At 38.7% G+C, this 55,580-nt stretch overlaps 6 protein-coding genes and 3 pseudogenes across 7 annotated transcripts; 4 read left to right on the plus strand and 5 right to left on the minus strand.

Annotated features, from left to right (window-relative positions):
- Positions 1-5,411: 5,411 nt before the first annotated feature.
- LOC126596672 (uncharacterized) lies at positions 5,412-6,143 on the minus strand (annotated as a pseudogene).
- A 6,580-nt stretch (positions 6,144-12,723) lies between these two features.
- On the plus strand, positions 12,724-13,651 carry LOC126596668 (21 kDa protein-like). The gene has a single exon (XM_050263337.1). The coding sequence runs from the start codon at positions 12,849-12,851 to the stop codon at positions 13,473-13,475; it is 627 nt and encodes a 208-aa protein (XP_050119294.1). The 5' UTR covers positions 12,724-12,848; the 3' UTR covers positions 13,476-13,651.
- A 3,607-nt stretch (positions 13,652-17,258) lies between these two features.
- Positions 17,259-18,946, plus strand: LOC126596708 (glycine cleavage system H protein 2, mitochondrial-like; annotated as a pseudogene).
- Positions 18,947-20,566: 1,620 nt separating this feature from the next.
- LOC126596661 (pectinesterase-like) lies at positions 20,567-22,866 on the plus strand. Its single transcript, XM_050263324.1, has 2 exons — positions 20,567-21,554; positions 21,913-22,866. Exons 1-2 carry the CDS (start codon positions 20,633-20,635, stop codon positions 22,602-22,604), a joined length of 1,614 nt encoding a protein of 537 aa, XP_050119281.1. The 5' UTR covers positions 20,567-20,632; the 3' UTR covers positions 22,605-22,866.
- A 432-nt stretch (positions 22,867-23,298) lies between these two features.
- Positions 23,299-28,556, minus strand: LOC126596675 (phosphoglucomutase, cytoplasmic-like; annotated as a pseudogene).
- Positions 28,557-30,866: 2,310 nt separating this feature from the next.
- Positions 30,867-32,021, minus strand: LOC126594767 (HMG-Y-related protein A-like). The gene is made up of 2 exons (XM_050261025.1): positions 31,786-32,021; positions 30,867-31,673 (listed from the first exon to the last, which is right to left on the minus strand). The coding sequence occupies exons 1-2, from the start codon at positions 31,855-31,857 to the stop codon at positions 31,170-31,172; spliced, it is 576 nt and encodes a 191-aa protein (XP_050116982.1). The 5' UTR covers positions 31,858-32,021; the 3' UTR covers positions 30,867-31,169.
- A 4,737-nt stretch (positions 32,022-36,758) lies between these two features.
- LOC126597537 (probable CoA ligase CCL9) lies at positions 36,759-37,451 on the plus strand. The gene has a single exon (XM_050264330.1). It carries the CDS (start codon positions 36,844-36,846, stop codon positions 37,396-37,398), a length of 555 nt encoding a protein of 184 aa, XP_050120287.1. The 5' UTR covers positions 36,759-36,843; the 3' UTR covers positions 37,399-37,451.
- Positions 37,452-37,700: 249 nt separating this feature from the next.
- On the minus strand, positions 37,701-43,353 carry LOC126597536 (cysteine-rich receptor-like protein kinase 43). Its single transcript, XM_050264328.1, has 6 exons — positions 43,121-43,353; positions 42,851-42,990; positions 40,915-41,125; positions 38,690-38,924; positions 38,426-38,576; positions 37,701-38,280 (listed from the first exon to the last, which is right to left on the minus strand). The coding sequence occupies exons 1-6, from the start codon at positions 43,197-43,199 to the stop codon at positions 37,891-37,893; spliced, it is 1,206 nt and encodes a 401-aa protein (XP_050120285.1). The 5' UTR covers positions 43,200-43,353; the 3' UTR covers positions 37,701-37,890.
- Positions 43,354-50,189: 6,836 nt separating this feature from the next.
- Positions 50,190-55,358, minus strand: LOC126596926 (myosin-binding protein 2-like). Of its 2 annotated transcripts, XR_007614070.1 has the most exons (5): positions 53,884-55,358; positions 53,604-53,789; positions 52,158-53,517; positions 51,545-52,057; positions 50,190-50,531 (listed from the first exon to the last, which is right to left on the minus strand). XR_007614070.1 is itself a non-coding variant. In XM_050263628.1 (4 exons), exons 1-3 carry the CDS (start codon positions 55,070-55,072, stop codon positions 52,169-52,171), a joined length of 2,724 nt encoding a protein of 907 aa, XP_050119585.1. In that variant the 5' UTR covers positions 55,073-55,358; the 3' UTR covers positions 51,281-52,057; positions 52,158-52,168. The 2 variants fall into 2 exon arrangements, 1 of the variants encoding a protein (XP_050119585.1); XM_050263628.1 differs by lacking the exon at positions 50,190-50,531 and having other exon boundaries at positions 51,281-52,057.
- Between the last annotated feature and the right edge of the window lie 222 nt (positions 55,359-55,580).

Here is a 55,580-nt window from a genome sequence, read left to right on the forward strand (position 1 = left end):
AAAGTGAAGAAGCTTACTAGCAATGCGCTTGTACTCGCCAATAAACTTAACGCCGCGCCCTAGTTGAGCCTACCTTTCATTTAAAGTGTAAAACTATATAGATTGATCAATTATGCACAATATCCAAAGGGTAATGTTAGAGAGATTAAATTTGTAAACTAAAATTTGTAAACTAAATAACATGGAAGTTGATGAATGAACTATTATTTAAGTGTTAATTAACGTGTTTATTTATTATTGGTGACACATCATTTTGTTTACAAATTTAATCACCATAAATGTTTATGATACTTAAGATTAGATGATAAAACATGAAATTAGCAACGACAATTATCGAATTATGAAAAACTAGATCGCTAATAGACTAGGCATTATTAAAACCGCGCATTGCCAAGTTTTGCACTTTCATGATTAAAATTAGTTGTTTGGATATGAATGATCTGATCAGAGTGGCTACGACCAACGACCAATAATTAATGATGATGTTATGATTGCTTAAGCTTGCCCTTTCATAAATAAATTAACAATCACGTGACGAGACATAACAACACCATTACATACAATCCTTGACATTCAAAAAGCACTCTAAATTAAAATAATATCTTCTTATAGGCTCCCTTCTTAAATTATGCCCTAGGTATAAATAAAAAAAATAAAAAAAATAAAAAAAGAAAACTGAAAAGAGTTTGAAAACTTTGAATTTTAACGATAAAGACAAAATAAATGGTAAAGTGAATAGTATCATAATTGAATTTTTAGTGTAAAAATGTGATTTGTCGTTAAAGTGAACAGTACCGGGGAGCTTTTTGTTAAAGTTCCCTAAAAAAAAAACTAACTCGTTAACCTTTCATTTATTTATTAGGAAAACTAATGAAAATGGTTTGAAAACTTTGAGTTTTAACGATAAAGACAAAATAAAGGATAAAATAAATAGTACCAGTGTTTGGGTTAAGACTGAACCTTAGGCCCAAAGATAGTTTTGGCCCAACAGAAGGCCCGGATGAGACTTAGGGAGCAGGAAAAGGGTCACTTGCTTACCTACCCAAGGATCAAGTGGTGTAGACTGATCAGACTGCACAGCCCAAAAAGTACTTTATGGTGGCATTGCATGTAATAAAACTGATGAGTCACCACCCTCAGACCGCATTCGGGCAAAGCTGTTACTACAGGAAGCCAAGCCAAGTCGTCTATAAAAGGAGGAAGAGAAGACAGGATCAAGGACACTCAAACAAATAAACAAATGCAAGCCAAAACTCTGCTCAAAGCCAGATTTGCCTTCCAAACAAAGCTGTAGTCAGCCAAGCCTTCATCCCATTCGGGACCAGCCTTTATCCCCCGCGGGATACCCTCTTCTCCCAACCTTTGTAATAGCTCTGCTACCTTGTTCAAACTTGTTGTAGTATCGATTCACTTTTTCTCTCTCTTTCTCTCTCTAAGCTTTCAGACCTTTGACAAAGCTGCAAAGATAGGGACCTACAAGAAGATCAGCCTTAACTAATAAGGTTTAATCTTGCCCGACCTTCGTGGCTCTGTCTTTGTCTTTTCTTTCTTTAAAAGCCTAGTAATATGTTGTATATTTCCAGTTATATACAAGTTGTTTCTAGCAAAATCATGATGAAAAGGCTTCCTCAATACTTAGATCCGATTTGAATATATCTTCAGTGTTCAAATCAGATCTAAGTCCTAAGCCCGCAGGGCATGTAAATCTGATCAGTTTAAAAGTCCTTGGCCTCAAGGCATAAAAAAGAACTTTATGTGGACTTAACCCATCCACGACAATCCTTAATAAACGAGAAGTCCGAAGTTACTTGGGGCGCAAGTAATCGACCTACCTCTTAGTTTTGTTTCTATTATGTCATGATTATCATAGAACGCTTAAGTATGGATGGATTCTGATAGGAAGCCTCAAGGCCTACACCTAAGGCCCCACAAAGGCACCTATTTGGATTCATTCTACTCTGCGATCTAAACTGTTCGAGAGCAGGAACAAACTCTAATGGGAAGCCTCAAGGCCTACACCTAAGGCCCCACAAAGGCACCCATTTGGGTTTGTTCTACTTCTCGGACTCGGATAATCAGAAATATAATAGTGACAAGACTTTCACAACCACGAAGACCAAATATGATATGTCCAAGTACTGGTTTAGTTTAACAGGAAGCCTCAAGGCCTACACCTAAGGCCCCACAAAGGCACCTGTTGTATCTAACACGGTTTCTCGGGCATATGTATATTCACAACTAAAACTTAACATATATCCGACATCTGCCATACTAAAGATGGCAGTGGCACGCCTGAGCACCTACAAAGTTAATCTTGATTGTGAGCCTCAAGGCCTATACCTAAGGCCCCACAAAGGCACCGTTCAAATTAACTCTGTCATTCTCTTTCAGCATTGCCCGACGAGTCTTGCCCGATCAAGACCTGCCCGACAAGACTTGCCCGACTAAGCCCGATAAGAAAGCAGAAGCCCAACAGCAGCCCTCAACCGGCGCCGACCTCCTAGGGGAGCTGTGTGCTCGTTTGCTAGGAAGTCATCCCCGACGGGTATTCCTGCGACGAACATAGTTTTGGCACGCCCAGTGGGACCTAGTCTTTCAGATCTTGCGGGTCCGAAAGAAGAACCATAAACTTGGTAAAGAGTATCCAAAGGAAGATCTTCTCCAAATGGCAGAACCATCAGAAAATCCTTCTTCCCCGTCCGGACAGGTGGTTTCAGATAGCCCGACTACATCTGAAAGATCACATGGAAAGGGAACCAATGAAGAGCTACAGGCTACAATGATCCAAGTGTTAAAGAGCATGGAAATGATCTCATTGGAAACAAAGGGAGAAGTCAGCAGACTCTGTATGCTTACAGGGAATCTACAAAGAAGATTGGATTTGGAGTTCTCTACTCCAAAGGGTGCTCAAGAAGGTGGAATGAGTCAAAGTATCACAAGGAATGAGCCAATCATTCCCTTATTCCCGCTACTAGAAGAAGGAAGGGATAGGGGAAAGAAGAAGGTGATTCCTGAAGGAAGTCAACCAGTGATAGAACCAGTCCCAGAGAATGAGTTTCCCAGCTTCCCATTATTATCCTTTAATAATAGGAGGCAGAGCGAACCAGAAAAAATGAGGCACGGTCTGGCAGCTATGATGGGAGAAACTAGTGAGAAGGGTACTACTACTACTATTTCAGATAAACCTTCACCCTATAGGCCACCCCCGATGGTCAGTAAAGGTGGGGGATCTAACTGGAGGAAGCCCGAACCAAGAAGGGAAGTAAATGCAGGCAATGACCGGAGCCCGAAGATTGAATCAGCTATCCTCGGTCATAATGATAATTCAGCCACTCAGCAATTAAGGGAGGAGTTTGCTGAGTTAAGAAGAACGGTGACTCAAAACGCCCAGCCGCGGGCTCGTCCAGTATTCAGGATTACTTACCAGAAGCCATATCCTGAATATATCGACGAGATGAATCCATTCCCTCTCAATTTCAAGATGCCCGCGTTCCCAACCTTCACAGATGAAGACAGCAGTGTGTCTTCCAGAGACCATATTTTCAAATTCTCTAATCACTGTGTGGCGTATGAGGACAATCCAAACTACAAATTAAGGTTGTTTGGAAATTCTTTAGCAGGGTTAACATCTCAGTGGTATTCTCTATTGCCCCCCAACTCTATTGCCAACTGGGGGCAAATGGAGATGGCGTTCCATGAACAGTTCTATAGAATAGAGCCAGAATTGACCATCAATGATTTGGAGGAAGTAAAGCAGTATGATCATGAGTCCACTGAAGACTTCATGATGAGATTCAGGAGGACAAGGATGAGATGTCAGTTCCCTGTCAACCAAGCACAGCTCATATCCATTGCTCAAAGGGCTTTAAAATTACCTTTGAGAAAAAGGTTTTATGATGCACAGTTTAATGAGCTGCAAGAACTCGTGATTGCTGCCACGAAGTATGAAAGGCTGTTGCAAGAAGAACAGCAAGTGAAGCATACTTCCAAAGTCCCTCATTTTTACAAAAGCAAGGCTACTATTCACCATGTGGAGGTGGGAAAAACCAGGCCTGAACGCGAGGATGGTCATGAGGAAGATCGTGATGAATGATGACCATACCCTTCAAACCATTGACGATCAAAGGGTTAGTCCAACCTGTCAAGGATCAGAAGATCGTGATGAATGATGGTGGTTTCGTCCCCATGAAACCCCCAAAGTGTCAGAGTTATTCATTCGATTTAACCAAGGCACCAGAGATTTACGAAGAGCTGGTGCGGGCAAGAGTAATTTTGCCCGACAGCGCCAAAAAGATGCCCAAGCCCGAAGAAATCAGGGGGAAGAAGTATTGCAAGTTGCATTATACCTTCAACCATTCTATAGTTAATTGTGTCCAGTTTAGAGATTGGGTACAAGATCTTATAGTGAAGGGTAAGCTGCTACTTGATTCACCCCAGGCCAGTATGATGGTGGATACTAACCCTTTCCCGGAGGCTCCTATCAATGTGATCAACCTCATTTTTAAGGAGCCGGGGTCATCAGCTGAGTAAGAGTACCATGAGGGGACCAGAGGACCAGAGACAAATTCTAAAGTTGTCAACAATAAAGGTGGAGAAGAAAAGCAAGTAGACAAGGGGGCAGAGAGTTGCCCGAAGCTAGTTCAAGCAGAGCAAAGAAGGAAGCAAATTATATATCCATTCCAATACAAAAAGGAGTCACAAATCATTCTACTCTAAAAACTTTACATCTTTACATAGAGTGATTACTCTGGAATGATATGTTCGCATGATGGTAAAAATCCTACTAGGTTCGGCCAAGACAGTATGGTTATTTACAAGTTCGGACTTGGCTCGTTCTAACTCCGAAGTCGCTTCTTCTACCCCTTCGATTTGGTGTTCAAGGGTATCTAGAAGAGTTGCTCTTTCTGCCTTAAGGGCAATAAGTTGCTCTTCAAGTTTCTGGATTTCAGAAGAAACCACTTTAACCCTTTCCTTGGTCTGCATGCTTTCTTCCATTAGTCGGTTAACTTGGGTAGAGGAGTTTGATTCTTTCTCCATGAAGCATTTTGCCCGGTTAGCCTGTCTATCCGCTCTTTGGTATTGTTCCCTGAGAGCCCGCAAATTCTCGAAGAATGAAAGGAAAGAATCATGCTGAGGCCTGGACAAGCGACCGACTTTGAAAAATTCAGTTATGACCTTCTCAATATCACAAAGAGCCTTAAGACTAAATGACGCGGTGAATTCTTTCTGTGCCCATTCCTGAAAGATTCGCTGTTGCTCTGGGGGCATGGAGGTTGCTGAAGACTGTGTCGAAGATTTCAACCGCGTCTCAAGTCGCCCGAGCGCTTCAAAGAGTTTGGGCAACTTCGTAGAGTCAGAGGATGGGAATGGAGGAGGGTCCGGAGCGACAGTTCCCTCCGTTGAGATAATGCCTATTGAGGGGGCAATCTCTATATGTGTAGTCTGCTTAACTTCAGAGAGGGAAGTGTCAATACCTTCAGAAGATGATTGAGGGTGAGAGCGCTTTGATTTACGGGCTAATGGAGGAGGGGATGTTTCTTTTGGAGCTTGCTGCAAAAGGCCAAAGGATAAGGTCAAGATAAACTGAACACAAGTTGAAGCAAAAGAGGCTCTGGAGAGAAAATACCTACCTGACTCAGCCCCGGAGTTTCAACAGAGAATGTACTAACTCTTTGTTGAGTAGGAGATCCTTCACCACCAACAGGAGAAGAGAAAGTTGCGCCTGAACCTGTGCCTGCAGCCTGGATATATCCAAAGAAAGTAGTGATTGTCAGCAAAAGGTCACTGGAGGAAGAAGCAAGAAGAAAAATTTTCTTGTACCTGAGCCTGATCATGAGGAGGAGAAGGAGGTTCATCAACTGTCGGGCAAGCAAACGCCTGTGAAATGGCAGCATCTGAAGTAACAGGGATCTCAGGAACTATGGGTTCCTTATCCGAGACCACTAGTGAGGGAGGTGGTTCATACACTGGAGACGGCTGCAGGAAACATGAATAGAAGTTAATTGGGTAGCGATGGGTAGAATTTCAATGAGGAAATAACAACTCACCAAAGGATCATCCTCATCCACGAAGTGTAGCATCACTCCTGTGGACGGATCAAATTGAGAAGAAGGGGTCGCATCTAGAGCAGTAGAAGAGGCCATAGATCTCAGAGGAGGTCCCAGACTAGGCAAAGAAGCAGATGCACCAGCCTAGGAAAACAAAATAGAAGAAGAAAAAGGCCTTAGCCATTATATCCATAAATTGGAGAGATATCTAAGAAGTAGGGGGAGAAAAAGTACTTCAGCAGGATTAGTCTGGGAGGAGGAATGATTTTTCTCTCGGATATGGTGTGGAGAAGCCTCGGGTGAAGAGAGTGTTTCCTCTCTTGCAGCCTAAGTCAGAGTAATCAAATTTAGAGTTGTATGAAAGTAAGGAGGTATACAATGAGATCAGCCATACCTCGAGTTCTCGGAGGGCGGTGTTTCGTAATTTTTCGGCCTTTTTAAGCATAGCAGCCCGTAGTGGTTCTTCCTTAGAAGCAAGGATTGGCCTTTTAGATGCTTGAGGTCCTGTTGATCGATAAAAAGGACAATTAGATAAAGGAGAGAGGTAGCAGTTTGAAATAGGAAAAAGAAACGCACTTGATGATTGCTGCTTCTTTCTGCCTGCCTCAGGAACTGGAGCAGATGGGATTGATGATTCAAGAGGAATAGTAATCCTTGCCCGCTTACTCTTTCGATTAAGAACTGGTCGTGTGGTTGCTGGACGAAGTGCAGGATCATGGTTTGAATCTTTAGTCATGGCTGTTTTCTTTCGCTTAGGGGCTTTAGTGATTATCCTGGGTATTCCTTCAGCTCCTGAATCCCCAATGGATTCTGAGATATCCGTCCCCTCCCCAGCTTCTCGTCTCTCAGCCTCTGCGGTAGCACCATGAAGAATTGCAGCATCAGCAGAATCATTCTCTGATTCAATGGCTTCAGATTCTGTATCCACTGGAGCTGCAGAATCAAGCAAAAGTAAGAGAAAATGGACATCAGAGGAAAAACAGAATCAGATGGAAAGAAAGGTACCTATTAGAAGTAACTGGTTTTTCTCTTGAATCATCTCCTTCCAATTTGCAAGCTCGCCCGAGCCAGGATAGGATTTAAGAGAAAGCTGGTTAAAGATGCGATCGTGATTCGCCTTCAAATCTCCTCCATACTTTCTGGTCCATTTATCCTCCCACCAAGATGAAAACAGCCAGGTACATTCAAAATTAAGAACAACGGAATGTCGGGCTGCTTGACTCATTACATCCAAGCTGCGTCGGGCGACTCGGAATGTCACTTCAGTTGGGGTTTGTAACCGGAATGAGGTGCCACAATGGACAGAGTCGAAGAATGGGACAGGTATGGCTTGCCTAAATCCTAACTGCCGGCTGCAGAAGTTAGGATGATACACCTCCAAGCCTCGATCGTATCTATTACCCCGAACCCCCCAGGCCAAGTCTCTTGGTTGAATACAGCTGATAAATTTTTCTCTACAAAAAGGGGTAGCATCCTCACCAGGGGCATCTTGGAAGGCTTGGTCAGAGAACCAAGGGTATCTCCTCAAGATTGACGCACCCCATTCCAAGTTTGATCGAGTCCTGCAGACTCTGAAAAAGTAAAAGCAGGCGAAGGTGGAATGGTCTGTAGGAGGAGCCTCGACTAGAATTCGGGCAGGAGCCACACCCTCTGGAAACTCTAGATTGGCAGCCCGAAATTCTGGAAAATACCATTGCAGCCAGATTTGTATCATCCAGATTGGTCCGTTTAAGTTGGTCTCAAAGGGCTCATCCCGAGTCATTTCAAAAAGAAGGTGATAAAGATGGGAGATAAGAAATGGACCTGTGGCTACATCATCAAAATTATGAAGAACCTCTACCAGGGGGATCCATTCTACCCTTACCCCCTTGGATTTGTTGGGGAAGACATGCTTGTTGAGCCAGTAAAGGAGAAAGTACATATGCTCTTGATCTTTGTCAGCCCGAGGGGAGCCTGCCCCAAAGTTTTCCTTTACAAAATGAATGAATCCTTTAAAGGAGGTACCATAACTCTTGAAAGTGGCGGAGTTGTAGCTCAGAGGAAGGAAGGTGGTAGAAGAACTCGAGCTCCCGGTGGTAGAAGACGGAACCCAATCTTGAGTAACATCTACTGTCTTGCCCAACGGCCTCAATCCGAAGACCTGGGCCATATCGAGAATGGTGGGAGACATGGGACCCATATGAAAATCAAAGGTATTTGTGCCCGTATTCCAAAAGAGGAGAGCAGAATTGAGCAATTCGGGCTTAGGAACAATGGAAGTCTTCGAAAGCATAAGTAGTTCGTAAATACCGTTGCTCATCCATTTTTGCTTGAAGAAGGGTTCTAATTTGTCAACCCACTGGGCCCAGGTAGGATCATTCATCAAGGGAAAGCCTCGACGATGTAATGACCATTTTGAGGAGGAGATGCTTGACCCGACCAAATAGGGATTTGGGGTAAACCAGTTTCCCCTAGGCATGTTGCTTTCCACTACTGAGGGGACCCGAGAAATCCAGGCGGGACCCAATGACTGTACCCCTTGCGTCTCGAAGAATAGTTCAGAATGTAAACCTGCCCGCGGGCGATGCAGCCCGTTGAGTAGACGTCGTAGGGTGGCGATTCTGTCGCCGGACTCGTAGGATGGTGGGGTTTGGCTGGATCCTGAAGCCATTTGATAAAGGTCGAGAAAGAAAAACAAGGAAGATGATAAGGGTGCAACCTTCTCGGGCAACGGAGAGGAATGGTGGGGAGAAGTACGAAAGTTTTTTAATTGCAGAAGGGTTCATTTCTATGGAACACAAAAAATTAAGAAGTTCAATCGCGAGGGATTCGTGGGGTTAATAGAGCGTTTCTTTCAATTAATATTGGCGCCTGGAATTCCAGGTTTAATATCAATTGAAGGGGGCACTGTTTGGGTTAAAACTGAACCTTAGGCCCAAAGATAGTTTTGGCCCAACAGAAGGCCCGGATGAGACTTAGGGAGCAGGAAAAGGACCACTTGCTTACCTACCCAAGGATCAAGTAGTGTAGACTGATCAGACTGCACAGCCCAAAAAGTACTTTATGGTGGCATTGCATGTAATAAAACTGATGAGTCACCACCCTCAGACCGCATTTGGGCAAAGCTGTTTCTACAGGAGGCCAAGCCAAGTCGTCTATAAAAGGAGGAAGAGAAGACAGGATCAAGGACACTCAAACAAACAAACAAATGCAAGCCAAAACTCTGCTCAAAGCCAGATTTGCCTTCCAAACAAAGCTGTAGTCAGCCAAGCCTTCATCCCATTCGGGACCAGCCTTTATCCCCCGCGGGATACCCTCTTCTCCCAACCTTTGTAATAGCTCTGCTACCTTGTTCAAACTTGTTGTAGTATCGATTCACTTTCTCTTTCTCTCTCTCTCTCTCTCTCTCTCTCTCTCTCTAAGCTTTCAGACCTTTGACAAAGCTGCAAAGATAGGGACCTACAAGAAGATCAGCCTTAACTAATAAGGTTTAATCTTGTCCGACCTTCGTGGCTCTGTCTTTGTCTTTTCTTTCTTTAAAAGCCTAGTAATATGTTGTATATTTCCAGTTATATACAAGTTGTTTCTAGCAAAATCATGATGAAAAAGCTTCCTCAATACTTAGATCCGATTTGAATATATCTTCAGTGTTCAAATCAGATCTAAGTCCTAAGCCCGCAGGGCATGTAAATTTGATCAGTTTAAAAGTCCTTGGCCTCAAGGCATAAAAAAGAACTTTATGTGGACTTAACCCATCCACGACAATCCTTGATAAACGAGAAGTCCGAAGTTACTTGGGGCGCAAGTAATCGACCTACCTCTTAGTTTTGTTTCTATTATGTCATGATTATCATAGAACGCTTAAGTATGGATGGATTCTGATATGAAGCCTCAAGGCCTACACCTAAGGCCCCACAAAGGCACCTATTTGGATTCATTATACTCTGCGGTCTAAACTGTCCGAGAGCAGGAACAAACTCTAATGGGAAGCCTCAAGGCCTACACCTAAGGCCCCACAAAGGCACCCATTTGGGTTCGTTCTACTTCTCGGACTCGGATAATCAGAAATATAATAGTGACAAGACTTTCACAATCACGAAGACCTAATATGATATGTCCAAGTACCGGTTTAGTTTAACAGGAAGCCTCAAGGCCTACACCTAAGGCCCCACAAAGGCACCTGTTGTATCTAACACGGTTTCTCGGGCATATGTATATTCACAACTAAAACTTAACATATATCCGACATCTGCCATACTGAAGATGGCAGTGGCACACCTGAGCACCTACAAAGTTAATCTTGATTGTGAGCCTCAAGGCCTATACCTAAGGCCCCACAAAGGCACCATTCAAATTAACTCTGTCCTTCTCTTTCAGCACTGCCCGACGAGTCTTGCCCGAAGAGTCTTGCCCGATCAAGACCTGCCCGACAAGACTTGCCCGACTAAGCCCGATAAGAAAGCAGAAGCCCGACAGCAGCCCTCAACCGGCGCCGACCTCCCAGGGGAGCTGTGTGCTTGTTTGCCAGGAAGTCATCCCCGACGGGTATTCCTGCGACGAACAACCAGGATTGACTTTTTAGTGTAAAAATATAATTTTTTGTTAAAATGAACAGTACCGAGAGCTTTTCGTTAAAGTTCACTTATTTCTTTCTTGTGAAATAAAAATTTATTAATAATTTAAACTTCAATCTAATTACCATTTGATGTCCAACAATTCTCTCTCTTAAAACAAATTATTGAAATCTCATCATTGATTAATAAAAAATTATTGTTCTCTCATGGAGACCATGCTTCATTCTTCTCGTGTTTGGAGTAAAAACCTTTCTCTGAATTCTATTATCAAACCGCTGTTAGGGTTGACTATATGATTAGCATGAGCATTTATCGAATGTGAGAGCTAAAAAGGAATGTGATTGTTCAAGAACAAACGTAAGGGGGCTCTCTAGTTGTTGATCGGAAGTTTCCATTCCACCCACATCTCCCTCCCTCACCACCTAAACCTCCTTGTCACACCTCAACTAGGAGAGATATTTCAATGTGGCGAACATAGACGGAACACTGCATGTCATTATACAATTAGATAGACACTTAAAAGGATAAAACTTTACTCTAATTATATATTAACATGTGTGGCGTACCGCCCACGTTCCAAACACACTGAAAAATCTCTCCTCGACTAGGTCTCCCTCCCAATGTGAGGTGCACCAATTTATTTTTCACCGGGAATACAGGACACAGAGTGTGAGGTGCACCATCCTATTCACCATTTGTGAGTAACGTATTTTACCATACAATTTTATAACTTGAACCGCACATTTACTTAATCATCATTCAAATATCATTTCCACAAACATGTATCTAAGTATCAAATAAACAACAAGAAAAGAGGGGTTTCAGTGACCAACACCGTTAATTTAATTTATACATAACGATTTTTGATTCGATCAACATCCTATACAAATGATCTTTAAATAAAAAGTAAAAAATAAATAAACGACCCTAATTATGAAATTTTCTTTTATTAGAATTGGACAAATCATGTCCTTTTACTTTTCCATATTATAAACACTCGCATCATGTCCTTTTACTTTTCGATATTCTATAAGCACTCGCAAACAAGAATAAAATATAGAAAAGAAAAAGAAAAAACAAGAGCATACTCTGCACTTAAAATCATCTCCAACCTTTAGAGTAAAACCTAAAATTTTTAGTCCAAAAAATTTATGTTTTAACTCACAAACAACTTTTATGCTCTAACCCTTATGGGCTAAAATTTAGCCCCAAATTGTTAAATAATGAATTTAGGCTTTTTTTTTAACTTAACTTTAACAAAAAATTATATAGACTATCCTAAATTAATTTTATGAACATTTTGACCTAAAAATATTTAAATTCCAATAAATATTGAAAAATTACTAAATTGACACATGAAACTCATGACACACTATGGAAGAATATGAAACACATGATAGAGATTGAAAGAATTGTAAATAGGAAGAAATGGTTTTGGAAGATGATAGAAAGAAAAATTGGAAGAATTGTATGAGAAAATTGAGTTTTGTGTGGATGTTTGAGCAAATACCGGTATTGAAAAATCACTAAATTGACACATGAAACTCATGACACACTATGGAAGAATATGAAACACATGATAGGGATTGAAAGAATTGTAAATAGGAAGAAATGGAAATGGGAAGAAATGGTTTTGGAAGATGATAGAAAGAAAATTTGGAAGAATTGTAGGAGAAAAGTGAGTTTTGTGTGGATGTTTGAACAAATACATAGGTATTTATTGAGTTTTTAGGTGAATTTTGAGTTAAATAATTTTTTTAATTATTTTAGCCATTGAATTTAAATTTGGATATTTAGATCTTTTTTTTACCGTTAGATTTAATTATATTATATCTCAGCCGCTGAATTTAATAAATAAATCAATATAAAACAAACAAAAAAAGTTTGAATGTGGACCGTTGGATGAAACAAAAGTCCAACTGATTGTAGCCGCCATATCATAAAAGAGTCGTTGGGCTCAGTTACCCATCAGACATCAGGGCAGACAGCCCCATGTGGGTGAGCCATATTCTCTGGGCTCCACCAAATTTTTTGGGCTAAATCTTGGAGGAAATTTGAGTGTTTTTTTTAGGTTTTAACACTTAACCTAATTTTACAACACGGGTTGAAGAGAAATAGCTAGAGGACGAATAGAAGGAAAAATTTAGAATTTACTCCAAGGTTGGATTTAGTCTAAGCCCACCCCCATTACACCACATGGAGCAGAAGGAGCAGAGTTTCCCATTCAATACTAAATCCCCCAAAAAACATGTACACTACCAAACTCATGACCACCCACTTCCTCCTCTTCCAACTCTCACTCATCTCCCTCCTCTTCCTCTTCCACCCAACACCCACCGGCGGATCCCCGTCCAACGACACAGACTTTATACGTACAAGCTGCGGCACTACGTTGTACCCTGACGTCTGCTATACCTCCCTTTCCCGCTACGCCAGCGCCGTCCAGAACAACTCGGCTCATCTCGCCAAGGTTGCCATCGGCGTCAGCCTCGCCAGGGCCCGGCGCTTACCCGATTACCTCTCCAACATCTCCCGCCAAGCTGACTACGGCGCCGACCCCCGGGCGCCACCCGCCCTCCACGACTGCTTATCCACCATCGGCGACGCCATAGACCAGATTCGTGACTCGCTCAAGCAGATACGCCAGCTAGGTTCCACCAGCCGCGGGTCGTCGTCGTTACGGTTCCAGATGAGCAACGTGCAGACGTGGATGAGCGCCGCGCTTACGAATGAGGAGACCTGTACGGACGGATTTTATAACGTGGCGGAGGGGCCTTTGAAGACCGACGTGTCGAAACGGGTGGAGGATGTGAAGAAGGTAACCAGCAATGCGCTGGCGTTGGTTAACAGAGTTGCTGAGAAGGGCGCACCCTGATCAAATTTGAGCCTCCGTCTCTGGTTTTAGTAGGTTTTCGACCGTTAGAACTTGTAATTAGTAAGTTTGTTAATTGCATTTTACCGTTTATAATTTGTACGTATTTTCTCGCTGAATTGTGTGGATTTCAGCAACATAAACATTAAAAAAGCAAAATGAAGATGTAATTTCAATTACCCTATATGTCATGTGAATTGACAAAGTAAGAACTTAGAACTGACAAATTACCGTGGAAAACTTGCTTTTCATTAGCTCGTTTGATTAAGCGACAACCATCCTCAACTACGTAAATAATCTTTTAAATTTCAGATCGATCGGAAACCTAAAAGTAGATAAACTAACACGTCCATTAATTACTTTTATTTTCCTTTTCGGTTGAAACTTGAAAACCAGATGAAGAAGAGCAGAGGGGAAATCCAAAAGAAAGAAGCTTTCTCAGTCAAATGTATCTTGGCTTTTTAGCTTAAATTGTTCTTTGGGATTTTGGCATAATTTTTTACTTTGATTCTTGACAATAAAAATTCATAGAAGGAGTTTATTCATTGTAAACCATTTTGATCATTGCGTGAAAAATTTGTCCCATTTTGATCATTGCGTGAAAAATTTGTCAATAGACCTGTTAAATCATCACATAAACGACTACATGACCATCTTTACTTAATGAGAATATTGACAGATTTTTCACAAAATCACCAAACTAATTTACGTTGAACAAACTCAAATAACACTTCTACTGTAAAGGACTGAAGTGAAAATAATGCCAATCTAGGGACGATGTTGACAAAAAGCCAATATGTATTTTAGACGGGAAAAGTATGCTTATAACAGCATGATTTGCTGTCACTTAGTTTGGGTTTTGTATTTTGCTGAACCAACATTCTATATTATTAACAACTTTACGAATAAAAAACATGAAGCCAAACTTCCCGCTTAACACTTGTCGATTGTACTTTTATAAACAAACAAATTAATCTTCCATAGTAGATTAATAAATGCTAATTATTGGTTAGAAAGTGGCTTTGAATTATTGACACTAACCAAATCTTAGAAAATCAGTTCATACGTTGGCTGCTTTAATTTAGTAGCCATTGAGCCAATGGTCTGTCGCCCTGTCCAAGATCAAAGACAGAGAATTATATTTTCCCTGATAATTATATGGGCATGCAAATTATTCGTTACATGAATATACACACTTGATTATTCGTCAAAGCTAACATACCAGCTAACATCAATATACATACTCAATTAATTTATCAAGGAAAGGTTGTATAAGAAGAATGTCAAAGAAAGACGGCTTGACTTAGTCAAATTGGCTAGAATAATGCGGTTCGTTGGTTTATCTTCTATGCATTTTTTTTGAGAGTATACGATAATTTTATTGAACAAAGTACTTAAGGAGGATACATATCATGGTCAAGAAGCATTTAAATTTGAATTTTCTCTATTGAATTTACATGAATTTATAGTAGAGTATTGTTTATATATTAAAAAACAACTGAGAAAGAAAGCAAAGAAAAAATGGAGCAGCGCCGTTTATCTTGGCCTAAGTAATAAATATGCACAAATTTAAACTTATGATAGCAGATTTTTAGGCTTAGGTTAAACGCCTTCCGGCTTTCAGAGCTGCCCTTGTCTTGATTTGCATGGAGTGGCTTGAAGGGGGGGGGGGGGCATAGTGTCCAGACGATTGTTTGGCAGGTTTTATGTACAATGTTTGGATTTAGCTTAGCTGAAAGACAAGAACAGCACCTCACGTGAAATAAAAATACAAAGGGAGCTAATAAAAGTTTGAGACACACAACAGAAAGTCAGAAATAGATCACCATCTTGGCGCCCAGAGACAGATCGATTGCTAAGAGTTCACGAGAAGCATTTCGTATTTAAACGATCCATCAACCATCAATGGGACCTGGAAAATTACTAATGTTGCAGCAAATTTGTTGCTGCATAGTAGGATAGAAACTTCTCTACCCGCTAATCTATATCTCGACATTCTATCCATTTGATCACACGAAAGCCAGATGAGAAACATAAAAAGGGATAACAGAGATAGAAGATAGCAGAAAGATATCTCATAGACGCTTTCATATATCCTACTTTCTCTGTGAAAACAATACTTGAACGTACCTTTTGAACAACTTGGAATTAAATAAAAAGTTGTGTTCACCCAAAATTCAAATTTTGTAGACTTTTAAAAATAAATACATATATTAATGCGTCTATGAGAATTGTTTTCATAAAGAGGATCACTAGAAATGACTAATATCGAAATGGTATAAGCTCCTGTGGTACATGTTTGTAAATGGAAGTACAATAAAAATGATGCAAAAATAAAGGTGTACAACAGGCTGAGTCGACCCAAATTTAGTACGATAAAAAGAAGGAATATAAATGAGTAATATTGATATAATATAAACTCCATTGCTAGATGTTTGTAACTATAGTACAATAAAAATGACGAGACAATAAAGGTGCACAAAGGCCGGGTCGGCCAAAATTGGTACAAGCAAGACCAATATAAAGTTGTGCAACGAGTTGGGTCGGCTTAAACCTTGTAGTACAATATAGTTGCTAGCGAGTTTATGAAGACTTATTATAAATGAGCTACATAAGTACGATACAAAATTATTTTGATGGGAGAAATGGCCTTGTACTCGTAGACAAAGTAATAAGAATATTTTTTTTAATTATAATCCAATTATATATGTACACGGTGCATATTTGCTTTTTTCAAATTAATGTGAATTCTGAACTACAATGCTTATTTTGATAAATATAGACCACTGTCAAGGAGTCCTCCAAAACCCACGAGTCTCCACCTAAGAAGTTCTTGTGTAATTTTTTTTGGTATCCACAACATTCATCATCATCCCGACAACTTGACCCTTTCCCAAGTACCAGCACTATCTCCAGAGTTCATGTACTCACCGTAGTAAAGTGTGGACAGACCAACACTTCCATTCCATGGCAACCAACGACAGCATCAACCAACTCGTCCAAAGTACTCTTCAAGATCACCGTCCTCAAGTACTTCCACCATGGCCGACCCAAATACGTCCGAAATGAGCCTTACACAAGTCTTAAATCTTTAGCGGTCGTGACATGGCAATTGTGAATAACGATGTCACTCAGACGTTGAGGCTCATCCCTAGATTGCGCCATCATCACGGTCGCTTGGTTTTTCATTGGTTTTCTCACGTAGGAGCACTTCTACGGTGTTGCCAAAAAAGAAGCCTATTGTGTTGTATATATCACTGTCACAATAGAACTTAATTGGACATACACGTACAACGTGTCTTTATAGCATTTGAAGCTACAACGGTAAAAATTGAGTACATGTTTTTGCAAGGCCAAAATTTGGTCGACCCATTTTTAGGCCCAAACTTTCTCAAAAGATAGGTTGAGCCTGGGGCTTGTTTCCTTCAAGGCTGGGCTAGCCCGACCCAACCCAATTTACGTCTACTTTTTTTAATTTTGATGGTCTGAGACTCTGACACATGTAATGGCATTTATGCATAACCTAGTTGACTTGTTAATGTATTGTATGCATCATGAACACTAGCGTAGGCATATGCATATTTTATATCTTATAGAATTTTAGATTACAATGTTACATATCCTAAAGTTAAGAAATTCATTTATTGTCATGAAGACTAAAGAGTGTTCTTACATTTCTTTTTCTTTTTCTTTCAAACAAATAGCAATGGTCAACTTTCAAAAATTGTACAATGTAGAGGTTTTTTTTATTAAAATAGAGAAAAAGAGCGGTAGTGTTTGTTTTGTTGGGTTTCACAAATGGCTTCAAGTTTTCTGTGGGCGTCAAGGGCTGCTTCCTACCTCAGAATCCAAACCATCCTCAAGGATTTGCTTCTGTTGTGAAGGATTTCAAGTATGCCGACTCTCATGAGTGGGTGAAAGATGATGGAAACTGCGCAACTGTTGGAATAACTGATCATGCCCGAAATCACTTAGGTGATGTGCATGTTGAGTTGTCAGAAGTTGGGGCTGCTGTGAAGCAGCCAAGGCTTTGGAGCAGTCGAAAGTGTCAAGGAAACCAGTGATGTTTACTCTCCTGTCCTGTGTCGGGAAAAGTGATTGAAGTCAATGACGAGCTTAGCAACTCCCCTAGTTTGGTAGGTATCCATATCCAATGTTATTTCTCTACGATCTCAAGCCGACAAGGTTCCTCACTTTGCGAGAGCCATGAAAGAGGGGGAACGTTTATCACACACAGCCTTGCTCCTGCCTTTCAAAGAAGCTGTTTAAACGACTCGAACATCTATGATATTTCTCTACAATGGGTATAATGATTGCATAAAGACCAACTACCAGGTTTCAGTCTACTTTTGCCATCGTTGATGTTATTAGTATTTTACCACTTATAATTTGGGTATCTAAATGAGAAACATGATTTTTTTTTTTTTTTAAAGTGTACAACATATCCATTATTCTTAAAAATAAATTATATACTTCATATGACAATTGATATTAATGTAATTGACACATCGTAGATTTCATTCCTAACAAAAACAAAATTGTTATTTTTAAACGACGAAAGGGTTCATAATGCAAAAAGTTTAGAAGGCCAAAATTTGGTCGACTTATTTTTACCTTTGCCACGTAGTGGCACTCTCACACTCTTAACCAAAGGACAAAAAGTCCTTCTCAACGTCCTTCTGGGCTGAAAAGAGGAAAACCACCAAAGATACTTCTTACATTGTGTATCATTTATGTATTATGATTAAAATGGTCGACATAATTAATATGGCCGACGTTTGAGGAGATATTAGTAAACGTTAGTGTATACATTATAATTTGAATAAAATAGGATGTTAGATATGCACACCAAACATCTTTCACATGCATACCAAAAAAATTTGAGTTGAGGCCAATGACAAGCCGCGTGTACCAAAATTGTAGTTAAGGGTTTTAAGAGTAGAAACTACGTGGTCTATCAAAAGGTGGTCGAGAGTCTACAATTCATGAGGTGTACACCTAATAAACCTGTAAAAGATGAGAATCCATCTTATCCATTCACGAGTCTCTTGGTACATTTGCGTGTGAATATGAAAATTAGATTAGGGTTTTGACAAACTCTTCCTAACTAATATTAGACACAAAATTTACATCTCCATTATTTGGCCCTCTTTGGTACATACGTGTTCATTTTTCGAATAATTACTGACACCAATTACTACAAAGTTGATTTGGATTGATTTTTTTTTTTTAATGACAAACAATGTAAATTTCATTTAAAGAGAAAGCCAATACAAGATAAAGACAACTCCAAAAAAGAGTCCAATATAGCCAACTCCATAAACGAAAACTACAATGAGGAGGCCCAAAGTGAGCAGCCCCTAGCAGCAACCAAACAAAAAAACCTAGACAACCACCTCCACCAAAACAGCCGCACCGCCACCGCAGATCTGTCACCACCACCTATAAGAAGGGCCAAAGAACCAAATGGATGAACGGAAAATGGGGGTAGGCAAGATACCCGTGTTGGGAGCGCTCCCATAATCCTACCAAACAGTGCAAAATGCACTTTAAAAGGGTAGCTGGTAGAAGATTCACGGTGAGGAGCGATATTTGGAGAGGAACAAGGCAAAGAAAATAGATCTAAGATAAATTCAGGAAAGACTGAGACCAAGCTTAGAGTAACCTGAGACACAAAATGCTCAGACATAAAACAAACGAAAGCTAAAAGCAAATAAAGATAATCTAAATTTCCAACCATGGTGGCTTGGAGAGGGAAAAGATGTGGTGGAGTTGGAGGAAAAGGGAGAGATGGGGAAATAGGGAGGAAAGAGAGGAAGAGAAGGGGAGAAAGTAAGGAAACAAGGGTGGAAAAAAGAGAAGAGGACGAAGGGTGAAAATCAGGGAGAGATGGGAGATAGTGATGAAATAGAGGGTGGATGAAACAAGAAAAGAGAGGAGGGCGAAGAGGGAAGGGCTAGGTTGCCGCCGACCTCAAGCCAGAGCTAGAGACCGACAACAGAGAAGGTTTCAGAGGTTTAGGCGCTTTACTTTAGGGGAGGGAGATGGCACAGAGTCATAGGCTGATTTGGATTGATTAATATTTTGTAATAGCTGACTAATTAATTTCAATCACTGTGTGTGTGTGTGTATCAAGGGTGACTCCAAGCCAACAAAGTTCTTGGTTTTGTGAGGATCGGGGGAGGAACGTCTGTCGTATGCAGCTTTACCCTTGCTTTGCAAAAATGATGTTTTCATGACTCGAGCATGTGATATTTTGGTCACAAAAGAGCAACCTTTCAGTTGCGCCAAGAAATATAAACCAGCGCGTTAACTTTCCTCCTTTTCTTGTTGAGGGGTCTTATCCAAGTCCTAAAACGGATAATAAGTTTACTACAAAGTACGTACCAGTGGGGGAATGTCCAAAAGAGCAACCTTAATCAGTCATCGCTGGCAGCAACACAAGTATAAAGACTTACAAAAGAACTTCCGAATGATATACACTAAGGAGCACGAGAGGATTTAAATGCGAAACATTGTGAGTTCCAAATGAAAGCTCTATCCACCAGAGCAATCACTAAAAAACAATAACTTCCATAGCCAAAGTGGCAAGGAATCATCTTCCATCCCCCTTGCTTATATACAGCTGATCATACAAGTACAAACTACAAAGACTCATGACTCCGACCCAATTGTCTGCATATATATTTTAGGCTTCCACCATCTTATATTCTTGTTACCACTTTTTATGTATAATAGAGTTTCATAAATGAGAAATTGTTGTGGCCTAAAAAACTCGCCCCAAGAGATTGAGATTCTCTTCATATCTCACTCTGAAGTCACCGGATTCAACAATTCGGACCATACAAGAGAGAGACGAGGGTGTTGGAGAGAGAGATGAGAGCGTGGTTTTGCGTGTGAGGTAGGCCGTAAAATTTAAATTGAATAGTCCGGATTGCTGAATCAGTTTGCTCTAGAGTGTGAGATTTAGAAGGGATCTCAATCCGCTCCCAAGTGGCATATAGAAACAATAATGATCATGCATAAAGTATAATTACTCCTTTTTTCCCCGACCCCTAGACGTACGTACACCACCCACGTAAGCCCTACAAAAGGCAAGTTGTAGTCTATAAAAAGAGTCCCCATTGGCCCTCTGAAGATCATTACTCAAAATTCAAGCCATGGAGTTCAATGCATATTTTCTTGTCTTCTATTCTCTTCTATTCATGCTGCAGCATAGTTCTTGTAGAATCACTGCACCATGCAGCCAAACCCCACACCCTCAAGTATGCCACCATTATATTAACACTAACCTCTTATCAACCCTAGATTATCAACAAAGGTTTTCATTTCGTGACTTGGTACTTAAAGCCACCATGGAACAAGCCATTAAAGCTCATCAACTTGTCTCGTCCTTGAACTTGAACTCATTGGACGGTGACGATGAGCGAGCCAAGTTGGCCTGTAATGACTGCTTGGAGCTCTACGAGGACACTGTCGACAAGCTCAACCGTTCGATCGGCTCCTCCAATGCCTTCGATGCCAATACATGGTTGAGTGCATCGCTTGCTAATCTAAAGACATGCCAAAATGGTTTCGTCGATTTCAACATTTCTAGTTCTCATTTGCAGTCTTTCCCAAACTATGTCACCCTCTCAAGCAACTTGTCCAAGATGCTTAGCAACTCACTGTCAGTACACAAGGTCTCAACTTTTCCATCAGCTCTACATTTTAGCAAACAAGTTCGTGGAAGACGACGAACTTTGCTTTCAGATGATGGGTTCCCGGAATGGGTTTCAGCCGCCGATCGAAGGTTACTCCAATCGGGAAGTAGTGGACCAAAAGCTGATATGATAGTAGCACAAGACGGGTCTGGAAATTACAAGTCTATTTCTGAGGCTGTGAATTCAGCACACAAGCTACGCAGTGGGGCAACTAAAAGGTTTGTTATACACGTGAAAGCAGGAGTTTACAGAGAAAATGTCGAGATTAAGAAAACAATGAAGAACATCATGTTCATCGGAGATGGTATCGATGCAACGATTGTCACGGGGAATAAAAATAGCCAAGATGGTTCAACCACATATCGCTCTGCTACATTTGGTATGTTTTAAGTTGAAACACTAACAAACTTTGAATAAGTTGAAGGGTTAATTTCGACCAATTTAATTAAGGAGTTTTTGAACTTTAATCCTTGAAGAAGATTAAAATTTAATTAATTAGGTCATGTTCAATGTGAAAAACTACCTTTGCCTTTGAAATGAATGCATGAGTACACAAATTATAAAGCTATTTACTAAATCTTCCTTTTCTTTTTAACTAACTTTTTTCATTTCTTGACAAGATTTAAACTTGTAAAGATAACCTAGCTAATTACATGCCACGTGAATAGTTACAAGTTTATCTCCTAGTATACATCTAATCATTCACAAAATCAATAAACCGTGCACTTAAATCTCAGGGGTTACCGGGGAAGGCTTCATTGCTCAAGACATGACATTTGAAAACACAGCCGGACCACAGAAGCATCAAGCCGTGGCACTCCGCTCCAGCTCCGATCACTCAGTCTTCTACCGTTGCAGCTTCAAGGGTTACCAAGACACCTTATACGTGCATTCCCAACGCCAATTCTACCGCGACTGTGACATACACGGCACGGTCGACTTCATCTGCGGCGACGCTACGGCTGTGCTCCAAAACTGCAACATCTACGCGAGGAAACCAATGAGCAACCAAATAAACACCATAACGGCGCAATCTAGGACCGACCCTAATGAAAACACAGGCATTGTTATCCATAACTCGCGAATCACGGCTGCACAAGATTTGAGACCTGTACAAGGTTCGTTCAAGACCTATTTGGGTAGGCCGTGGAAAAAGTATTCTAGGACGGTAATTATGAAGAGTAATCTAGATGGGTTGATCGACCCTGCAGGTTGGTTTCCGTGGAGTGGAAGCTTTGCCCTCTCCACACTTTATTACGGGGAGTACATGAACTCCGGCGCTGGGGCTGGTACGGGAGGGAGGGTCAACTGGCCTGGTTATCGTGTAATAAGGAGTGCGACGGAGGCCGGGAAGTTCACGGTTGGGAACTTGTTGGCCGGAGATTCGTGGATTCCGGGGACTGGAGTCCCATTTACAACTGGCCTGTGATAATGCATGCATGTGGTTGTGGAGAGTTGTTTGACTTAGTAGAGAGGGGGACTTGCCACACACTTGCGTAACTTTGGTGGGGGTCTATGGTGACCTAAAGTGAAAATTGTCACAGCTTGTGTTAGTTTCCTTTTGGAAGTGGATATCTGGAGAGTTGCCTTTATCTTTTTTTGTGAATGCATATGCATATGTATTTTCAAACTCTAGATGTATGTTATCACGTGATGTTATTAATTTATACGTTGTCACATGATTTTATTAACTTAGGTGTGGTAATATGAGTCAATGATATTGTGCCATAGACGTATTGAAAATTTGAAACGAATCTTTGGAAGCACACTTGGCAAATATTATTGATGCCTAAAGAAATATCATAAAAAGTAATCACGTAAATCTTGGGCGAATAAGTTATGACATGGACCAATTTGATGAAATTGGTTACTAATCGAGCTGCTCACGAGTAGAGCATTACAGGCGCTGATTGTAGCTATTATTATGCCACATGTCGCGCTTCGTTGATAAATCCGTCAAACTTTCCTTTCAAGATGCTGACATAGGTTTGCTTGAATAGATATTGCAATTATGAACCCATGTCAGCATCTTGAACGGGAAGTTTAGCAGATTTCACAAGTTAGGTCAAAATGAAAATGATTTTCGAGGGGAAAAAGTGGTTTAAACTTTAAAGGACATGAGATTTGGACAAGAGATTGCAAAGTACCATTCAAAATTCGCATTATTTTGGACAAACAAAAATTGTAGACATGAGAGTCCAACGGACCCGTCAAAATTACAAAAAAAGTTCTCTTATTACGAATACATTTGAAGATAAGAAGCCGGTCCTTTTTTATGTGATTTTAGAGATGTGGATCTATGTGATAACAGTAGGGGCAGATCGTCCGGTGAACTCTTGCATCTTCGAAAGCTTAAGAGCAACCTCCACCTGTATAACCATGGAGCGAATCAGAGCCTTCCCGAAAAAATTAGCCACTAAATTTAATTTAACAATATGAGATTAATGATTTAACTCACGAGGGGACCAAGCGCTTCTAAAGATTCTCTGCCAATTTTCGATGGATCCTTCTCATATTGCTCAATGTAGAGTCGGATTGTGGCACCTTCTGAGCCGGTTCCTGAGAGGCGGAAAACCTGCAATGGAGTTCGAGGAGTGGGCACGATTGATCAGCTCAAGCAAGACCAGCAAGATCCAAGAAGTTTAATTTCAAAATACAAAAAGAAGACTGTCAACTTACCAATCGTGATCCGTCCTCAAACAAGTACCGGATGCCCTGGTGTTTTGAGATGGAACCGTCAACAGGATCCTTGTACTCAAATTCATCAGCGGTGACAACGTTACAGACATCAGAACGTATTCCCTTCACAATCCTGTACAAATAAGCAGCACCAGTATGTCAATAAAAGAAGCAAAGTTTTTGTTCATAGTCTGACAAATGACAAGAGTAAACATACTTATTGACTTCAGAAAGGTCAGATTGCAATTTCACCAAAGAAGCCATGAGTTCCTTTGCTTTACCTGCATCCACATTCTTCAAGAAAAATATACAGTAATTAATAGCAATACAAGATTATCCAGTTGAACATTGGGGAGACCACTTTAAAACGTTAACAAACCTCATAGTCGTATCGAGTATAATAATGGCGACCAAAGGTAGCCCAATGCTTACGAACTATGTCCTCAACACTGACAAGCTTCTCCCCACCAAGATTTTCCTTATTTTTGTAAGCAAGTATGGATAACCATGCTAAAACTGCCCAGATACCATCTTTCTCACGGATATGATCGGAACCTGATCAAGGACACATCACACAACAAATGACAATGATCCGAGATTGTGCAAGTTTTTAGTAATTCCAATATTATTTAGAGGGTACTTCCTGAAAAACTGACCTGTTCCAAAACTTTCTTCCCCACAAACTGAACATAATCCAGCATCCATTAAATTACCAAAAAATTTCCAGCCCGTGGGTACCTGGGGTTTATAGTAAATACAACTAAGTTACATGTTTACTATGCCAGCAGCACACAAATACACGCGCACACAGATATGTGTGTGTGTGTGTGTGTGTGTGTGTGTGTGTGTGTGTGTGTGTGTGTGTACACATACGAGAGAGAGACTACCTCAAAGACTTTTAAATTTAGATGTTTGGCTACAACATCAAGGGCAGCAGAGGTAGGCATGCTCCTACAAGTGGAAAACGTCAAAAGATGATAATAAAGAATATTTGGGCATGAAAATACATATTCAAAAGGCAGACATTTTATAAAAACTCAAGAACATATAATCCCAATGTGAAATCTACAAATATTCCAGGCCATGAACAAAGAACTTCTAACAAACATCTGTAGCTCTGAAATGAATAGACTGCAAGCAAAGCAGCATAATAAAGTACCTGGCAACTCCCTTCAGACCAGTTTTGAAGTAAGGTATGGCTTCAACTGCATTTGCAGCAATGATGGCTACAGAATCCGAAGGGGTAACAAAAAACCTAATTAAACAAGACAAGTTAAGAGTGCAAGTTAAAGACAAGATTAGAATTACAATCACAAGTCTGATGGTACCTTTTACCGAGGACCATGTTACGATCTGCATCACCATCAGCAGCAGCACCAAACTCTGGGGGCTCATCTGCAGTATTTGATTTGCTCAGTCCCATACGTGCAACCAACTCCTTTGCATAGGTCAGATTAGGATCTGGATGCCCTCCTCCAAAGTCTTCCTGTTTGCATGAAATCAATCACAAGAAAAACAGGTGAACCATATGAATAAAATCACTTTAAAAAGCATATATTAAACCATGAAAAAAACCTTTTTCCAGAATATAGAAATACCTTGGGTACACAATTCAGTAATGAGCTTTCTTTTGCGCCAAGCTCTTCCACAAAAATACGTTTTGCATAAGCTCCAGCAACTCCATGTAGTGCATCATAACTTTAACATGACAACAGAGATAAGTCATACCACCATTGATACCATGTGTGTGCCCTAAAAGAATTATTGCATTAAAGAAAATGCAAATCAGCAGCTATCTACATACCAGAATGAGAATTTTGGAGATGATAGCAGATTCCGGATAGACTCAAAATCAAAGATTGACCTGGAATGAGAATTTAAGTCAAATGAACACTGTCCTGATCTTAAGCTGAGAACATCATATTGATCACAAAACTGTAACCAAAGTCACAGAGGAAGATTCCTCTCAGAGATAAGCTTACTTCATCAATTTCACATAATCACTCGCCGAATCAAAAACATCAACATCAAAAGTTCCTCCTTCCACAGAAAAGGTGGTCACACCTACTTTAGTGATATCTCACACCTACTTTAGTGATATCCACCTGTCACAAACATTGGAAGTTCTGTTATTACAATATATGGAACTCAAAGGGCAGCAGTCTTGTAATAAGATTTAAAGCAAATAAAAAAAAATATGGAGCTTAGATTTGATTGATTACATCAGGCAGGTCAACTGTAAAGTACTCCTTTATTTTTGTTGTGTTCTCATATATCTTGTCAGTGATTGACTCAGGGGCAGGTCCACCATTTCCCATGTTGTATTTAATCCCAAAATCCTGAAATACGGACACGAAAAAGAGGATAAGTTCCCAATCAGTATCAAGTAACAAAGTGTCGGCTCTGCCAATTGTTTGAACATATTATAATTGTTTCAATTATTTTCAAACAAACTTATTGTTGGCTATCCTAATTCCAAACAAACTTAATGTTTCATATTATTCCACTTCCAAGAAATATGTTACCATCCATCTCTTTGCAGCATCTGAGAATTCCCGAAATTTCCTAATCATAGTTTATAACAAAAGTATACTGATGTAGGCATCACTAACCTCATTCGGGCCACCTGGATTGTGACTGGCGGTCAATATAAATGCACCTGATGACTTTGATCCCTGGATTAAAAATTACAGACAGGTGAAGCAGTTCACAACCAAAAATATTAATAGCGATGATGATTATAATAAGGGCTAGATCTTAATTCACTATAACTTACATCTGCACCAACTCTTTCACGTACGACTGCTGATACAGCAGGAGTTGAAAGCAACCCATTCTGACCGACCCAAACACTTCTTACTCCATTGCCTGCTGCCATCTTAATTATGATCTGTAATGGAAAAAACATAGTATAAATAGAAGACATTATTATTCTCATTACAAGTTATATTAGAAGAAGCAATAAACCCTTGACTCCCCCACCAAAAAACAAAGGGGTTCTAGCTGGCTCAAGGGGGAGGCCCTTCACAAGCCCAATTGTTGTCAATAGCAACAAAAAGGTAGGCAGATCCAAACAACATTTTCGGTTTCCTTGTTTAGCCAGTACAAATTATATATACCATCACAAAAAAAAACAAAAAAAAAAAAAAAAAAAATTGCATTCAGAAATATCATGGAATGCAAAATCACCTGAATGGCATCCTTTGAGAAATAGCGACCATCACCAGATACAATAATTCTGGCACCTAGAAGAAGAAAAAAAAAATGATAAGTTAATGAAACATTCTAAAACAACAAAAACACTTGAAACTAAGTCAACAAAATATTACACATAGGAACGGGGAGTTCGGCACGAGGGATAATGTATTGCTTTTGGCCAAGTGAGGAATTATATCTTAAGAATTGGGTGAAAAAAAAAATTTAATTCCACATTATTTTAAAATAGCTTTCTGTTCACCCTTATTTTTAACTCTATATACAAAGCGGCCACCAACGTTGTTGCAACCTTGACACCATCACCTCTAACATTGGAGCCTTGCATTTAATCTAACTTAAATTCCATACCGTTCAATTTTGCACATACATAAAGCCTCATTTCACTTTTTTATCACATAACAAAATTATGTGTCTAAATGGCATCTACAAGTAGACGATAAAGTGTAACTCAGTAGAATCGAACACAACAAAATGAGTATTATCTGCATAAACTGACTTGGAAGTTCAAATGCAAGAATGCAAATGAAGACAATTCACTCCATTTTGTTCATCAAGAGAAAAAAATCGACGAAAATAGCTTGACTTAGTAATCCCTACCTTTAACTTGATCCGATGGAAGGGCATTGAATGTTGACTGAACAAAATTTTGCAAGTAATGAGGTTGCGTAAAGACCTTCACCTGAAAAGTTCCAGCCACCATAATATGAAGATAAATAAGGAAAAGTCAAAACAGTAATCTCAGTTGTGTATTTTAGCTTAAGAAAACAGGCGTACATTTTCTAACAGCCAATCTCTAGTCTACCGAAAATCATATCGAATTTCCACCGAAGCAATCACCAACACAGAGTGTCTATTAGAATTAAACCAGTTTAACTAAGATGTAATTAGTTCATAAACTTCTGGAGTCCTGTTCTGCACTATAAATAAGACCTAATTAGCTTAGAAAGATCTAAAGATCGGATCAACGGATCAAACGGATCAAACGGATCGATTTGATCGAACAGAGATCAAACCTAAACAATTTCAATTTCATACACCGATCAATGATCTGGAAATAGCAAAACATCGGAAAACAATGCAAGAATTCACCAAATCGAACAGCGAAAAACTGATCGCAGCAAACAGAGTTTAAGAATTGCTCGAACGCAACAGATCCAGCATTCATACAAACGAGATTCGATCACGATTTGAAAAAAAAAGTGAGAGAGACAGAGAGGCGAACCTTCTTGCGGAGGCCAGAGGTTCCGGGCTTCTGGCCATCGAACGGCGTCGTCTCCACCTTCTTAACCTTCCCCGACGACATTCTGCTCGCTGAGAACGAACCGCGATTCAAATCACAGAGAACGAGAGACGTAGAGAGAGAAAGAGAGAGAAATTTATAACGGAATTTGAAGGTGGCGATGTTGGTACGGTTTACGCTTAGGCGAGTGAGTGACAGACGTAAAAGAGGTGCGTTGAAGTCTGGCCAACAGGATTCTCTGCGGTTCTTTTGTTTGGATTACGTAAATTCGTGAATTATATTCGTTTATCATACGTTCAATTTTTATTGATTACTGTTTATATTTATTTTTAATAAAATATTTAAAATAAATTTTAATCATATAACATACGAACGAATACAATTCATAAATTCTTGAAATCCTTATAAAGAGAATTGACAAATATTCGGACACGAAAACTGGAGGGTGAACCGGAAGATGGAAACGGACGAAGTTTGTCCGAATCCTGTAAAAATATTCCCCACGTGGCACGTTACGCACGTATTCTTATTATTTTTGGCCGTTGATCTTTGTTCCACTTTTACCGGCTGTCCGTTGATATTCACCCGCGTGTTTTGTGAGACCAAGAAAGAGCGATTCCCACGGTTTGTGTTTTTACTTCACTACCCCGTCGATTGAGCGCTAAATATTTTTTATTTGCAACCCAAGTCCCCCAACTTCCGGTTTTCTCCTTCCATTCCACATATTTATTTATTCCATGTTATTTTTCCTCATTGTTTGAAGAAATATTTTAGGATTTGTTTCATAACAAATTTCGTTTATGGCCCATTTAATAACTAATTATTTCAGTTTTATGTTTCTTTAATTTTTATTCACTCTAATTGTAAGTGAAACGTGTCACTTACTACTACATTCTAGTAATATTCCTCTTCACTTGTAAGTGAGAGGTCTTAGATTCAATTTTTTCCAAAAACAAATTTAAAATACATTATTGTTAGTCCATTATGAGGCTAAGCTCACCATCTCCTCCTTAGTGTAGATAATATCGTTTGTTCAAAAAAAATATATTGTAAGTGAAACGTCATAAGTTTGACTCTCGTGAATCTTGAGTTTAATACCAAATTGACAAACCTATATGCGGCTTTCCCAAATTCCCTGTCTTTTAATAAAAATGCAAGTGAATTCTAAAAAAATATTTTGAATACTTTTACACAAGCCAATAGTCATTTTCATTGCAACTGTCCATTCAAATTGCGTATCTTTGTCCACGCAAGGACAAGAACTATTAACAGAACATCACTTGATCTATTTTAGTGACATGTAGTCGTTGGGTCATCTCATTTAGTAAAAATGTTTTTGGTCACTTCGGAAAGATCTCCGGATCTCGCTTCAAAGCCCAGATATCATGTGATTCGGCCCTTAAAATTTTGATTTAACAGCTAAAAACAGAGAAGTTAGTAAAAACTTTTAAAAACTATAATAATTTTTAGCCATTAAATCAAAATTTTAAAGACCTGTATCACTTGATTCCTGGGTTTTCTCTCCAGTCACTTCATCCATTTTAGACCACTAGCAAGATAAAATATATCAAACATTGTAAATATTTTAAAGTTCACATCTGCTAATTGATTGTGCGGTATATAAGTTTATAACTGTAAAATTTTTGAGTAATATGTACTTATCTAGTAAATCAATGATTTTTCGGTAACAATATTAGCCAAAGTAAGATTTATTTTTATTTTTTTTTGGTTTCCTTTCTTTTTCAAACATGTTAACAGTTTACTTACTTGAATCGAAAGAAATCACAAATGTATTCGTTTATTTCCGACGCTCATTTCACTCATTTTTTTTCATTTCTTGTGTGTCGATAATTATATGCCAAAATATGAGCAAGGCTGATACCTTACATATTCAGATTAATCAACATGCATTCGTTTCGGCCCAAAGTCAAGAATTTTACATGAAAGATTAAAAATGGACAGAATTCTCAGGCGTGCAATCCAAAAGGCGAATATGTTGGTATTTTAATCCACAACAACATCTGTAAAGACTTCCTACACTTTTTCAAACTGAAGAAAGAATCAATTGTTACCACCAAACCTTATTTTTGCACCAACGCATCAGGCCCTTTATTTATTTTTCACCATCAATGTTTTACCCAATCGAGACCAAACTTGATGCAATAGAAAAATTGTTCATTTATGATCAAAAGATTAAGCGTTTGAATTACGAAAATAATCTCTTTACAAAACAAGAGTAAAACTGCATACGACAGACGTTTCTCTGGAACCTCATAAAGCAAATAAAAGATTAAATTGTGAAAATAACCTCTTTAAAAAAGAAAAGTAAGTAAGATTATGTACGACAAACATTTTTCTCGATTCTCGTAAAGCAAAAAGCCTTGATGATGATCACAAAGTAAGAAACCTTATGATTTGGGGTCGCCCGTTAATGTTTTAACCATATTCAAGCAAACAAACCAACCACATTGCAGCACGTTGAAAAAAAGGTCGAAAAAGCGTTAAGGGAGCGAAAGTATGGAGTTTAAAAGAAGAGAAACATAAAAAGCGAAAAAGTAATCAGGATCAGTCTGGTTTTAAATTCAACCCCCTTTTTTTTTTACCTAGAGAGAGGCAAAAGGCAGAAAAGCCCAAGAAGCCGCTGAACAATTTACATGGTGGATTACAGTCGCATTACAACCTCACAACAGCGACCCTCCACCCACATACCCCAACTTGAAAACAAAGATTAAATAAAAAATTAAGAAAAGAAGCTAATTAAATCATCAATTAGCCGAAAGCTAGGTTCTAAACATACTAATTAAAATTAAATTAAAACTAGCACACTCTCTCTCCCTCTCTCACTGTCTGAGCTATGGCTCAACAACCGACCGGGGCCACGGCGGTCTGTTTCACCTTCGGCGGCCTTCCTCTGCCTCTCGGCGCGCCGGTTGCCGTAGCTGGGGTGGGAACTGAAACCGGAGCAGAAGACGGTGTCGTTTTGGCCTTCTTGGGAGGGCGGCCACGTGGCCTTCCAGTTCCGGAATGTGTCTTGGGCTGAGGTGGCGGTGCGAAGGGGTCCCTGGGCTTGGGGGGCCTGCCACGTGGCCTGGGCGGGGAGGAGACAGTGCCAGCTGGGACTGGGGTCTTGGCCTTGGGCGGACGGCCGCGGCCCCTCTTGGGCGGCGCGTTGGGGTCGGGCTTCATGTAGTTGTTCTTGACCAGGACGAGCTCGCCGGTGTCCTTCATCTTGTTGAGGTGGTGCGCGAGGAGGGCCACGTGAGATTCCGGCAGATCTCCGTACGTTGACTCGATGTGCTTCGCGATTGCGGACTTGCTTGACCCGTTGCTGTCGTTCAGGGCCTCGATTGCCGCCATAATCATCTGATGGACAGAAAAATCAGTAAAATTAGCAAAACCCAGCTGAAATTAAGCTGAATTAAAAGGGAAAACCTGTTTGGATGCCGAGAAAAGAAAATGAAGGAAAATTGTGGACCTCTGGGTACTGAGGGAGAGAGGGAACTGGCGGCGGCGGTACTAGTGGATTGTTGGAGTTCTCCGTCGCCATGAGAGCTTCCTCACTAGAATCTGACTGAGAGATGGGGACTGTTAACTGTTTTCTAGAGAGAGAAAGCGAAACCGTTTTCTAGAGAGAGAGACTGTTTGTTTGGTGGGAAGTTCAGTCAGGCAGAGCGGATGAGGAAAGAAGGTGAGGATTTAAAAGGTTGGTTTTCCTTTGACGATAGGAAGGGAAATAGGGAGGGGGATGAAGAAGAGAGATCCGACGGTCAGGGATCGCGAGTTTGCGTTGCGATCCGACGGTGAAGGACCCTTTAGCGGTGGTCACATGGATCGATAACGTGGACGAAGGACTCAACTGGGGGAAATGACATAAAACTCCCTCAATTTAAAATCTTGCCTTGTCCGAAGCGCTTCGAATAATTCGAGTGGGGATTGAATAGGGTTTCTGATGTATTTTACCTTCGCTAGGCGCAGAGGCTGATTGGCCGAAACGGTGAAAGAGGGTAAAATGGTAAAATAATTGACCAGTAGGATGGTGACATGACATCAAAGGCCATACAGAGCGGCAAGCCATGATTCTTTGGGCATTCAAAAATGAGTCGTCTCTCAGATCCAGCATCCAAGTGCGGAGTGCGAGGCCCTCTTTAGAAACTGGAGGTGTGGGTCATGTGTGGTCCCCCACACCATAATATTAGAATACAATGGGGGGATTCTTTCGGATTTTCTTTGTTGATGTTCGTTTATTATATATCCTACGGTCTATTTTTATTAAGTATTATTTATATTTAATCTTAAATAAAATATTTTAAAATAATTTTTAAATGCATGATATTTGATAAATTAACACGATTAACTTAATCTTTCGAATACCCACAAAAAAATGGGGAAAGGATCCTATTCCCACAAGGGGATATGTATCTATACAGCTAGCGACCATTTGTTCCGTACCTAGGATGAGCATCCTTTCAACAGAAATCGAATGGTTGGCGAGCTTGGGGTTGACTGGTGGAATCAGATGGTCTCTCAACTTTTGAATCGGGTTGACTAAACGCATGTGGCAATTTGTTTTTTTATTGTTTTATTTTTATTCTTTTTAATTTTAGGTTTTTTGAGTTACTTAGTATTTTTATTTAGTGATATTTATTTTTATTTTTGAATGAGAAATATTAGATTTGATTAGCATCAAAGGTAAATTTAAATCACATTATTATTAGCTTATCGTAAAGTTAAGCGTCCATATCTTCGTCGTAGTGTACATAATATCGTTTGTCAAAATAAAAAATAACTTTTTTAGATATTATTACGTCTTAGTGTATATATAATTACGTTATCTGGTGGGAGACGAACTAGAATTCTCTTCTTTCCTATTTTATATCCTTCCCTCTCCTCCTCACACTCCATTTTATTTTTCTTTTTCTATAAAAAAAATTAACACAAAATGTTGACATAATTTACAGTTAACCGTTTGAATAAAAAGAGAAAAAAAAAAGTGGATAGAATCCTAATTCTTGAGGGAGGTGGATTGTCTGCCCTCCCATTTCCATACACTTCTCATCCCCTCCTATTTGTGTGGTCACGGTTAAGCCACGTCAACATTTTATATTGATTTTTTTACAAAAATAATAAAACAAAAAGTAATAGGAATATAAAATGTTGAAGTGCCTTAACTGTGATCACACAAACAGAAGGAAATATAAAAAGTATGAAAATGAGAGGACAACACAAACATGGGGGAATATAAAGAGTATGAAAAATGGAATGGCAAACAATCCACCTTCCAACAGACCATGCTAGCTACGCTATGGTACCACATTCACAACAATGTTGGTGGTGGTGGTGGTGGTGGTGTTGGTGATGGGTTATGGATGCTTTGACTAGTGGGGTCCACCTTCCTCTCTTGCCGGCCTTGGGTAAAATACGAATGGATTACGTTCAATTCTTTGTCTGCTCAAAAATGTATATGCATTATTTACTGTTTTACTAATTCAAGTAGACCTGTCAGTAGCAAAGTGCAATGTACTGACTTTTATCATGAGGGACCGAGTTTGGTGTGCACACGTGTCGGATATCAAAGTGCCTCTCTATACATAGTTGACACGTCACCGTCTCCCTCGTTATGCCAATGAAGTGAGGATTCTCGTCCGATTCTCTTTGTGAGGATCTCGGAGATTCTATTTTTCGTTAGGTGCTGTTTATATTCAATTCTAAATAAAAAAATTTACAATAATTTTTAATCGCAAAATGTACGATGAACATATGTCCCTTGAATCCTCTCTTGTGCCAATATTTCCTTCTTTTTGTCCTTACGAATAGAAATTGTCCGCTATTTTATACATCCGTTACAAGTCTTGTTTTACAAATATCCGTCAATTTAATCATGAGAGCTTTAATGAAAAGGGTTTGGGATAACTTTTATTTAATGAAAAATCATCCTAAACTATTATTTAATAAAAAAAACTTTAATTTTAATCAAAGGGCCACAAAACTTTTATCCTAGGCCCTACAAAACTAAAACACACGGACTCACTAAAAAGCCCAAACCGCATAACAATTAACGAAATAAATTTTTTTTCCAACCCTTGCCCCTAACGGAAACTCCATTCTGTCAACCAATTATGTTAGAAACAGACTTCCCTTTTTTGACAAATAAACAAGTGGAGTCAAAAGGAGATCCGAAGGAAGACCATTGGAATTGGAAGGCTGAGGTATCAGCGCAATGTGCCTCGCAGATTCAAGAGCTGTTTCAGAGAAGGTAATAATCAAATCATTTTTTGGGAGATTTTTATGGTCTTGCTCTGTTTGCTTGTTCTTCATTTGTTTTCTTTGGTTTGAGTTTTGTTCTTGAATTCGTTTTCATATTGGGAATTTTGTTTTGAATAGGTACCGAAGCTGCACCAAGGAATAAGGAAACAGCCGCAACTGCTTAAGTCTTCTCAGCAGTGGTTGGCCTTCCCGTGTTCTTCTCCAGCGTGAGAGAGAGAGAGAGAGAGAGAGAGAGAGAGAGAGAGAGAGAGAGGGGGGGGGGTAACAGAGAGGTGACGGGAAGGGATGAATGGGTGAGGTGTGGGTGGGGCGAAAGGTTCCAGAATTTGGGTTGTTTGTTTGTTTTTTATTTATTTATTTATTTGTTAATTTAGTTTTATTTATAGTTTGGAGAATAAGATTTAAGGATTTAAATATGATATTCAAGGTGTCATATGTTACTGGGTTGGGAACACCAGGTGAAATGTGTAACTAGCTCCTAGAAAAATTTCTCCCATCCTATTTCTATAATTGAACACGAGGATTATCATTATTTCTTAAACTAAACATTGGTACTATCATTATTTCTTAAACTAATACTGACTATTTCATAAACTGAACATTGACTATTTCGTAAACTGAACATTGACTATTTCTTAAATTGAACTGACTATTTCTTAAACTGAACACTAGTACTATCATTATTTCTTAAATTAAACATTGATTATTTCTTAAACTGAACACTGACTATTTATATAACTGAACACGAGTATTATCATTATTTCTTAAACTGAACACTGGTACTATCACTATTTCTTAAACTGAATATTGACTATTTCATAAACTGACTATTTATATAACTGAACACGAGTATTATCATTATTTCTTAAATTGAATATTGATTATTTCGTAAACTGAATTTTGACTATTTCTTAAATTAAATATTATCTATTTCATAAATTGAACTGTGATACTACCACTATTTCTTAAATTGAACATTGACTATATGTAACTAAAATTTCCCTTAATTATGATCATGGCAAATTATGATATAATTTTGGTCTAGTTTCAAAAATAGTGTGGGTTATTTTGCTATAGTTTAATAAATAGTGTGGGTTATTTTGCTATAGTTTAATAAATAGTGTGGATTATTTTGCTATAGTTTCATAAATAGTGTGAGTTATTTTGGTCTAGTTTCATAAATAGTGTGGGTTATTTTGCTATAGTTTCAAGAATAGTGTGGGTTATTTTGGTCTAGTTTCATAAATAGTGTGGGTTATTTTACTATAGTTTCATAAATAGTGTGAGTTATTTTGTTCTAGTTTCATAAATAGTGTGGGTTATTTTGCTATAGTTTCATAAATAGTGTGTGTTATTTTGCTATAGTATCATAAATAGTGTGGATTATATTGGTCTAGTTTCATAAATAATGTGGGTTATTTTGGTATAGTTTCATAAATAGTGTGGGTTATTTTGCTATAGTATCATAAATAATGTGGGTTATTTTGGTATAATTTCATAAATAGTGTGGGTTATTTTGGTCTAGTTTCATAAATAGTGTGAGTTATTTTGGTTCAATTTCATAAATAGTATAGTTATTTTGTTGTAGTTTCAGAAATAGTGTTTATTTTGTTCCTTCCAAAAATAGTGTAAGTTATTTTGGTATGGATTCACAATTTTGGTTCCGTTTTCATATCAATTTGTCATAGCCAGTAGCAGAGGTAGTTCAAGTTCAACGGTTTCTGTTTCAAACACTTAAACGAGAAACTACCCAGTAAGCCCCCAAAAGAAATCCCATCACTCATTCACATAAACAAACAAGGAAAGTATATAAACCATGAAGCTTTCCAGAAAAAGCAAAAACAAGTGAAATTTGTATGCTGTACAACATATTACCAAAGCTTCGGCATCATCCAGTCCAATTTTAATCTTAGAAAATTTCTGCTTCTTCTGCTCTGCAATACACATTGATCAAAAAATAACCCATTTAATAAAATGATCAGAACTCCCCAAATTCATGCAGATCAAACACATGATGGCATTAAAGGACCTGAATTGCACAAAGCACTCACGTTCCCCAACACCGCCGAGATACATATCGCATCATTTTATTTTCCAGCGTTTTCTCCGCAAACAAACAAGTTTTTAAATTAGATAAAAAAATTCTGACAGTTTTTTTTTTTGTCTTTTCTGTAGTTTGTTGTGATGTTTTTGGCGGTGATTTGATGCGGCGTACACGGTGGATGAGTTCGAGTTCTACCTTTCCGACTAGGAATCGAAGCTCCTGATCATGCCGGAAGAACCGATTCATGCGGCCCAAGCGGCTGCTTCCAAGCTCAACATCCCTCACATGACCGCCAACCTGTCTGCCGCCACCAGCCACGTCACTCTCTCTTCCGCCGCCGAGGGGAGCCCCGACTCGGTCTCGCAACTCGTCAACGACCCCTCCGACGTGGCGCTCTTCCTCCACACGTCGGGGACCACGAGCCGGCCCAAGGGAGTCCCCTTGACGCAACTCAATTTGGCCTCCTTGGTCCAGAACATCAAATCGGTCTACAAACTCACTGAGTCGGACTCGACGGTTATCGTCCTCCCTCTGTTTCACGTGCAAGGATTAATTACTGGGTTACTAAGTTCATTTTCCGCAGGAGCCGCCGCGACTCTCCCAGCCGCAGTCTCTCTCGCTTTGCGGCTCCTGTTGGTGATGAAAGGAGATGAGGGATTTGAGGTTATGGAGGCAGGGAATAGCATAGAAGAAAGCAACAGAGATGATAAACGGACAAGACTGCCGTCGGGGCAAAATCGGAAATTTGTTGTTTGGGCCATTTTAATTGGACTAGTTTAATGTTGGGCTTTGTCCTAACCATTAAATAAAGTTCTTACATGATGTTTGGTTAACATTTAAAGTTTTCAAGTCCTTATCATTAATTTTCCTTTTAATCATAGCCTTAAGGCCCAATCTCATCCGTTCCACCAAACCAACTGACATACTTGATTTTTATATTTTTAAATAAAGATCTATTGATTAAAATATTCAGAATACTAAAAAACATCCCATACCCAATACAATGCTTATGTAGAGGAAAATTTGAACTCAGATGCATACGAGATAATACATTATACGTCCACTCTAGCTAATGCAACAAATGGATGATAAGCCCTTCTTTTGAATAGTTCATATGAAAGAATTAGAGTTCAAACAAAATTGCAACGATTTGTAGCATCAGTTACCTATCTCACTTCCCTCTCAAACTATTTACATGATATTCGACAAATTTTACATTTCTATCATACAAAAAAAAAAGAAGAATCAAAACCTCTTACAAAGAATATGTACCTAACTTTCCACCGGGCGTTTCCCACGGACATCTTTATCCGTGGCTGCTGCTGAAGTGGTTCCGGTTGCAGTAAAGCTCGAATCTGAATAACGGGAATTTGATTCACCAGAAGTTCCGGCAGTAGTGGAAGAAACCCCTCCCCCTGCTGGTCGGCGAGATCTTCTGTATCTTGATCCAGGCACTGCCGGTCTCATTGGCTCTTCCAGATGGCTCGATTTCTTGGATAGGATCACAATCACACGATCCATTGTGGGGCGGAATGTGGGATCACCTTGTATGCACAGCAGCCCCATCTGAATGCACATCGCTACTTGCTCGGTGACCGCTGACGACGCTAACGTCGGGTCCATAATCTCCATGCTTCTCTCCTTCTTGTAAAGCTTGTACGCCTGCATCAGCGGTAGACAAATTTAGGATTAGCAGTAGAAAAAATTTCAGCAAGAAATGTTCGACGACAAACAGCTGAGCAATCACCGCCCGCCACAGAATTTTCATACTCGGCTCAACAGATGATAGTTTGATCTACAATCTTACCCAATCAAGCAGATTCTGCGCATCAGCATTTGCGTTGAATGACGAATTCCTTTGGCCGCTGATCAGCTCCAAAACCAAAACACCGAAGCTAAACACGTCCGCCTTCACTGATAAATGCCCATGCATAACATACTCGGGAGCCATATAACCGCTGTTTCAAGAAAATTAAAAAGGTCCATGTTAAAACCAAGTAAACAAGGCAGGTCCCGAGTACTTCAACCCCACACACTTAAGAAATAAAACTTAGGGCACAAGACACCATACTTGGTACCAGCAACGCGAGTATTGACGTGCGTCTGATCCTCGGGAAATAGGCGAGCCATGCCGAAATCAGCAATCTTGGGGACCCATTTATCATCTAGTAGAATATTGCTGGCCTTGATGTCGCGGTGTATAATGCACTTATGCGAATGTTCATGAAGGTAAAGCAAGCCCTTTGCAACACCGCATATTATATCAAACCTCCGCTTCCAGTCAAGCTCCTCCCTTCTATTTGATTCTGCACCAACACCGTAAAAATCACTGTCAGTACGTAACGAAGTCTGTTGCCAGTCATTAAACCAGATGAAAGTAAAACGGGAGAGATAAGCATCACGTAATATATCTATTTTTGCCAGTTAGGTGTTAAAAGTCATGGGGGTTGACCAAATGGTGCAGATTGTTCTCCGTTGTGAGCTGGCAAGGTTGTGTCACTACTTAGAAACTTCTGTTGGTTGCTTGGGCTGAAAGAATGTGGATAAAGTCAAGGTCTTAGGAGCCATCTCCTTCACCAGGTTTTGATGGAAACGTGAAAACTACAAAAATATTGATTCAAAGTAATCTTTAAGAATCGACGAATAATTAGGATTCAAAGAGCCTTCAAACTAGGCCTTCTGATTTTCCGCGATATATCTCAAGCTTGACCAAATTCCGAATACTATTTAGACAAACATATCAGGAAATATGATGGAGTTCGGGGTTCTATTATGTATGACCTTCAAGATCTAAAGCAAATTGATCCAAAATTATGAAATCCGGACAACTTTAAGTTTCTGCTAAATTCAGCTGATCAGCGTTTAACATCAAAATAAGAACAATGGAAAATGAGAAAATTATTAGTAGAACACTAAACATGGTTGCATTAGGCCTCGTTTAGCAGCTCGGACTGTATTGACTATTTATGTCGGATAAGATAAATAGTCATCGGATAGTACTGGCTAAATTAGTCAGATGTTTGGTGCAGTATCGGACTAATAACCTTATTATTTATACTGTGTTTGGTATTATATCGGATAGGAGAATCAAACTTAAAAAAAAATATTTAAAAAAAACTGAAATCATCTCTTTTGTTCCCCAGATCTCTCCGCCGCACCCCCCAAATCCCTCCCTCTCTCCCTTCTTCTTCGTCTGCTCCCCTTAACCAAACCCCACCACAAAGGCAGCAACAAGAAACCCAGCAAAATGACGACATTGAAGTAGAAATTCCATGCTTTAGAGGGGAATCAGTGCAGCCAAAAACCCATATGAAATAAAACCCCCAAATTTGAGTTTCTAATCCATTGAAATCAAAGACCCAGATGAAGGGGTGTATTCAATTGAGAATTTGAGATATTTTAATGAATTTATAAATCCATGGATTTTTACGGAGTTTAACTGATTTGTAGAGATTCTATGTAAAATTTTGATTCAATTCCCTCGAAATCTCATGAGAAGAGGTGAGATTTGTGGATGCTTAAAATACACTACAAAATCTCTCAAATTCCCTCTAATTTCTCAACTTTTCCAAATTCTCTAAATTCTAATTCTAATTGAATACACCTAGAATGTTATAAACTTCTTTAAAATTCTAATTGAATACACTTGGATTTCTAAGGATTTTAATAAACTATCTTAAAATCCTAATTGAATACACATTGAATTTCAGAGAATCACTAAAAATTCTGATTGAATACCCCTAAATTCATTAAAAGAATTAAAATCCCTCAAAATCTCAATTGAATACTCACCCAGTTTTGAGCTTACCCACCACACATCAACAAAATCAGGGAACAATTAAGCTAAAAACTCAGAAAATGTCTCCAGTATAGGATCGGCGGGACCTGGGTTTGATCTGCCACCTCTGGATTTCATTCGAAATCTTCTTGATGCTGATCGAAGGTGGGGATAGAGAAAGAGGGAGAGAAATGTGTTCGCGATCTACATAGCAGATGGCGAATGGGTTGGAGAAGAGCGGTCGTGCTTTCATTTTAGGTGTGAACGGTGAACTTGACTAAACAATACCAAGGTTTTGCTTGGGATAAATAAGCAGGCGAATGGGGTATTAAATAGGCGGGGCCAGACTAATAATCCGATGCTTATTTAGTACGAGACTCACCAAACACCTGTTTCGTATTATATAGTACTATCCGATGTCTTATACCCTGTGCCAAACGAGGCCTTATCTGTTGTAATTGATGCAGTTGCCAAATAATAATTGATAGTAAAGTATAGAAGGATTTATGAGTGCTTACTGAAGAGAAATTTGTCGAGGCTCTCGTTTAAGACATACTCGTAAACGAGTAGTTTCTCTACCCCGTGTGCACAATAGCCCAACAAATTCACAACATTACGGTGCTGCACACGAGCTAGCAACTTGGCCTCGTTCATGAACTCTTTCTTTCCTTGATTTGAACTTTGTGACAACTTCTTCACCGCAATTTCTCTTCCATCCTCCAACTTTCCCTGAGAAAGACGCACCACACAAGCGGTAAGACACATGAATTGCCCCGTTTACTTTGTCCCTTGAGAATTTAAGGATCTAGTTAACAAGGCGAAAGCTCGGTGGTATGTCTGCTCGCAAGATACATGTTATCAGGGAGACAAATGCGCAAAAATGTTATAGTTTAGAACATTACATAACACTACAGTGGGAGTGAAGTCATCTGTGACTTCACCTTTGGTGTAACTTCCTAAATGAAACGAAAGACATACATGTTCGCTACTCGAGAGAATCGGGATAACATTCATCCGTGATATTGTCAATATAATCCTTTCCATTTTTCGTAAAGATACCCTAATTCCTTAGCACCCAAGAAACCAGCGGATTAAACGAAAGTAGCAGCTGGTGGTGGTGCATACAAGTGCATGATTAAGCCGAAAACTAATCTAAATTTGTGTTTCTTATTAACTAATAACCATCATCATTAACTAAATAAGCTAAGGAACAAGCTTCTAAACACTATTTGCAACAATTATAAAGGATGCGAGACATTCCATCATTTTTCCCAAATATTTTGTACGGAACAAAAGGATAATAATTTATTAGGAGACTTTGGATGCGGTCCTTAGTTATGAATATTCTTTTATTGAAACCTTGTTGTTTTTTAATTTTTGATCGAGAACTCTGAAAATAATGTGATAATTTATTTCTATGTACGTTACTATATTTTTTAAATTAAAAATTAGAAATTTTTGTTGTTTATATAAATGAGATTTTAAATAAATAAAAAACATAATTTGTGGGATTAAAAATATTAAAATATAAATATACTATTGTGTGTGTGTGTGTATATATATACACATGGGTACATTCATCAAAATTAACCAAAAATTTATTGTATCAAAACATGGGTACATTCTTCAAAAATCACAAAAAAAAAGAGAAAGATATTACGCTTAATAACATTAGTAAATTTTCTTCGATTAAACTTGACATGGATACATTTTAAAATCAAAGAAAAAAGAATGTACCCATATAAATTTAAAAATGGATTAGAAAAAAATTGAATAAATTTTATATAAAAAAACATACATTTTACATACAACAAATTGGTATATTTAAGAATGAGTACATTTTAAAATTAAAAAGTTTTACATGAATGGGTACATATAATTAGCATGGGTATATTTAGCAAAATAAAAAATACAAATAAAAAAAATATATGCGTACAAATACAAATAAATTTTAAAAAATATGGGCACAAAAAGAAATTAATATATAGATACAAATTAAAATTGAAAAGAAAATTGGTACAAGTTAAAAAAGAATTAAAAATTAAAAATGGGTACAAACTAAAACTAAAAATATATGATAAAAAATTTACTCATAAATATAAATATACGAATTATAACATTTTTAACATTAAATGAATATATTTAGAAATAAAAAAACATTTTATTATTGAAATAATTAATAATGTTATTAATATCCAAGAACTTGATCAAAAATTAAAATGGAATATGATTTTAATTAATGGAGTAGCAAAAGAAATGATGAAAAGCTAAATTCTCCTAATTTATTTCACTAAATAATTTGTATCATTAATTAAAAATCATAAAATCACTAGAGAGACGAGTTTTGGGAGTTCAGTAGAAGAAAAAAAATGTGAGCTTGAAAAAACTTCTCTCCCAAAATTTTCTTGGCAACCAAACAGATAAGTCAAACGAAAAACATAAGTAATTTAGTACCTTAAAAACGGGTCCGAAACCGCCTTCGCCGAGCTTATGACTGGGGTGGAAATTTTTCGTAGCGGCAGCCAAAGTTTCGAATGGGAAATGCTTCTGTTCCTGCTGAGCAATCTTCTCCAAGTCCTCTTCGTTCTGTCCGTCTGATCAAACAAAAAATCAGAGGGGAAAAAGATCAATCATCTGATACAAGTAGAAGACGACCAAAATGCACAAAACTGCAAACTGGGTTTTTGAAATTCACGAAATTGCAAACTGGGTTTCGATTTCTACCTTTGCTGGGGGCGAACCCAAAAGTTTTGAAGAGATTGTTGAGGAAATTCTTGGACTTGGTCATGGTTTTCTGTGACATTTAGAACAGCCCAAGCCCCTAAATGAACACAGAAGAAGGAGGAGAGCAGAGAGAGATTTTCAGGTGGGGCGTGGCGAATTTCGTTTCCAGCGGAAAATTGCAAACCGTGGGATTTGGTGGTGTTGGATAATGATTTTTATGACTTTAAGAAACGAAGGAAACAGAGTTTGGGAAGAAGAGTAGTTTATAGAACGTGTTGACTTAGATGAAAACCCGCATGTTGACCAGTAGTGGATTATTATTATTATTATTATTTTGTCTTGTTTTACTGGAAAATACAAGAAGTCAAAAGTGCATGCGGTTAAATAAACGACTGTTTCATTCATGTGACGGAACTGGGAACTGAACTGACCAACCAAATTTAGGAAGAAAAATGTTAACGGAGCTTTTTTTTACATTATTATTATTATTTTTTATTTACAAAATTTTTCATATAACTTCTATTTTTTCCTATAACTTCTATTTCACAAATTTGTTTCATATTTTTTTTTTAAATTCCATTTTTTTCTTGTAACTTCTATTTCACAAAATTTGTTTCATATTTTTTTTAAATTCCATTTTTTTCTATAACTTCTATTTCACAAAATGATGTCAGCTACCAACGACTAGCTGACGTCACTTAGCTGTTGGATTTGAATTTAAGTTGTAGTTTTTAAATAATAAATTATGTTTGGCCCTATGGCCCTTTGGCCTTCGGTTGGAGACGGATTTTTGTGAAAGGGCTAAAACGAGCCATCTGGCCCTCGGTTGGAGACGGAGGCAAATATGGTCATGTACTATTCATTAAAATATTAATATCTTGGAGAATCTTGGAGGGCCAGAGGGCTAAAACGAGCCCTCTGGCTAGCCATCGGTTGGAGATGACCTTAATACGTTCTTTATCGTCTCATATTTTCGACACAAAATTTTATAACATTAATACATGAATTAACGTTGAACTATGAGATGACAAAGAGTCTAAAAAAAGTTCCACTTTTGAAAGAGTTTCCTAAACATTTTTTTTACCAAGTGGCAAGTAAATAACTTCACATTTGAACATAAAAAGTAGATTACATAAATTCAAGTTTCGAAATGCCCAACCGCGTTATTTGTTGTTGTGTCCAACCGCGTTATTTGTACGACAAATTTTAAAATATGATTCTTGTGTTTTGATCTCATTTGATGTTACGTTAATTCTGGTTGTGAAAAGGCAGACTAACCTAACAGCCTTGCTAAATTTTTCTGATAACCTTTCATAGTCTCATGAATGAAATCAAAATAGGTCTCTCCCTCATGGGAAGTTTCTGTTAATTAAGTTGCCACCCCTCCTTGGTCCTTACACAATCAAAATCATAAGTAAGAGCAGTGAGAACACTTTGACGGCTAAGGCCATCTCCAACCGAAGGCTGGCCAGAGGGCTCGTTTGAGCCCTCTAGCCCTCCAAGATTCCCCAAGATATTAATATTTTAATGAACAGTACAGGGCCATATTTGCCTCCGTCTCCAACCGAGGACCAGAGGGCCAAAGGGCTCGTTTTAGCCATGTCACAAAAAACCGTCTCCAACCGAGGGCCAAAGGGCCATAGGGCCAAACATAATTTATTATTTAAATTTAAAAACTACAACAACTTAAATTTAAAAACAACAACTTATATTTAAACACTACAAATTAAATTTAAAAACAACATTAACTTAAATTTAAAAATTACAACGACTTAAATTTAATATCCATAATCAATATTATCTTCATCATCCGCCATTGTAGGAGTATAGTCAGAGATAAACAATTGCCGCCGAGCCATAATTTCTTTTTTTTTCCTATCAAAATAGGCCTTACTCATTGGAGTGTAATTCGAAGTGTTCCTTTCCATATTCTTATCATCCATCTCTTATTGTATTTGTTTGGCTCGCTCTTCATGTCTACACTTCATTTCTTCCACCTCACGGGCATTTTGCTCCGCCAGTAATCGAAATGAGGTCGCCACTTCATGTTGAGCGGCGTAATCAGCATTTGCCTTGCCCTTTTCCCTCAACCTTCGGGCCTTGTTTCGTCCCATAGGCCTAGGTAAAGAAATTTCGGACGGAGTCGGATTTTCTACCCTTGTTTGTTGAATGGTAGGAGATCCATCTTCATTCAGATCTACAGATGGGGATGCAGCTTCCAAAGGATCCACTCTATGTTGAGGTGGATCTTCAAATAACACCCACCCTTTACAAATTTCCCAACAACCGTGAAACTGAAAGGGTTTTGAGCTGCCCTCCATATACAATTCCTCCGCTTGGCGTACCTAGAAAATATAATTAAAAAAATTTTAGAAAATTAATTCACGAAATTAATGTAGTATAATTAAACATTTAAAATAAACTGTAAAAACACTAACTTTGTCATAGTAATTGGCGCCGCTTTCATGTCTACTTGCTGCTGCTAATAGTGCTTGATGTCATTTATTCAAACTTGGATGAAGATGTTTCTTCCATCTTGAAGAACAACTTTCGTGGTTTCGGGTATTCGGTGGAATGGTGCCTTCGTAGAACTCTAAGTATTTTTTGGACACACGAGTCCAAACACCTTCACTTGTTTGAGAAATCCCCCTCACACTATCTTTTGATATCCATCTATAAGCCTTGCAAAGAGCTTCATCTTCTTTTCGAGTCCAAGCCCTACCTTTCATTGCAGATGAGGCCATTTTTTTTAAAAAAAAAATGAAGGAAATATTGAAGGAAATATTGCAAATGAAATGAAGAAATATTATAGATGAAGGAAATATTGAAAAATTGAAACAAATATTATAGATGAAGGAAATATTGGAAAATATATTGAAGGAAATATTGGAAAATATATTGAAGGAAATATTGAAAAATTGAAACAAATATTATAGATGAAGGAAATATTAGAAAATATATTGAAGGAAATATTGAGAAATATATTGAAGGAAATATTAAAAAATATTGAAGAAGGAAATATTGCAAATGAAGTGAAGAATTGAAAGAACTTCACCATATTTATAGAAGAAAAAAATGTTTAAAATAAATTAAAAAAAAAAAACCAACGGCTAGTTCAACGGCTAGCTGACTCAGCTAGCCGTTACATTCAAAAATATTTCAAACTATTAAAAAAAAAAAAAAAGCTCTTCAATGCTGTCGGTTTTAACCGACAGCAATAGGAAACATTAAAAAAAAAAATAGCCAGCCCGGGGCTGGCTGGCTGGCCGAAAGCAGCCAGCCCTCCAGCCCTCCAGCTCTCTCCGATCTCGTGGGGCCCTCCCAGATTCCAGAGCCCTCTGGCCTAGCCCTCGGTTGGAGACGGTTTTAGGGCTATTTTCGGCCCTCTGGCCCTCTGGACCCTTCGGTTGGAGATGGCCTAAGGATCCTGTGATCGTGATCGTTGTGCAATCAGCTTTTGCTAGGTACTATTTATATTTAATTTTAAATTTTAAATTTTAAATGAATATCTAATAAAAATATATCACACGATATACGATGAACGGTCACGATTCCAGAATCCGTCATTTTCCTACTTTGACAATCAAATCATACATTAACATTAAATCAATGTTCATGTACAGTGCGCTACGTGTGATTGTGAAGAAGAACTTAAAATATCTTTTTAGCCGTTAATTAGGACATCGATCTTTATGTTTATTCACAAATACAAATGCGCGTCATGATTGAAAAATAAGGTTTTTTGTACGTGCTTACAGGAAAGCTAATGTACATAAAATTGCAAGCAATTCTACTATGATGTGCTTACAGGAAAGCTAATGTACATAAAATTGCAAGCAATTCTACTATGATCTGATGTAACATACTAGAAATCTCCAAGCTGCAAAAAATATCTTTATGTGTGATCTTCAATGCACTTGGTTTCATGATCCACCATAATTTCTCATGGATTTGTTGATAGAAAATATCTAGTTTTGAAATGCGTGTGTTATCGTTTATTTGATTAGGTTGAAATTTTCAATAAGATTTTAATGAGGACACAATGTGCAGCCTTTTATAAGGCACTCGATCAAAAAAGGTTTAAACTTAGGTCAGATCACATTCATTATAATTTTGAATTACTTATACTAATTAAAAATTTAATTCGAAAAATACATTTATTGTATCCATGATTATATCGGTATTCTTGTGTTTAATCATAAAGAGAAAAATTTTATAATGTCATTTATTATGTAGCCTTAAAATAGGGAAGAATTGTTGAATAATTTCAGTTACGTGAGAAGACATGATTGATGGACAATAAGTGCATTTCTTTAGCTGACAGATATGATTGGGTAATTGGTGCTCTCCATCCGATAACACCTTTTAAGATAATGCATGGTATTATGTTCAAACAGACGTGAACTTTTTGTACTAACAAGACTTTAAGGGGGTGTTTGTTTGCCCTCACTAAGTGGGACTGGACTAGACTGGATTAGGTGTTAGTGTAGTCCCATGTTTGTTAGAGGAAGGGACTAGCTTTAGTGGGACTAAAGTTCACTCGCCCCGACTACAGGGCTCGCTAAAGGGTCTTAGCGAAACCCTCCAGAAACCAGCGGATTGCTAAGCCCGTTCTGTCGTCCTTCTCGACTCCTCGTCCTGCTCGACTCCTCGACTCCTCGTCCAATTCAAAGTCACCCACCACTCCCCGCATCGTCTTCATCTTGCTCCACGACTTCGCCAAACCATCCCTCCGACCACTGCTGCGTCCTCATAAGGCTGCCGCGGCTTCTCTTTTCCATTTTCTCTTCATTTTCTTCGATTTTGTTGTGAAGATTCGTGAAATTACACTGGGTCTTGATCGATTACTAGGTTTTGATTGATTTTTGGTTGCTGGAGCTTTTATTGATTTCTGGGTTTAATTGATTGTCTGGGTTTCGATCGATTTTGTCGCTGGAGCTTTTGACCGATTTCTGCCTTCTTCTGTTGCACCGTCACTATGGCCAGCTCGTCGGCGGTGCTTGCTCTTCCGTGGCCCAAGCCTGGGAGAGCTGAAGCAGCGCTACTGTAGGCAAAAAGCGCGAGTTGATGGAGCACCTGGTGATGCTACCGTCGGTGGGCGTTGCTGACGAGAAGCAAATCGAGAGGTTGATGATGAAGGTTGGGGAGATCTGTTCAATTTTATACGATTTGATTATTTGGTTGCAAGTTGGGGAGATGGTGAGATTGTGGAGATAAAAAGGTAAATGGAGGAGCTTGCTGGAGAAATCGAGAAGGGGAAGAGCAGAGTTTGTTGGGAGAAGGATTGTAGGAAGAAATTAATTTTTTGATAGAAAAGAAATTAATTTAATAAAAATTATAGTACTGTTATAATTTAAAAATGAATTAAAAATAATAAAAAAAATACTATGGGACTTGAAAAAAAATTAGTCTCTAGTTTAGTCCGGCACTGCACCAAACACTTCACTAAGTCAGTCCAACTTAGTCTAGTCTAAGCCAGTCCAGCTTAGTTCCTGAAGCTAGTCCAGTCCGACATAGTCCGGTGCAACAAACGCACCCTAAAAGTCATGTACTTTTAATTAATTTAAACATTTGCAATTCCTTCTATATGTTGATAACATTGGCAGTAGAGTGTATTTATTCAGAAATTTGCTTCTACACAACTTATTTGTTCTCGTCTCTCTCCATTATATTCATACAATTTTTTTCTAGTTATTTCTAAAGAAATGTAGTTCGTTTTTGCTGATCGAATATTTCATACTTTAATATATCTTGGAAGTAATTTGCCAAGAACCCTCAATAGGGACAAATAATACTTTAAAAAAACAATTCAAGTCATATCTTAAGGTCATATTTCAGCTTATTTTCTATACTTCTACATTTACTCTAACATACTTATCTTCTTGTATGATTTCAACCAACTCAAGAAAAATTAAGTTGTCTAATCCTCAATGCACTTGGTTTCACGATCCACCATAATTTCTTATGGATTTGTTGAAGAAGATATCTAGTTTCATAATACGTGTATTACTGTTCCTTCGATTTCAATAAGATTTTTATGAGGCCGCAGTGCGTACTTATCTAACTTGTACGATTTCAACCTACTCAAGAAAAATTAAGTTGTTCTTACACACTTTTCAAACTGCCGTTCACAACATGTAAGTAAGGAGAACGACTACTTACTCCTATTAATGCTTTTTTCTTTGGGCTTCCACTGTTCTAAAAATCTCCGTCTGGTACGGCATAGGCTCCGTCTAAGCGTTAGGCGGCTGGCAACCGCCTGATTAATACTTAGGCTTTTGAAAATTAAGAAAGCGAGTCTAGATTTGCTGAGGCGCCCGCCTAGCTCGTCCAAACTCATCTAGTCACCTGCCTAAGTTGCGACTTACTTATACAGAAAACATATAACTTTCATTTTGCATTTTATTTTTTTCAATAAAGTGTAAGAGACTTGTTAAATACCTAAATGAACACGCATTATATGCATGTTCCCCATATTTTCATTATGTTCCAATAATTCATAATATATATGTAATTCTATCTTGTAGTTTATGATGAAATTATATATATTTTAATTATAAACAGACATTTATTTACACGAAATATAATAGATTTACTTAAATCCGTCTAATCTGCCTAGGCGTTAGCCCCAGTCCGCTGCCAAATTAACGCCTAGCATCTTTTAGATCCTTGGGGCTTCATGATTAGAACATATATATCGATATATATGTATGTTTGTAAATATGTGAATCATGATTAGAACATGACCTAACCTAATAAGCTTTGATTTGAATATCCTTTTAAACATCTTTCAAGCACCGCCGAAAGTCGAGACTCAAAATCACGTGCCTATATGATTAGAAGAAGAGATTCTCTTCAGATCTCTTCCACCAAGGTCACTAAATCAAGTGATCCGGGCCTTTCAAATTTCATTTAACGGTTCATTTGTTTTGATTCCTTAAAAATTGTAATAATTTTTTACTGTTAGATGAAATTTGAAATGCTCAAATCACTTGATCCGGTAGCCTTGATGGAAGGGATCCGAAGAAGATCTTTTTTCTATGATTAGAGCAAAACTCAAACAAGCATCTTCCACACCAAAAAAAGTGAGCAAAATTTTATTACAAAAAGAAAGGCAATGCACAGATCCAAATTTTATAAGGAATGTCAGTGTGACGGGAATGTCACTGTAAATGTGTTCCAAACAAATCTCGCATTGTCATATGTTTTGACTTTTTAACATAACAATGATTGACTTGAAATATTGTTACACATTCTCGCTAATGGAAATTTGTGTTTGACAAAGCAGAGCATCTTCAGTTGGATCTATATGCTTCTCTCCTTGTAGCCAACCCTCACAAAACTGACAAAAAGCCGGCGGTAGAGCAGCAAATTAAGCACAATATTGTTCCTCGCTGACTGAATGCAGAACCTGCAGGGGAATTGCTAAGACATCTCTTGCTTGTTGCTTAATTGGAAACTAAATCACATACAATTAAATTAAACAACCTCAAAACTGATAATTATGGTTATGTTGTCTCTGCCCCTGCTTCAACAGTTTCGATACCAAAATATTTTTTAGTATGCCAGAAATACGATCTAGTACAGTAAGAGATTTTTCAACAAATTATATTATTACACTATAAGATTGTGTTCTCGAAACACAGATTTTTTTTTTTCTCAACACCCATTAGGTATGCCTCGGCCCTCGGTCCAAAAATAATATTAGCTGGTATTAGACCACCGACTTTTGTCCTTAGCAATTATCTTGTTTTATTGGTTTCTATACCAACCAACCAGTTGCTTTATACTCAAAAGAAACGTCCATGTAATATTGAAAGCGATGTTTCTTTGTATTTTAAAATTACATACGATGTTTTATAGTAAACTAATTTAAATTGCGAGAGAGAACGAATTAACCAGACATGAAAGAATACATCTGGTCTAGCTAGTATAGTTACGTTATGAATCTGCCACTTCTGCCACTTTCTTATATTTTATAACCATTTACACATATCCATAAGAAACAATCATCAACAGTAGGCAACCTCAACTCAATAAGGCTCTTCGCTTTACAAGAGTCTGGTGAAAATGTTTGTCATACACAACCTTACTCTTGTAGCCTAGACACAATCATCTACTATAAAACAAAAAACACAATACAAGGTAACTCCAACAAAGTATAAACAAACACTCACTTTTATATACTTACAGATGGATACATATAGTATACAAGTAGTAACTCAACTTTGACCCCTCAAATAACAATTAATAAACAAATCCCATATGATCAAATGATGCAAATTAAGGACAGAAAGAGAATATGAAGGGGACTAGAAAATCCCCTCCACACTTTCCTTCACTTTCTTTTCCTTTCCTCCAAACAAAACTTAGCAAAAGAGTGTCCTAATTCTGTCTGTCTAATAAACTAATGATGCTATGTACCTGGCACTGGAATATCTTTGTTGGATCTCGATCGCCAGCTTTGCAAGCCAGGCCTTTTCTCCTCACAACGTACATTTTGACAGGGTGGCTTCTCCACCTCACTATCCTACACTACACACACCAGAAAAACTTGGAAGGGTCACCCTTGTCACGTCATTTATAGGGCACCTCTCATATAAGAATGAGACCCCGTGTATTTTCGGTTCATTCCATGTGAGAACCGCTATAGTAATGCATTCATACCGAAGTTTTCTGCTACACGCATACGCATCTCATCCCCCTTTTCCTTCAAAAGGTGTTTGATATAAGCGCTGCCCACAAAAAATTGGACTTACTTTCACCAAAAAACTGAAAAACAAATTGGCAGACTTGAACTTGTAGTCCACCATGATGGCCAGGAAGAGCCTCCCTCTCCATCCAGGGAAATTCCCCCACTTGAAATTGTTCAAACTGCAGAATTGTATTTGTGTTCCGCTTATATTCGCAGCTGTTTTAACCCGAATGCAGCAAAATCTGCACTTACAAAAGCAGACAAATTATGAATTAAAAACGAATACAATTGTAATGTAGTACGAACTTTCACACCTTGGAGCTAAAGGGCTTGTCATTTTACCTATGAACTCCTTATAGAACGCTGTCAGCCGTGGTCCTCAGACGGAGTTCTACACTTCGCAGATCGCGAAGATGTTCCAAAATTTCTTGGAGAAGAAGTAATCCCTTATCTCCTTTCCTCAGGGAGGAAATGCAGTGCTTTAGAAACTCCCTATCTGCTTCAAGTGCTTGTAGTCTCTCATACACATGATCAACCTCCTCCTCGATAGCAAGTTTCTTGCTCTCCGACTCTTGTGATGTAAACGAATCATACCCTTCTGTGTTTCCATTCAATTCCCCGTCTTTTGATTCCGTTTCGATGGCATCAAATAGCGGAAGAAGTCTCTTTGCCTTCAAGCCCTTGATTTTTCTATCTTGATCATGATTTCCATTCATTTCTTTGGAATGGCCATTTGCAATGCCATTGCCATTTACATCACTTCTGACATCTGAACTTTCATGGTAGCAATTTCCATTCTCCGAAAAGAAATGCTCGATTGGGTTTATACCCTCATAACATTCTTCTTCTTCTTCTTCGCTCAAGGTCAAAAGCTTCTCTTCCAACTCCTTGAGCTGGTCTAGAATGGACAACTTCTCTTCCTCAAAGATAGCCAAAGATTTCTCCAGATATAGAACTGCATCTGCCGGGGTGTTTTGATTGCTACTTTCTTCATTCCCGTATAAGCAATCTTCTTCCTTCAATTCGTTATTCAAATCAGTAGATAGTCCATCACTATCCTCAGCATTGCTACAAGCACCGGATGAAGTTCTACTTTTCACGCTTCCATCTTTCAGTCTCCTCAAAATCATCGCTCTCTCTTTGGCCTCGTAATCCTGCAGCTTCTTTCGACATACTTCCAGCTCCTTTTCAAGCTCTTGTTTTTCCCTTTCCCGCTTCACCATAAGCTCGTTCAAGAGCTGCATCGCTTCCTGGTCGTACTCAGACTGCTCTTCCATCATTCTCTGGTACTGCAAAGCTTCCATCTGCATTGCTGCCTTTTCTTCTTGTAGCCTATTTATCATTGCCATTGTCTGACTGGCTGCCACCGCAGAAGCACTCCTCTCTTCTTCAAGTTCCGCATATAATTCGTTCAAAGCCTTCCGTTCAGTTTTCAACGCCGTCTTTAATTTCTCAACTGTCACGACTCCATCACCGCCTTCAATGTCACTCATAACACTTCCATCCAATGAGTCTTCTGTTACCAGTTCTCGTCTCTCGAATAGTAGCATTCCTTTATGCAACTGGTGGAGACTGTCTATTGAAGTAGGTGTGTCAAGAACATCATCTTCCTCATATGAGAACTGATTTTCTTTTTCTTTCTCACTCGTTTCAGCCGACAAGGTTTTGAATTCAATTAATTCTGCCTCTGGTTGCTCAGAACCTAACAATGTAACAAATTAAAACAATTTCGGACATAAGTACGATTTTGAGATTGCGAACGTGCTTAGGCCAGGATTCGAGGCTTACCATGACGATCACAAACATGTAGAATGGCAGAACTTGTAGAAGGGTCTTCCTGCTCACACGGATGCGAATTCAAGAGTTCTTGAGCCGATTGAACTTCGTCATTCTGTTCCTGATCAGGAATCTCTGTCCCTATTGCGACCTCCGCCTCAATCTCATCGTTGCCAGGAAGGACTTCATCCTCGATTGCTGCATGCATTGAATGCCACAATTGAGATTTTGTCATCCAAAAAATCAAAACATTGTCTATGAATTATAAGTGAATGAAATTAAACATGTTTACCTAGATGAACATCTGAAACAATTTCACCATTTGCTATAGCTCCAACCTGTTCATTTCCCTCCTTCGCGCTCCCAATCTCATCCGAATCCTTCAAATCAAGAACCGAAACCTTACTCCCCTCTTCCTTACTCTCATCGAACGAAAGCAATGCCACAGACTCTTCTGAACTGCGCCAATTCTCCACAACCGGCTTCGCAATGTCGAAATCCAGTATAACATCTTCACAACCGCTACTATTTCCTTGGTCTTCTTCCACCTTCTTGTACTTCTGATGACTCTGGTTTTCAATGGTGGCTGGAGAATCAATCAAATCAACCAGAACCAACCGGCAATCGTCTTGATCAATGTAGAACTCCAAATCCTGAGGTCGAATTTTTGGAGATACAATATCTTTTGTGGGTTCTTGTTCTTCTTCTATGTCTTTCACCACTTTTTCATCTCCAATGGCTACAATCTCCGTCTCCTTGCAGCCATAGTCACATACAGAACAAGTAGCAGAATGATCCTCTGCTTCAAAACCCCTATTTTCTCCCTTCTTTTCTTCAACTCCCTCTTCGTCTCCGATCACAAAATCCGATCCGCTTCGATCCGACCGATCACCTTCTTCCGTCTGATGATCATCCCCCGTTTCCAAACTCAAATTTTGTTTCTGAGTATAATCCAAAACCTCCCAAGAAGGTTTAATCACAATACAAGAAGGGTAAAACTTGTCCAAACTCAATCCGCAGCAAGAACAGTTCAACTTCTCCCCTCCATTGTCAGTGACTTTTTCATCGCTATCCCGAATCATCCCAATTTGCTTCATCCATGGAAAAAAAGCAAACTTCTTTGACCATTCTTCGCAATCCGGCTTCGATGAGCAGTCCTCGCACATATCTTGCGATTCTACAAGTTTCTGGTGATTTGAACAATAACCCAGATGGGATATCTCATTGGCATGAGATTCGCAGACGAGATCTCTATAAGAACTTTTGGTGTTTCTGGGCTCCAAGATATGTTCTAGCCTAGAACACCAGAGGCAGGGTCTTCTGAGGCCAAAGTAATCGGAGAACTTTATGATTAGGTAAGAAAAGAGGGAATTGAGAAGGAGGAGGATGATCAGAGTCCATTCGAGGAGAGCATAGACTAGAACGAGAGTGATCTTGTTGGTGTTTCTGTGCAGCATGGTTGCAAACTTGTTGGCAGCCATTGATCGTGCTCTGTTTCTGGTATATACAGAGAGAGTTGCAGATTAGAAAATGAAAGAAAAATGGATGGGGAGAGGGAAAGATTCAGAGAAAAATAGAAGTAAGGGAGGGCGGTTTGGAGTGGAATTTGGACAACAAAAGAAGACTCTGAGCTGAGAAAAGAAAGAAATATGTGATTGAGTCGAGCAAAATTAAAGAATGTTTTCAAGTATCATCTGTGATGGTTTTTTTTCTTTCAAATAATTAAGTAACGATTGCTGTGGAAATGGAACATGGTTTCTACTTTATATTAAAATATGCCAAGTATTCTTTTTACTCGTCATTTTATTTGCAGACGTGAATTAAATCAATTAATTATAATACTACGTCTTGTTTGCACGAAGTAGCAGATTTAGAAAATATTATTTTGGAGGTCACTAAGAAGACCATGCGCAGCATTTAAAATTTTTTGGACGGAATAACATGCAAATTAGCATGTCATTGAGTCTTGGTACCTATCGACATATGCCA

This window comes from Malus sylvestris, chromosome 13 (assembly GCF_916048215.2).
Source record: "Malus sylvestris chromosome 13, drMalSylv7.2, whole genome shotgun sequence".
NCBI lineage: Eukaryota > Viridiplantae > Streptophyta > Magnoliopsida > Rosales > Rosaceae > Malus > Malus sylvestris.

Coding starts and splice junctions, on each gene's coding strand:
- LOC126596668 (XM_050263337.1), top strand. CDS start 12,849: ATGTACACTACCAAACTCATGACCACCCACTTCCTCCTCTTCCAACTC.
- LOC126594767 (XM_050261025.1), bottom strand. CDS start 31,857: ATGGCGACGGAGAACTCCAACAATCCACTAGTACCGCCGCCGCCAGTT. Junction 31,674..31,785: donor CTCTCCCTCAGTACCCAGAG/GTCCACAATTTT, acceptor TCTGTCCATCAG/ATGATTATGGCGGCAATCGA.
- LOC126596661 (XM_050263324.1), top strand. CDS start 20,633: ATGGAGTTCAATGCATATTTTCTTGTCTTCTATTCTCTTCTATTCATG. Junction 21,555..21,912: donor ATATCGCTCTGCTACATTTG/GTATGTTTTAAG, acceptor CTTAAATCTCAG/GGGTTACCGGGGAAGGCTTC.
- LOC126597536 (XM_050264328.1), bottom strand. CDS start 43,199: ATGTCACAGAAAACCATGACCAAGTCCAAGAATTTCCTCAACAATCTC. Junction 42,991..43,120: donor TGGGTTCGCCCCCAGCAAAG/GTAGAAATCGAA, acceptor TTGTTTGATCAG/ACGGACAGAACGAAGAGGAC. Junction 38,577..38,689: donor ACTCGCGTTGCTGGTACCAA/GTATGGTGTCTT, acceptor TTCTTGAAACAG/CGGTTATATGGCTCCCGAGT.
- LOC126597537 (XM_050264330.1), top strand. CDS start 36,844: ATGCCGGAAGAACCGATTCATGCGGCCCAAGCGGCTGCTTCCAAGCTC.
- LOC126596926 (XM_050263628.1), bottom strand. CDS start 55,072: ATGGCTGCCAACAAGTTTGCAACCATGCTGCACAGAAACACCAACAAG. Junction 53,790..53,883: donor TGTTTCAGATGTTCATCTAG/GTAAACATGTTT, acceptor CAATGCATGCAG/CAATCGAGGATGAAGTCCTT. Junction 53,518..53,603: donor ACATGTTTGTGATCGTCATG/GTAAGCCTCGAA, acceptor TTACATTGTTAG/GTTCTGAGCAACCAGAGGCA.